Below are 72,089 nucleotides of genomic sequence, written 5' to 3' on the forward strand. Positions count from 1 at the left end.
GCATGGGTATCCTGAGCGATTGGTTTCCTCATGGGTATCCTGAACGATTGGTATCCTCATGGGTATCCTGAGTGATTGGTATACTCATGGGTATCCTGAGTGATTGGTATCCTCATAAGTATCATGAGCGATTAATATCCTCATGGGTATCCTGAGCGATTAATATCCTCATGGGTATCCTGAAAGATTGGTATCCTCATGGGTATCCTGAAAGATTGGTATCCTCATGGGTATCCTGAGCGATTGGTATCCTCATGGGTATCCTGAACGATTGGTATCCTCATGGGTATCCTGAGTGATTGGTATCCTCATGGGTATCCTGAGTGATTGGTATCCTCATGCGTATCCTGAGCGATTGGTATCCTCATGGTTATCCTGAGTGATTGGTATCCACATAGGTTTCCTGAGTGATTGGTATCCTCATGGGTATCCTGAGTGATTGGTATCCTCATGGGTATCCTGAGCGACGATGGTTACGATTTTTGGTGCTTCAACAACATCTCGTACAAAAATACTCTGCCGATCAACTCTGCCGATCACTCACGCACCTTTTATTTGTATATACTCACTTTATTTGATCCGAGCATTTCATTTTTTCAATCACAAATAAGCATTTATTGAACATAAATTTAAAAATTTTTAAATGCATAAAGGTTAATGAATAGTTTTATAAATATTTGTTAAGTACTTTTTGTTAATTAAAGATTTTTTCTGCTTTCAGTAACAAACAGTAATAATTTTTTTTAAGTTGTTCGCCTCTTACAATTAAGATGTTAGTTTTAAATAATAACTATTTCAAATAATGTGTTTTGTTTCACAACAAGTAAAAATAATTTACATTTTATTAAACAATATATTGCTGTCCCAATGTTATCTATATTTTTTCTGCTTATATTAACAATGCACAATAGTCTGTTTTTGAATCTAATTTATTTGCCTCTTACAATATAAGATGCCAATTTTGTTTGTTTTTTTATTTACTACTTGAAGTGATTACTTTTGTTTTACACAATTCAAAGTATTCTGTATTTTATAAAATTGAATAAACACTTTCCTATTAACTTGTATGTTAAATTGATACATAACCTAACAAAAGAATGCTTAACGAAATATTTTTCATTTTTATAAGACACCATGGTAATCGTGACATCAAAATTATAAATGAAGTCAGTTAATTACAAGTCTGTAATACACAAAAAACAAAAAATAAATGCATTTCAAATCTAAAACAAATTAATATCAATTTATTTGCAAATATTAATAATAAATAAATACTCTCTGTGATCAGATTTTTTTGCTGTTTTGTGTATCACAGATTTGTGTAACTTTTAAAAAGAGTCAGGTTTTTTATTTTAAGCAGAAAAAAGTCAGAAAAAATTTCAGCGCATTGAATAAAAAAATTAACATAATTGAAACGAAATAGCGAATCAAAACTAAAAATAAAAGTTCACCATAATATTTTCAGCAGACTCTAAACTGAAAAATTTTAGTTATGAAAATGAAATTTTTTTATATATGAAATTAAATTAGTTTCAAGTACATATTATTAACACTTCATTAAATAAAAAAGCAGTTGTGCTGAAAAGCTGAACAAAATTTGAGTTCAGTTTGAAAAAAAGCTATTTGTTTTTGGTATAAGACTTGTTTTTGAGGTAAAATAAATAACCTAGCAATTAAAGACAAAATAATTTTTTATTACGTCATAATTAAGTCAGCAGTGATCTCAGATGTCTAATTTTTCCTGTAATTTAACTTTCATATTAAAAAAATAATGTTTACAAAAGCTTACTTATTTAATTTTTACGTAAAAACTGTATTTAATTTTAGTTATTAGTTGTTTTTTCTATCTATTTTGTAGATATTATACTTTAATTATTTGTGAACATGAACTTTGGATTAATATTATTTTTATATTTGTTTTTGAGATTTTTTATTATTTGATTAATAAAGTTTAATGTTAGAAAAACCAAAAATTATAAATTGATTTTACTTAATTCGAATATACTTTTTGTTTTGTAATCAAATAATAAGTAACTTGTGTTTAGGTCCAGATTAAATGTGTAGCTTATAAAGATTATGATAGCATGACAATGTTATATATATTAAATGTTGGCTGTGTCAATTTTTCGGACTTTACCCACGAACGGTCGCTTCAGTGCATATGCACAAAACCCCGCTTAGTTTAGACCAAACATCGGTTTCTTGCGACTATGCCTGCCTGATGATTCCTAAAAAGGATGAAACCAGTCGTAGGTTGTCTCGGATGCTGTTGTTGTTGGTGAAGTATGTTGTTTTTTATCGATTGCGAAAAATATCTCAACCGAAATTATGATTGCCGAAATAAATACTGGCTACAATTAAAAACAAAAGAAAAAAAATAGTAAATTTTTTATTTTCTCCTAAACATATTATTTGATAAAAAAAAACCTTATACAAAAAACAAAAGTTATTTTTGAAGTTGTGTAACAGTTTGTTGTTTTTATTTTAAAGTGTTTCAAGTATTGAAATGTTATAAAAATGGTAATACATTAAAAAATTTTAAGCTATGATTAAAGACAAAAAATTATTCTACTTTAAAACAAAAATTATAAAAAAATTTCCTAAACGTTATAAGTTAGAATAAACTTTATAAAAAATTGTTTTCATTGAATTAATTTCTGCATTATTTACTAATAAATGTAAAATAAAAACTTTAAACTTTTTCTTTTCCAATTTTTTTTTAGCTTTACAAGTTTCTTTTTTTAACTGTAAAATAATACATAATTATTATTTTAATAAACATTGAAATTTTATATAAATGTAAGAAAATAAACTGATATACAATATAAATATAGATTTATATGAAAAACTTTATATTCTTTACAACATTTTTGTAGACAAACAATGCTTTTATTTTCTAAAAGTTTATCAGATTGTTTTGCACATTCTTAAATTTCTTCAAACTGACAGTTTTTAAAGAACAACCTTTTTTTCATATTTAAAGGTTAACAATAATAAGATATAAATATATTAATTTTTGAATATTCTTTTGATAAAGTACTAAATATAGAACTTAAAATTTCTACGAAAATGGGTTTGGAAATTTGAATGACGAATTAAGTTTAGATAGTTTATGTTTGATTATAAATTGAGTTTATAAGTTTACATTCAATATCTATCATGTGACGTCAGTATTAATGTTTCATTCACTCATTCAAACAAAAGATTTCAACATGATGTTGCAATACTTTCTTTTGTTCTTATTTTATATCATATTTCAAATATTTGTAAAGATTAAACGATATCAAAACTTTTAGGAAAACTTAAGTAGTATTTAGTGTTTACTTTTTCTATGTTTATTTTCAATTGTTCTTTAGTACCTAAACAGTAAAAACAAAAATTGTATTAAGCTTTTATTTACTAAATACTTTTTTGATACAAATGTATTTAGCTTTATAGTATGAATGAAGCTTTAAACTGGTCAATATTAAAAAAATTGTCAAAAAATATTAACGAATAGAAGTTCACAAAATAAGTTTTGATTAATTTTTCTTTTTTTCATTAATTGAATTGTGAAGTGTATCTTTATTTAAAATATTTTTAGCTATCGAAGATAAAACTATTGGTAAACTTCACTTTATTAGTATTTTTTATTATTATCGTACAAAAAAAAAGTTAAGTTTGTTTTTTACTACAATTTTTATTTAAATAATTGGTTAACTGTTTTTTGTTTTTATTGCTGTTCTATGGCTTTTTACCAATAGGTTTAAATCTTTCATTTCACAAATAAAATTAAAGCTTTAAAATTTGCAAAAAAAGTTTCAACGGTACAAAGTACTTAAATTTTTTTTATAGTTAGTTTAATTTATTTAAGCCAAATAAGAAAACAAAAATTGAGCTAAACTAGTTTCCAGCTTCGATTTGAACTAAAAACTCGCAGAAATAAAACACTATAAATACTAAAGAGAAGATACAAAACATTTGTCACTTATCTTTTAAATGTTTAGATTGACACTTTTCAGGTAAAAGTCAATCGTTTATAATTTTCAAAATACCAAGGATAAATTTTTTAGTTGTAAAGTTTAAACACTAACTTTACATAAAATTTACTTTTTATTTAGAATGTCAAATTAATGATACGATTGTAGTATAATAAATTAAAAAATTATATATGGAGAAAAATGATTTTTTAGAAAGTTAGGAAGAGCTTAGTTGTCTGTTATTTAAAAAACAACACTTTAAAAGCAGGTTATAAGAAGCAAGTATTTTAACTGTTTTATATACAAAACTATTTATTTACGTTTTAGATGTTTATGAAAAATTGAGTTTTATTAGAAAATCAAAACACTAAACACTTACTAAACAGATACTATTGTTTGAATTTTCTCTGGTGTGTTGATGTTAATTTTACTATTACAAAATATGTAAAGTATGAAAAGAAAAATGACACTATACATTATTGCGACAATACTATGAAACGTTTGTTTGTACAACTGAATGAAACATTTATACTGACGTAACATTTTAGAAATTGAGAGTTTCACTTACAAAGTTGATTTATAATAGAAGTGTTATTTTAATTTTTTAGTCGTACATAAACGGATCTTTCTTCTTGATTACTTTTTTCAATCCTATGACTAGGACTTTGTTAAATACATATGCACTACTTATTATAATTTTGTTTTAAAAAAAAGTTATTGTTTTGATTAAAAAGAAGAAAAAAGTTTTATTCAAAAAACTATAAAATAGTATAAGCATTTACAGAGAAATTCTGGTAAGATTTCATTTTATAAAAGCAGTGTATACTTAAAAAAAAAATGTATTTTTAGTTACAACACAAAAAAAGCTATACATTTATTTATATTTTTTGTGAACACAAATTTAACTGAAAAAGCATTTCTAATAAAAGCTCAATTTAGCATAATTAATCGAGAGTAGTTTATTTTAAAGGTTTTAAACTAGCTAAAAATAAGAGATTCATTGAGTTTTAATAAAACTTTATGCCATGAATGTTGTGAGAACTTAAACATTGTACCTTGTTAATTTTAGAAGAATAAAGGGGAACTAATACACCTAAAATACAAAGAGAAAATCGAGTAAGTAGGCTTCTTATGGAAGGCGCAAACTAAAAATGCAAAAATTTAAATTTTATTAAAAATGTACCTCATTCAATGCTTGTCAAAACACTTTATCTAAATTTTCTTGAAATATGTAATAATTTTGTGTTTTGTTAGCTAAATGCATACAATAACTTTATAGTATCTAAGATTTAAAATTTATATTTTTTTTAATGTATTTTTTGAGAACTCAAAAATGCGTAACTAATCGAGTGCGTAGATTTGCGAAAGGTTGCTGTAATGTTTTTTTATCGTTTTAAGTTTATTAAGTTTATTCTAAAAAAAAAAAAATAAGAGTTGAATACTTTTAAAAAATTTATAAATATAGGAGAATTAAATATTCTACAAAAACGGTTTCATTGAAAAGAGAATTTAATCATAATGTTTTTCAGTTTGGTTTTAAATAAAATTTATAAGTATGGTTTATTCAGTTATTTAAACAAAATATTTCGAAATGATGTTGCAATAGAATTCGTAATTTTTTGTTTAGTTTCTATTTAAACTTATTTTATTATCAAAGGCATATTAAACTTAAATGAAAACTTATATAACATATTTTATTAAAAAACTTTTTAGTTTTTCTATCTTTAATAATATTTTAACATTTATTGTTATTATATCTTCGTTTTTTATAAAACTGAAATGAGTGTTGAAAAATTTTCAATAAAGTTCTAAATATACAACATTTAAAAATCCTATAAATGTGGCTAAGGAAACTTAAAAGGAGAACTTAATTACAATACTTTTCAGCTTGATTTTAAATAAAATTCATTAGTTTTATGTTCAATTTCTTACAACTGACGTCAGTATATAAGTTTCATTTACTTTGTTCAATAAATTTCAATATGACGTTGCGACAGTCTTTGTAACTGTTTAGTTTGTTTCATCATCTATATTAGTTAGATGATATCAAAAATTTTTGTGTATAAATTTTCAGTATGTTACAGCTAATTGGAAGAACGCTTTATATACTTTTGAAGTAATTTCTTTTGAAAACATAACTAAAGTAAGTGTTAAATATGATAGTTAATGTCCTAAATACAGGACATTTAAAATTCTACAACGAAGGATTTGGAAACCTGAACAGCGAACCAATTTAAAATTGTTTTATTTTTTGATTATAAATTGTGTTTATTAGTTTAACATTCAGTTTCTCACACATTACGTCAGTACTAATGTTTCATTCACTTGTTCAACAAAATATTTTAAAATAATGTTGCAATATTTCTTCTTTTGTGAGCTTTTGATTTATATCATACTTTAAATATTTCTTAGTAATTTCAATATCAAAACTTTAAGGAAAAAACTTTGTCAGATTTTTTTTGTATTTACTTGCATATCTTTAGCATTTCAAAGTTTTTATTAATATAACCGATTGTATCCTTTTAAGAATTTTTTCTGAAAACAAAATCAAAACAATTGTAGAATATTTTTAACTTTGTTTTAAATATAGGACATCTAAATCCTACAAAGACATGTAGTTTAATTTTGCATATACTTAAAATTCTTTAAAATCTTACAGCTTTTAAAACCGAACATAAGAACGAACATTTTTGTTTCTTATAAGCTAAAATAAAAAGTTTAAAAAAAAAGTAAATTAAAGTAAAAACAAATTGAAGTTTCTAATTTTTTTAGATAAAGTCCTAAATAAGGATATTTAAAATCATATAGAGACCTGAAAATAGAATTAAATTAAAGTATTTCTTTTTTTATTCTTATTCGAATTTTTTAAATTTTCAACTAGTCATTATGAAAAGATTAGTAAAATAGTATTAAAGCAAATTTACAAAAATATTTTTTATTTATTGATATTTTGAAGAAACCTATTGTGTTGTTTATATTATTGAATACTGTTTTAGCCACCGAAGCTAAAGATTTTGTTAAACTTCAACTTATTTTTAATGACTGTAAGTCGTACAATAATATTAGAAACGAAAATAGTTGTGTTTATTTTAGCTAAAAGTTTGCTTCAAATCATACTTTACTTATTTTCTTTCTACATGACTTTTGAAATATAACTAAGTATTTTAAAAGTTCAATTTATTTCTGTAAATTTTGAATACGTAAATTAAAATAATAACTTTTGTCAAAAAAAAATTGTATGGCTCCAGGTTCTTAGTTTTTTATATAACTAGTCTTATTTCATTAAGCTTAATAAATCAAAAAAAATTTGCTAAACTCCAGCTTTAATATTAAGTTCAAAACTAAAAACGGTATAAATACTTACTTTTGAATAACATTCATTTTTAAAAAGATATTTTACTTTCATTAAAACCAACTATTGACAAATACGCAAAAACCGATAAGTTTTGTGTTTAATTTTGTTTAAACACTTACTGTATATAACTTATATGGTAGCTATCAGTTTAAAATTTATAGAAATTTAGTAAAATATTTCTATTAAAAACTATCAAAAGAAATAAATAACTTTATTAATAAATTTAAAATATAAAATTGTCTGTTTGTATATATGATAACAGTTACTGAAAGCAAGTTTTAGATTGTTTTATACACAAAATGTTTTGTTTTTACGTTTTAAAATTTTATTAACTATTATTTTGTGTTAAAAATAAATACTAAGCAGTTACTAAACAGGTAAATTTTTTGAACCTCTTTTTAAGATGCAGTTTACCAAAATACACAAAATATTAAAAGTATTTACGACAAACATTATTGCGACAATGTCTTGAAATATTTGTCTAAACAACAGAATTAAACTTTTGTTTGACGTAACATGTTAGAAATTGAAAATTGTACCAATAAATTTTATTCATAAGCAAACAAAAATTCTGTTTCAATAATTTTTCAAACCATCATTTTTTCTCACAATAGCTTTTTTAAATCCTATACTTAGGACTTTGTTCGATAAATGTGCATATTTTGGTTTTGTTTCATGTTCAAAAATTTTTTATTGCCTCTACTTCAAAAAATAAAAAAGTGGTTATTCGAAAAAACTGTAAAATTATAAAGTTTTTTAGTCCAAGTGTTTACAAAAAGGGTAAACGTTTTAGACAACAAGAAATTTTTTAAACATAAAAACATCATTTTTTTAGGATGCTCGGATACTAGTTTATTGTTGTATTTTAAAACAGATTGTATGATTAATAAGAAATTATCAAAGTAATGTTGACCCGAACGTTAAAAAGTAGCCAAGATGTGCAACCCGGTAACCGAAAGGTTTTCCGTGCATCAGGTCCTAGGACCAAGCATTTTGTGCGCTTTTTTTTAGCTTAATAAACTAACACTATCAATTTTGTTCGGTTTATTAATTTTATTTACAAAACGGAAACGGGTGTTGAAAAAATTTCAATAAAGTCCTAATGTAGAACATTTAACAATCCCACAAAGAAATTAATTAAAAGCTTTTTGTTAGATTAGAAATAAATTTCATTTTCTTTACATTCAATTTCTTGCAACTGACGTCAGCATACAAGTTTCATTCAGTTGTTCAAACAAAACATTTAAAAACACTGTTGCAACAATGTTTGTAACTTTTTAGTATGTTTCGTATTGTTTTAATTAGTTAAATGATATCAACCAGGGGCGTCGCGTGGGGTGTTGCACTGCCGCAACTGCACCACCTTGAAATTTTCTAAGAAAAAAAATAAGTATCTATAACGTTTTCGTTATTTTTTTTGAACGAAATCTCTTTTAAAACTTCAAATTTAAAAACGACCATTTTGCCCACTTCACTGCCGCAAACTCTTAGCTGACTGCCGCAAATGAACTCAAAAAAGCAAAATTTCTTCAAGAATTACCGCAAAATCAATATCTTGCGGTAAGTAAGCTAAGTTGAAAATTCCCTAAAACAGGACTTGCTTAAGTATCATCTACAAGCTATTGTAAACATAAAATAAAAACAAAGCAAGCTACTGCAAAGGATTAAACTTGAGTTTATGTACCCACATGATTTTTTAGATTTAACAGATCACTTCTATTAAAAGATTTGTCATAAGTTGCATATTTTGAAAAAAAAGATAAAAACCCTAAATCACCAAAGTCTTAAAAATTTGATTTTTTATTTTAATCTGCATACTTAACTTAACTATAACTGATTATTGTTATCATAAAGTTAATAAAATAAATAATAAAATTCAAGTTCTGAAAAAAAGAATTAAAAAGCTTATTATAAACTTCTAGTTCACTCTTACAGAAAAATATTTTAGATTTATATTAAATAAAAAATAGTATTATTGAAACAATCACATATTTAAATAAAGTAAATAGCCTTAATTTAGAAACTTTGATTACTTAGAGTAGTTTAACATTTTCGGAAAATTTTGTCTACCTCTACTTTATATAACTTTTGGTTTAATTTTTTCATAAACAAAGCAAAAATTTTAGATAAAATTGTTGAAACATGGTTGCCTTGCCTCATAATCAGGATAACTTAGAAATGTTAAAAACTCAAGATGACCCAAGATAAATTAAAACAGACCAAATTAGAAAAATATTCAGGCTGACTAAAGCGGTTTTAATTTTTACTCTGAAAATAACAAGGTTATTTAAAATTAAAAAATAAGTGTTTTACCCCTATGGCCACATGAAAACTAACTAACCAAACTTTTACTTCTATAATGGTTACATATTTATAAATTATCTTTAAAATTCTTGAAAAGTTCAACAGCCTCACAACTAAACTTAAAAAAGTTGAGCTCCTGAGAAAAATATTGTCATCAAAATGAAAAACAAATAAATATTAAATAAAGAAAAGATACCCTTAAAAAACTATTGAATTTTAAACCTCCAACAAAAAACATTAAAATTAGAAAAAAAGTTAATAAAAATGTTAATGTTTGTAAAAAAAAATGTGCAAGTTAGTGAGGAGTAAGGGGGGAGGGTGTATAAGCACTTTTTTACATGTTGTTATATTTTAACTTTTTCAGAAAGCTAATAGTTACTCTTTAACAAACTTGAAATTGCCAATTAAACTTTTAGTTACAACCAGTCAAAGCCAGAGAGTACAATGGTTTATTATACAAGGAGCAAACCAAAACAGCAAAAAATACAATTTTACTGAAAACCTATATTCTCCAACATTTTTAAAACAATTTTTAATTAAACTTTTTCATCCTAATTTTTTTAAAATTTTATACTTTTGTTGAAGAGAAGTTTTCAATTTTTAAGTATCAATATATATTTTTATATACACAAAAAATTTTGTGCCTCCCATTATGAACCTTTTGTTGCCTTTGACTTTGACCGGCTATATCTTAAAACATATACTGAATTTTTAAAATCTGTAAAAAGCATCTTGTAGCTTAGTAAAAACTACATAAAATAAGATCAAATTGTTTCATCCCCCCTATGCCCTTAAAAGCAAAGCTTATCTTCAGGTGTAGCAAAAGTTCAGTTGTTTTCAAACTTGACAGTAAAAACATATTTTTATTAAAATAATTGATATTCTTTTAAATTGTGCACCACCTAAAAAAAATACCACGCGACGCCACTGATATCAACACAATTTTTTTACATATAATTTCAGTATGTTACAGCTTATTACAAGTACCCTTTTCGTTCTTTTGAGTTGTTCAGTTTTTTTAAGAAAAAACACTAAAATAAGTGTTGAAAATTATTATTAATGTTCTAAATGTAGGAATTTTAAAATCATATAAAGATTGGTTTGGAAACTTAAGCAGATAGTTAAACAAAGTATTTTTTGTTCGACTATGTATAAAGTTTGTTAGCTTTACATAAAGTTTTCTACACATCTCACCTCTGTGTATAAGTTACATTTCCTTTGTTTAAACAAAATATTTCAATATGATGTTGCAATAGTTTTTGAAATTTTATGTTTGTTTAAAACTTTAAACTAGTCAAAATGGAATCATTGGTTAAAAAAATTTTTTAAATCAAATTTACAAAATGAATTTTTACTTAATTATATTGTTTTGTTTATGTTATAGAACACTGTTTTTGCCACTGAAGCTAAAAATTTTCTTAAATTTTAACTTTTGGTTTTCATTGACTGTTAGACGTACAATAACATTTTTAAAGAATGTTTGTTTTTATATTTACTAAACAATTGCTTCAAACCACGTTTTATTTACTTCAAACACCAACGACTATTGAAATGTAACTAAGTATTTTAATAATTAAGTATAATTCTGCAACTTTTGACTAGATAATTTAGTTTGTTAACTTTTGCAAAAACCATCTCAACGGATCCAGGTTACTTTTTTTATAAATAGTTTTATTTTATTTAACTTAACTAAAAATTTTATTTTGCCAATTCTAGCTTCAATTTTAAGTTTAAAAATTAAAACATAATTACTTCAATATGAATAATATTTTCTTCTTAAATAGATATTTTATTTTGTTAAAAAGTCAACTGTTGACAAACACACAAAACCTAACGATAAGTTTTGTATTAAAGTTTGTTTAAATACTTACTGTATATAACTTATATGGTAGCTATCAATTTAAAATTGATAAAAGCTTAGTAAAATATGTCTAATACAAACTATTAAAAGAAATAAATAACTTTATTAAAAAGTAAAAAATAAAGTCGTCTGTTTGTATATATGATAACAGTTATTGATAGCAAATATTTAAATTGTTTTATATACATTTTTTTGTTTTTACTTTTTTAATGTTAATTAACAATTAACTTTTAATAAAAAATACTAAGCAGTTACTAAAAAGGTAAATATTTTTAAACCTCTTCTTAAGTACTGATGCAACTTTTCAAATACAAAATATGAAATATGTAAAAAGTATTTATTACAAACAATATTGCGACATTGTTTAGAAATAATTGCTCAAAGAATTGAATGAAACATAAACACTGACGTAACATATTAGAAATTGAAAGTTGTACTAATAAGCTTTATTCATAGTCAAACAAAAATGCTGTTTTATTAGTCTCAGACTTGCAATTGCAATTGTTTTTATGAAATCCTACATTTAGGATTTATTTCGATGAATGTGTGGAACTCAGTTTTCAAATTTTTATTGCCTTGACTTAAAAAACGAAAAAGTGGTTATTTGAAAAAAACTGTAAGATTATAAAGTTGTAGTATAAGTCTTTACAAAAAGGGTAAACGTTTTTGATAACAAAAATTACTATAAAAGTTTCATTGTTTTTGAGTTCTTTAAATACTAGTTATATTTCGTTTTCTTCTAAAACATTTATTATTTTATAATATATTAAATAACAAAAGTAATGCTGTCCCGAAAACGGTTTTAATAGGTATCCGTGGTACGCGACATTTCAACAACCGAAAGGCTTTTTCGGGCACCAGGTCCCAGGACCATTTAGAGCGTTTTTTCTGTAGTTTAACTTTTACTATAACCTTCATTTCTATGCGCTTATATAAACTTGAAAAATAAAAAAAATTGTATAAACACCATAAGCTTTATTTTATATAAACATTCATGCAAAGAAAACGAGCTAAGAAATTAAAAATAGACTAAGAATAATATTCTAAAGAAAAATTTTTTGCAATATACAATTTAATTGTCAAAGCTTTTTAAGCTTCGGTTTTAGAGCACTGATCTTAGAAATTATTTTTTTATTGCTTTAATTTAATCATAAACGTTATAACTACAATCTAGTTCATGAAACTTCTAACAAAATATTATTTTGAACCTTTTGATAGAAAATAATATTATTCATAAAATATTTATATTTCTGTTGCTGCTAATTTTATGCGTTTATACGTAGCTCTTAAAAAAACATAAAAAATTTAGTAATAATAATTTCTATATTTGTTAAAGAAAAGCAATTTGTTACAACAGTTCAATTTTTTAAATGAGGATACATTTTTTTGGCATTAAAAAAAAAAATTTTTTGTGGAAGCATAAATTTTTACAAACATTTTGTTTATTAATAACTTATTAAACTTAAAACGGTTCTCAAAAAATGAGTATTGTCACCAAATTTAAAAACGAACGAAAAACAGTAAACAAAAACGTTTTTATACTTTATGAAATAAGTTTATATATATGGTATTTTTTCTTAATAATTATTTTTTAAAAGGAGGAAAATTAAAAGAACACTTATGAAATAGTAAAAATAATGGTGTTATATTTTTATGTCGCGTTAACTACATTAAAGATATAAAACTAAACGCAAACTGCAATAAAAACAATACATAAAGTACGCGAAGAAAAACGAAAAAGGCAAGGAACATTTTCTAAATCCAAAAAGTTTCAGAATACAATTCAATTGTCAAAACTTCAGTATGAGAGAACTGCTTTCTATATTAGCATTGCCAACTATCAAAAAACCATTTTTTTAAATAAATTGTTGTGAATTGACCAAAGTTGATATTTATTTAAACTCTTGCGATATCAAAAGAAAATGTCCGCGACCAAGTAAATGTGGCAGGAACGAAATATCAACACCTTATAATAAAATAGTAAGACGTAGTTGTTTGCATCCGTATTATTGCAATAAAAAAAATACAAGAGAGAATGTTCAATGATATGTAATAAAGCTTTATAATGTAAAGAACACGACGGAATTTGAATGAACAAATTTTGATTGTTGTGACAAATATTATTGCAATAATTATGGTTTGTTAAGTGGAAACAGTTTTGTTATTTTAGCTTGTTTAAGTTTTTTTTTATAGCTTGTGTTTGAATTGATTTAGTTTCATAGCTACTTAAAAAAGACTAAACATAAGTCATGTTTAATTAATTACTGAGGATTTTTAGTACAAACGCGTAAAAAGTTATATTTTAGTCAAAAAAATAAAAAACTTCATAACTAAAAGTTATAAGTATGCCCAAAATTTTTGTTTTCTGTTTTAGTAATAATAAGCCATAACTTATTGAAAATGTTGTTTAAATCACCTTGTGTCTTTTAAATAATTTAGTTGTAATAACATGGAATAAAAACTTTTAATTCCGATTGTGAATGTTCTAAGATTTTAAGCACCTTTATTGAGTTTAATTTCTTACTAGGTATAAAACTTTTTGTTTGTAAATTTGTAAAACAAGTAACTTTTTCTTGTAAAATTGTTGCACGTTTATTTCAATTTAGAATAATCAAGACAAAGAGCAATTTTTAATGTTCTGCTAAAATATTTTAAACTTGTCATAAAAACATATTGTTAAATAATTCAAACTCTTTTGTGTTGTCGGTTTGTAGTACTTATTAATTCTAAGCCTTCTAACTTGTTAACTATCTTCAATTAAACCAGCAAAGTAAAGTAAAAATAGTTTCACTTCAACTAAACACAGGCTCTACTAGCTACTAAAAATATAAAATTAAACCAAAATAAATCTTAACTTAATGATGCGTTTATGAAAAGCATACTAAAATAAATGTTTATTTAAATCTTTTCGTTTCAGTAAAACTTTTTTTTAATGCTGAAAACGGTTTGTATACTTTTTTTTTAACAAAGACTACAAGTTAATTTACTTTAGTCAAAAACATCTTGTCCACAAAAGATAGTAGTTTTAAATTAAAAAAGAAATAACTACTCATTTTAAAATAATTTTGTTACCTACTTTTTTTAATTTGATAAATATATTTTTATTTTAAGCTTAAACTGGTACGTTTTCATTATTATCGTTTATCTGAATTAATTTATAAAGTTTTTCATACTAAAAATATAATAAAATTATATTATTGGAAAAGTCTTGGAAAAACTTTTACACAAAGACTTTTTAACATTAGATAATCTCTCTATTACAATACAAACTTAAATATTTATAATTTATAATGTTAATATAAGAATAAATAAATAAAACTTGTAACGTACTAAAAGTTACAAGAAATAAATGCAGAGCTTTTGCTAGTTACAACGCTCAAGAAAAATTTTATCTAGTTAATTGTTTTTAAAACTTAAAGCAAATTAAAAATTGAACTTTGTTAAGTAATTGGTTTGTATTTAGTATAACTCAAAAATAAGTTTTGAAATATTTAAGCAAACAAGGTTATATCATTTTATTAAAAACAGTTTTAGTTTGAAACAAATATTGACAAATACATCGCATTTCATTATAGAATAAATTTTTTTAAACTATTTTCAATTACTGTTGTGTTTACCTAAGTTATAGAATATATAATACTATATAATAATAAAATAATATTAACATTTATTAAAAATTGATAATAGATACGTCATGATGAGTTTAAAAACAAAGTGTGAAATAAATACTGTTTAGATAAGAATTTAGTAAAATTAAATAAACAAGACTTTTTAAGCATAAGTAAGTTAATAGAAATTAAAGGTGGTAAAAGGGTATTACAATAGAGTATATACATAGTATTAAGTTTATATAAACGTAAATAATAACGATAAATAGGTTATGAGTAAAATATTATTATCAAAATTTAGTTAATATAGTTATATAAGAGGAATTTATTATATTTACACGCACAGCAAAAAAGGTTAAACAATCTAAAAAAAATCTTAAACTTAAAGTTTTTAAAAAGTCTTAAAAGTCAAAAAAATATATATAACTACTAAACATTTTGGCATAATTTATAAAGAAAACTTTACGTTGAACCTTATTAGTTTAATAAAATGTTATGTCAGTTTATTCCTCAAAAGTTTGGAACTAAATGAATTTATGTTTATTAAGATTAGTTACTAAGTTGTGGAAGTTTAAGGTCAGATCAGTTATATTTAATTAAAAGGTTTACAGTTTATTAAAATATTAAAACATTATAAACAATTATAAAACTTTTCCAAGAGTTTGAAGTATACCAAAATATAATGTTTACTTGGTAATGTTTTTACTCAAATACTACTAATTAGTAATTTGTTTATTTAATATATTCTGCAATTAGTAAATTGCAACTTAATGACACTACACAACAAGTTTGAGTTACTATTGAGTACTATTGTTTTATAAGTAAAACCAAAAAGTAACTTTTCAAACTTAAACTTTTAATTTAGTTACAAATATGTTTTCATAACCACTTTCCTTTATATTATTGAAAGTTAAAGTTTTATATCATTCATTTTTATCATTAGTAAAAATTTAACATTTTCCATAAAGTTGTCTTAAATTTATATAAAATAACATAAAATAAAAGTCATTAAACTTTAATTTATATTTTTCTTTTAAAAACTTTGTTTTAGTAGAGCAACTATTTATTTAAGTTCAGCGTTAAATACATATGTTTCAAGCGGTCAGCTAAACACAGATTTGTATCAGTCGATTACTTTTTAACAAATATATAATAATTGTTTAATTTTAATAATTTATTTTTAACTTTTTTTGTGTAGTTAGTTTTATATTTTTTGATATCTTTATATAAATATTCTTAAAACAGTATAACATAGTAAAACATAGTTTTCCACAGCCGTAAGGATCTTCGTGCACCAGGTTCTAGGACTAAATACTTTGAACGCTTTTTTATCATTCAACTATCTTTTATTTAGTTGAATTTTGATAAAAGTTAATCAATTTTTAAAATTATTCAGCATAACAATATACATCTTCGATGCAATAAACTTTTTTACTAGTATGTCATTTTGATAATACTGACTTAAAAATTAAAAAAATACGAAAGTTCAGTCTATGTACATAGTATTTCACCAGAAATAAAAAAAATTAATTATATTTAGTTAAACTCACTTACCCTAGACATCAATAACCAATGCTAGTTTTACTATAAGTTGGTAATTACTATCTTGCATAACAAAACAGCATTTAACCACTGACGCACGAATGAAAGTTGTATTACAGTGTACGGTAATTTTACCAACTAAAAACGCATTAGAAAAAGGTCGTTTAACATGGTTTAACAAAACAAAAGCTTTAAACATCAATTTCACATTTGTCGCATGGTTTTCAATTTTTTAACAAACAACAGCAAAGCTAAAAGGAAAAAATAAGCAAAATTTCTCAGTGTACAAACAGCGGCGTGGTAATTTACAAAAGCAAAACATTTGACAATTCACAATGAAAGTGTTGCTTTTCATAGCAGTCTTGTCAATCTTAACAAAAAGCGCTTTCGCTCTCAAATGCTGCCTCGGAGTTTCCATCAACGCCTTCTCAACTTCGTGCAGAATCAACACGACTTGTGTAGAGGGATCCAGGTGTACCAGGTACGAAACTTCGGGTTTTGGTTTTGACGTGGTTGCAAGAGGTTGTGGGGAAAAGGAGTCATGCGGGAATATCATAGAAGGTTGGGAATATACTAGATATTTTCAGCACCATCTTGTACCCATGTTACAAAGCATTGAGTTTCCGTCTGTTGAAGTAAAGTGTTGCGACACTGATTATTGCAATGGATGCGGTTTTTTGAAAAGGAACATTTTTGTTTTGGTTGTTTGCGCTATTGTAGTTAAGTTCGTTGTCTAAATTTATTGAGTTGAAAAGAAAACATTTTTATTTTCAAGCTTAGCAACTTTTAACAATACAAGTTTTTTTATAATATATAAAGTTTTAATATATAATATATTTTTTTCTTTAACAGAATTATCGCTTTTCAACTGAAATTTATAGAGTTACAATGCGGAGTGTTTTGTACAAATTGATAGTTTATACTTATAACTTCTGTACTTTTAATTTAGTTATTTAACAAATAAGATAATCCTTCAAAGTTATTTAAATTTTTATAACTGTTACAGAACAAAATATAATCTACTTTATTAATAGTTCTTTAGTTATTTTAACAAGTCAGTTATATTTTTCAAAAATTTTTTTTTCTACCACATCAATATTTTTAAAATAAAAGTCGTCATATTTTAACGACTAAACTTGGTATGTTTTTGTTTCATTAATAAGCACTGGTGTTTATACTCAAATAAAAATTGATTTAAAAATTCTTTTTTGTATACAATAGTATTTAGTCAAGAAATTTAGATACCAACAAATTCAACTTTAAAATGTGTTTTTATAGAATCTACCACTTCAAAGCTTTAAAACTTAAAAACAAATTAGAAACGACTTTAAACTATATGAAAAAATATTGAATATTGTTATTTTAATATTAATAAGTTTTTTCTAGTATTTAAAACCTTAAATCAACTCCAAGTCAATAAAAATAGAGAGTTGTCGATTAGTTGTGTTTATAAATAGAAAATACAAACGACTTCTTTATAAAACAAAACAAGAAATTAGCTTAATTACTCTTTTTTATGAGTAAGCTTACAAACGTCTACTAGTAAAAAGAGCTTGTGTATAGTTTGTAGCATTAGTTTAGAACCGTTTATTATGAGTAAAATGTCTTTGAATTGTTTTTTATGTAATAAAATTTTCACAGCAATTATTTAAGTTTGTTAACTTCAACTAAAATGTGAACTTCTTATATAATTAGCAATATAAAAATTTCAAAACAATAAGTTTACAATTTACATTAAACATCACCAGTTTGCATAAAATGATGTATCTTTAATTTACAATTTTTTATAAGTATAAAAACTACTTTTCTAATGCAGTACGATGTGTAACCTTTTGATTTAAATATCTTGTGTATATAATACATTTATTAGTAACATATTTTGAATTTATTTAAAGTACTTCTTATATGAGTGTAATGTATAAAAATTAGCTCGAAGTAATGTTAAATACGTTTACATGTAAGTCAATTTATTATTTTAGTGCATTTAAGTCTATGTGTTTGTAATTCTATATGTTTTTTATTCTTATTCTACAACAGCGTTACTTTAAACAAAACCTAAAACAAAAAAAATCACTTTAGTACAAATTTTTTTAAATTAGCGTGAATTTTTTTATTATTTCAATAACTGTTGCTGTCTCAGTAACTAAATATTAAAAAAAAAAAACAGTTATGTTTCTACGTTTATATTTATAATAATTATTTTTTATATGAAGTATATTTTTGTTATAAAGCAGTAACTTATTTTATTTAGTTTAAAAATATATACTAATTGTATTCGAAATTGGATTTAAGTTTTTTTCTAAAACTAAAAACTTTAATTAAGTACTTAATCTATTTTCTTTATATAAACATTTATACTTTTTTTGTGTAATAAGTGTTTACACACCTTTATAACAACTTCTAAAAAAATACAATACTAAGTTTAAAAAAATGTATTAAAACTTTTACCTAAAATAAGCTTAACTTTTGCTTAAAAAAATCAAAACAATAATAAAATTAACACAAAAAACTAGTAAATAAAAGTATAAATTCAAAGCAAATGTCGTTTTCTTTAGTACAATTAATTTTTAATGTTTTTAATGAGGTGAAAATTTTTGTTTCAAATCTTTATATAAAGTTAGTTGTTTAAAAGTTATTTTAGTACTTTGAAACATAAAAAACGAAAGGAAAAGTTTTGTCCCTACAAGGAACATTGATGAAGAAGCAACCGCGTAAAATGCGCAAAAGATATCAGTTAATTCAAAATTAAAAAGACATATTATTAAATTGAACAAATAAAGTTTAACTAAGAAAACCATAACAAAATATAAATAATGCAAACATAACAAACTGTTTTTTTGAAAGGTTAGTCTAATATAGTAAATCTAATACTTTTAGCAAGTCTAATAAAAAATACAATTGTGGTATATGCTGTTTTTGAATGAAATGTTTGTCTAAAAATATGTTTACCGTGTGGTTTAAGGGTGCGTTACTCCTCCGTGTCCTGTAATTCAGTTTATCATTTTGCTAGTTATTGTTCCTAGACCTACTCAAATCGGCAGAAAGATGACAATGTTTTACCATCAGGAAAATCTTAAGGTAAACTTACACGGTCGTTTTCGTACTTTGAAAAAATATATATTCGTGCTTGTTTAGTCTAAAAAATTTAAAACTAAAAAAACTTGAAAGATAAGAATTACTTGATATTAACAATAAATTTGTGCAAAAACTTTCCTTTAAAGTAAGAAACTTTACTACAATATTAATAAAATAAAAAAAGCAGCTGATATACTTAAATATTTGACTTTCCAATATAAATTCATAGAAAATAATTGATTAAAAGTATCAGTCTTTTTTTTCGAAAAAAAGTTGATGTGATTAACCAAACAAAAAATATTTTTAATGTTTTGATATTTTTTTTAGTTGTAAATTACTGGATCCAGCCTTTTTATCATGCAGATCCGAATAAAGCTGGATACAAACTTTAAAAATTGATTCTGAACCAACCGGGTCCAAATTTTAACAATAGATCCGGATCAAGCAGATAACTAGTTTTTTTTTTAAATGTTATACACATAACAGCAAAAAAAAAAAACTCACACAAACTAGTGTGTTCGAAAATATTTTTTAAAACTACACTAGGTAAACATTTTGGAGTTTGTGATGAATGAAAAGCATAAAAAAGGTCTTTGGCAAATTTGCAAGCACTTTTGAATTGTATTTAATTTAATTTTAATTTTTATGAGTTAATGATGAAGAGGAAAAAAAAGGTCTTTATCATAAGATTGAGAGTTTTGAGCTTGGGGCACACATATTATCTAAAGTTCTAGTTTAGTGTCGACAGATTTCAATCACTGTTAAGGTGAACGGTACAACACATTAAAAACTTACTGGAATTGGGTCCGGACATATCCTAATTTTTAAAAACAGATCTGGATTTGATCGGATTTTAATTTCATGGATATTTTCGATCACTACTTTTTAGTACTGCAGCGAGCGACTTAGAATTATTACCTGTTTGTGAGTTATGCCCTGCTTGACTGACAAATATGGTTTTTACCCTTTTAGTTACTATGTTATTTTACATACTATGTTGCCACTTGGTTGCTCAAGAACATCTTGCATGGACTTTGACCTGAATTTTATGAATAAAATACTACATGAAACATTTTCAATAAACATTAAAATAAAGATCTACAGACATATTTGATCTATATATTTTGTAAAAATATTCTTTTGTAATTTTTTTTGGTTTCAACTTTTAAACTCTTTGATTTTATATAAAGTAGGTCTACTTGTCATAAATATAATATGTTGTTGGTCTTAAATTTTATAGCCTTATATCTTAATTCAATATTATTTAAAGATGAATTTATAAATAAAGTAGAAAGACTAAATAAGTTAATTTATTTACATACTAAGCAACTAATTTTATTTGTTACTTTTTGTTTGGAAGCCATTGTTCAGTAATCTTGTAAAACAATTCTGGATATTTCCATATATGTTATATTTTAATTATTTATAGATTTTTGTGCTAATAAAATCATCAGTCTTAAACTCTAACCTTTCAGAACATTTAAGCTTGAATTCTGAAAATACCTGGATTTTTGAAATTTAGGCCAAAGTCCACCAAAAACCAATTTAGTAAATACCCTTTTTTGGTTCTTATTCTTAATTTATATAGTTTTTACTAAGCTACAAGATGCCTTTTTACAGATTTCAAAAATTCAAAATAATTTTTGAGGTATAGCTGGTCAAAGTCGGAGGCATCAATAGGATCCTTAAGGGAGGCGCAAACTAAAACTGCAAATAACTAGAAACCACTAAAATCTATCTCCTCCTACGTTTTTTGAGATAACTACCTCAAATTTTTAGTAAATGTTCCTTGCAATATTTAAAAAATTCAGTTGGAACAGAATTTAAAAAAATTAAAATTTATAATAAAAAAACTAAAAAAAAATTTTTTTTTTGTTTATTTTTATATAATTTTTTTTGTTTTTTATAAATTCCTTTTGACAGAATTTTCTAAATATATTAAGGAACATTTCCTGAAAATTTGAGGTACTTATCTCAAAAAACGTAGGAGAAGATAGATTTTTAGTGAAATAGTCTATTTTTGCCGTTTTAGTTTATAAGGATCCTGTTGTTTCCTCCAAATTTGACCGGCTATATCTCAAAAATTATTTTTAATTTTTAAAATATGTAAATTATTTTGTAGCTTGGTAAAAACTATATAAAGTAAGATCAAAACACAAAAAAGGTTGTTGACCCCCTATGCTCTTAAAGTACTAGAAACTAGAGTGTATAGGTTAAGGGCATAGGGGGGGGTTAACACCCTTTTTTGGTTTTTGATCTTATTTTATATAGTTTTTACTAAGCTACAAGATGCTTTTCACAGATTTAAAAAATTCAAAATATTTTTTGAGATATAGCCGGTCAAAGTCGGAGGCAACAATAGGATCCTTATGGGAGGCGCAAACTAAAACGGCAAATATCTAGAAATCACTAAAAATCTATCTCCTCCTACGTTTTTTGAGATAACTACCTCAAATTTTCAGGAAATGTTCCTTGCAGTGTTTAGAAAATTCTGTCGGAACAGATTTTTAAAAAATTAAAAAATAAAAATTTTATAACAAAAAAACAAAAAAAAAACTGTTTTTTTTGTTTATTTTTTATATAAAATTTTTATTTTTTTCAAAATTCCTTCCGACAGAATTTTCTAAATATATCAAGGAACATTTCCTGAAAGTTTGAGGTAGTTATCTCAAAAAACGTAGGAGAAGATAGATTTTTAGTAAAATAGTCTATTTTTGCCGTTTTAGTTTGCGCCTTCCATAAGGAACCTATTGTTGGCTCCGACTTTGACCGGCTATATCTCAAAAATTATTTTGAATTTTTAAAATCTTTAAAAAGCATCTTGTAGCTTAGTAAAAATTATATAAAATAAGATCAAAAACCAAAAAAGGGTGTTTACCCCCCCCTATGCCCTTAATATTATTTCTTCAATAAACTCAGCTACAATGGCATTTGATTTTTTTGTTAACATTGTGAATATTTTTCAAACAGAATCTATAAATCTGATAAACAACAATGTCATCATCCACCCTCAAACTGCTGAACAAGATAAGAACTGCACCGCAAAATGTTGTCAAGAGAACACTCAGTCTGTCATCTGCAGGTTTTTTTTTTTAATTTAAATTGCAAGAACTTGCAACTAATCTATTGCTGATAAGGTTTACATACATTTGTAACAAGTGCGTGTAGTCTTCTTTTAGTTTTTAGTGTTTATTTATTTGATAAAAATTGTTGTCAAAAGAGATCTAAGCTTGTCATCTACTTGTTTGTTTTTTACTTGGTATAAATTAATAAAAAAATATGTAATTAATAGAAAACTTAAAATATTATCAAAAGATCTTGTCATGAACACGTTTGAATGGTTTTGAATTATGAGAAGTTTTTCATTACATTTTAAATGTTCAGTAATTTTTTCTAAAAAGTATGTATTTTATTTAATTACAACTTATAGTACATTTTAATGAAAACCATAAAGATTTGTAAAAACAAGAAGTAGCTCTTCTAACTGGCTGCTTAAAAAAACTATAACTTAAATATTTAAGCAAAGTTAAATTTTACACCTTAAACTTATAAATAAAGTTATGTATTTATGTTAAACAATAAACAGCATAAATTATTTTCATGACCACATTTATAGAAAAAATTCATATGTATGCTTTTGTGTTTGATATTATTAAAAATTAGTTACTGCCTTTTTACTTTACTGAGTTATTTTTAGTTCTTTAAAGTTCATAGATTTAAAAATTTCTGAATGAATTTGTAAAAAAAAACAAAAAGTAGTTATAGTTAAAGAATATTAATCTACAAAACTTTTATTTTTACTGTGTTAAGCTATGTAGTATTTGTTTGAAGTAGTAAACAATGGCAAAAACAATTGCTGCTCATTTTTATACAAGTATAATTTATAGAACAAATGACTCAAATGGATAGTTACCATTTTAATATTTACTAGTGACATTTCTTAAAATATTGCAGTAAACAGCTCATCTACAGGCTTACAACTATTTTAATTAACTTTTATTTGGTATAAGTTGGTAATATTTTTTATTTGTTGCTATTTTTAAACCATATACAAATAATTCAAACAGTGAACAACTCTAAATAGTAGCTAGTGTTTTAACTTATTTAACAATATTTGATAATTTTAATATTATTATAATATAATATTAATATACTTTTATTTTCCCACAGTAAAATAAATAGTAAGACAGTTTGTTTGACTCAACCACTGGTATCACTGTAATAGTTAAAATATATATTAAAAAAAATAAATTAATATTTAAATGTAATTACTAAGTATTTAAGAATATGTTTCTTCTTGCAGTAAACGACAGAACTGAAGGATTCCAGTCAGGAAGGTTCACTGATATTGGAACCCGAGCAATTTTCGATTCCGACCATGACATGTTCAGAGAATCTTGCAGGTAATTTATTTATTTAATAAGTTACTTGTGTCTTTGTTTTGTTCTGTATTGTTTTTTTTTTCAAAATGCTCACAATATATAGGTTGCCACATACTCAGAAAAACTAAATATATTTTGAAATTTTTGAAAATCTCCACAAAACTCAGTATTTTTTTTAACTCAGAATATTTTTATTTTTAAGATTTTTAAAAATCTTAGGACAATTTTTTTTCTAGATTTAAAATTAGATTTAGCTGATTTAGTTTGAATGTTTGATATTCACAGCAAGTTTATTTAAAGAACTCAATTTTTCAGGGTGGCCACTTTACCTGGAAACCTTGAAAAATCTGGAGTTTGACAGTTTAGGCAAAAATAACCTGGAAAAACCTGGATTTTGAGAAATTTTGAAAAAAAAAACCTGGAAAAACCTTGAATTTTGAACATAAATCACTGGAAAAACCTGGAATTTTAACAATTTTCACATGTTCAGTTGTAAAATTTCGATTTGACTCAAAAAATCTATCATATAAATAAAAAAATTTGTCATCAAAATTTTTTTTATTAAAAATGATATTTAAAATTTTTTTTATTAAAAATGATATTTAAAATAGTTTTACATAATTTTTTCAATGTTTTTATACTATTTAACACAGTTTCTTACCTTAGACAAAACTTTAAACTAAAAACAGACCCAAAAATGTGTACTTTAAAAAACCTGGAAAAAGTCTTTAAAAAAACAAATGTTAACCCTGATTTTTGTTAGTTTTGAAAATAAAATAAATTCAAGGATTTTAAAATACTTACGATGACTCAGGACAGTTTTTTGTTTCAAAGATTAGCAACTTAGGGTCACGAAATATATGGCTGATTTTAGATGCAAACCATTATCATTTATATAGTTATTAATGTGACACATATTGTCCAACATAGAAATTTTTATTAACTAATTGTTAGTTTTAATGCATCTTTTCTAGTATGATTTTATGCAGGGTTGTGCGCGTCAGGCTAAATCAGTTTTTTTGAAAAAAGTTGAAAAACGTCAGGCTAAATCAGTTTTTATGTTTAAAAATTTGAGAATCTCAGTTTTTGTCAGTTCAAATGCATGAAATTTTTTTAATTAAGATCAAATGTAGATGTGAATTTATTCAGGGTTCGTGCGCGTCAGGCTAAGTCAGGCTAAATCAGTTTTTTTGAAAAAAGTTGAAAAACGTCAGGCTAAATCTTTTTAAGATCAAATTGAAATGTGAATATATTTCTAAACAAATATTTAGTTATTAAAGACAAAATCAGTCCATATTTGTAAATATAAATGCTTAAGACCTTTTGTTGAATATCTAAAAAGTTTTTAAGAATCTTCATTATTTTGTTTTGAGTAGATTATATACGTCATAATTATGAAACTTCATTAAAAAAATACAGTTTAACATTACAATTTAGTTCAACAACTTAGCTGTTTGTTTGAATTTTTTTACGTCAGCTATGTTTTTCAGAGCTTAGTTAGTTGCACTGTTTTAATTTCTAATTTAAAGGCACTATACCAAATACTTATTAGATTAAAACTCTTAGCAGTTTATTCATTTGTTTTACTGTTTGTTTAAAGTTGTAAGAGATATTCACAACACTAAAACTTAGCTTTAAGATATAAGTACTAAGTTTTGTGGGATTACAGATTTTAGGTATAAATAATTTTTCTTTACAAGAACAAAACATTAAGGGTTTTTTTATTTAAGTGTAAGATTTTTAAATCCGATACGACGTCAACAATCACTGTATTTATTTAGATTTTAGGATCTATAATTATGTATCACTTCAAGTATTAGTTAAAATACTATAATAAACATTTTTGCTTATTTTAATACTCGTGTAAGCGTTTCATTTTAAATTTTAATAAAACACGACAATGCACGGGGTATAAGGGGGTCAAATCACCTTTTTTACAATTTAGTCTTATTTTATTGAGTTGTAATTAAGCTATGAGTTGCTTTTTGCAGATTTTTAATGCTCAAAATATTTTTGAGATAAAGCTGGTTTAAGTCAGAGACTACAATAGTAGTAATCAAGTAGTTACCAATACCTAAATTGACTTCTAAAGGGGATTTTCCTTACTTTGAAAAAATGTCAGGCTAAATTGTTCTCAGTCAGGCTAAATGACAAAAATTTCGCGCACGAACCCTGTTTATTTCTAAATAAAGATTTAGTTATTAAAGACAAAATCAGTCAGTATTTGTAAAAATAAGTGCTTAAAACCTTTTGTTGAATCTCTAAAATAATTTTAAGAATCTTCATTATTTTGTTTTTAGTAGATTAGTATAAGTTTTTGAGAGATTTGTTTAATTACATTTAGTTTTTCTTTTACAGACTTATTCACATTTCTGTTTTAATAAAAGCTTCTGGTCTAGTCATGTAACTTATAATTGACGAATTCAAGTACTAATTGACACGAACCCTGTATATGGGTGATAAGTGGTGGATGTAATTAAGCCCCAAAATTTAATAAAGATAACAATTCATTGAAGCAGAAATTACAATGACCAGTTAAAAATATTCAAGTTGCTGGGTAAGCGATTGATAGATGTTGAAAAATAATTCATTTAAATTTTTATTTTCTTTAAAAGTAGTTTTGTGAATACTTTTATTGCGTTGATTTGCTAATTAAGACCCCCCAATACCCAAAATGCCTTCTGAAGGTGATTTTTTCTACTTTGAAAAAATGTCAGGCTAAATAGGTCTCTGTCAGGCTAAATGAAAAGGAATTTCGCGCACGAACCCTGTTTATGCCTAAGCATTGAAGTTTACTTTGAATCAAATGTAAAATGTATTCATTTTTAAAATATTTATACTCCTTGAGGAAGTTTTTATCTTTGTTAGTTCAGTATTTGTTTACACTTTTATATTTTTAAGAGATGTAATTATATTTATTTATTTATAATTTTTGCAGGAAGTTCTTCCAGGAGCATGTTGTGCCATACCATGCCCAGTGGGAAAAAGATGGTCAAGTTAGCAGGGAGTGCTGGCTTGAAGCCGGTAAACTTGGATTACTCGGTAAGTTTATATATATATGTAGTATAAAATATTGTGCAAAAGTTGGTGATTTACTTAGCCTTCTTGATTGTAATTCATTAAAAATACACTTTCAAAATAAAACTTGTTTAGTTGTTTGTAAACACGTACAATATTTTAATATAAAAAAGTGACTAGTAAAGTTTGAATTCTAGGTTGATTTTTATTTAAATTTGAGAGATAAATTGCTGGGTTGATGTAATTTGATATATGTACAAATTAAAACTTGGTAGGTTGTTTGTAAAATCAATAAAGTATTTAGATAATAAATAAAAATTCATTTAAAATATAACATAAATGTAAATAAGTTGCTGTACTGTTCTCATTTGATGTGTGTTGTCATATCATAGTAATTTATTTGAATAACGGTAAATTAAATCTAAAAATATATATTTGGTAAAAGCTGCTAAACTTTTTAAGTAAAGTAACCTCTCGCATCTTTATGCACTCTCTTTAGTTACGCATTTTGGATTTTTTTTTTAAATTAAAAATTTAATTTATTTCAATATTGAAGATATTAGGTTTATTGTATATTTTTAATTTTAAATAATAGTTTTAATAATAAAAACAGTTATAAATCATAAACCTGCAATATTAAACATGTGGAATAAGTTAAATATTTTTTATCATATTTTTATTTTCTTAAATAAAAAAACAACTTTAAAAATTAATAAAACTATTTATTTTTTCTTACTTTTAAATTCTTACAATAAAAATTTCCTAAATAATAATAGGCAGACTTTTCAAAAGTTTGAAGTGAATAATTTGAAAAACACAAGGGATGATTTTTATTGCAATTAATATTTTTGCATTTTTAGTTTGTGCGTTCCATAAGGAGCCTATTGTACTCTATGGCTTTGACCTTTATAGCTTAGGTGTCTTAACACCCCTCCTTTTATACCTTTAAATAAATAAAGATTTTCCATTCCTCAAAATCTTATGGCATGAAATTTCATTCCTCCCCAAAAAATCCATTAATATATCTTTAATACAATGCAAGACAAGTTTATCCTTATGTTGGCAAAGGTCAAGTTAAAAAAAGTTATAGTAACATAAACAACTTATATTAAACATTTTTCTTATATTTTGTTTATTTTTGTTCAAAATAAGAAATCCATTACAGCACCAAATGCATGTTTTTGTAAAAGGCTATAAAAAAAAGTTTTAATATAGACACCACACTATTTCTTAATTGTAAACAAATGCTTAATTATAAATTTAATTTGCTAAGTAGAATGGAATATAAATGTTAAGTATCAAATAAGTCACATATAAATAAAGATAAATATAAAATCTACTTATTATTAAAATTACTAAAATTTTTCTACAAGTATTATTATTTTATATAAATTTAAATCCTTTTTTTATATACGTATAGTTTTATCTTTTATTTTAGTATTTATAAATAGAGTAAAAAAAATTTTAAAAGTAGGAAAGTCCCCAATATGCTTTTAACTAGAAGCAGTATAAAAAAACAGCCATTATATTATAGTAAGTATATTTAGTACCTCTCGTATCTTTACGCAATTTTTCTGTAGACACAATGTGCGTAAATAAGCGAGAGGTTGCTATACCTGATTAAGCTTTCAAAATTGTTGTTGCCTTTAACTATATTCAAAACTAACAAAAGCCCTCTTGAAGAACAAATTTGTAAACTTAAGTATTGAAATAAAGCAATTTGAAAAAATTTGAGCTAATAAAACCTGCATTTTAGCAAAAGTGCTTGTTAAGCTATTTATAAGTTGTGGAATTTTTCTTAGTAGTTTCTATTGCAAAGTTTTATATTCAATTCTTGGAAGTGTTTGTTTTGTATTTGATACAAACCTGCTTGACGTGTGTGTTACTATATGTTGGGTAGGCATGAAAAACCTACATTCTACTTCTAAAGTTGAAAAAACAAAAATTGTAAAACTGAGCTTTTATAAGCTGTTTTAACAAAGTTGTCCTGTACATATTCCCAAATTCCCATAAAAAATTTATAAATTTTGTTTTATTAGCAAAAAAATATTTACATTTAATAAAAAAGAAAAAAAAAGCATAAACTAAAGTAAATATAGTAGTTCTTGAAAATAATCAAAACACTATCATATTTTAACTTTGTACAAACGGTAATAACAAAAGTCAATAATGATGTTTTTATTTTGCTTTAATTATACACAATTATATTTAAACGTGCTATAATAATTTACTATTTTCAATTTAAGTAAGTTTTTTATTTAAGCACTCACCAGGTCTTTGACCAAAACTTAGTTTGCATAATAAAGTTCTGAAAGAATAAATATATTATATTATTTTACTGTAACTTAAGTAGCACGAAGAGCAATCGCCTTAAGATAAAGTGGTAAACATAAAATTAATTAATAAGTAGTTATTGTATTAATTTCATTATTTAATTTAACAGGAACAAACACACCAGAAGAATTTGGTGGAATCGGTGGAGATTGGCTATCAGCCATGATAGTACATGAAGAACAAAGCTACGTGAATTGCTCAGGTATATAATTAATTAGATAATTTTAATATGAAGAACAATCTTATGTTAATTGTTTAGTTAAATGTATTTTAAACTTAAATAATTGTGCATAAAGACCAAACTTATGTTAAGTGCACATGTTAATAAAAAAAAAAATGTTCAACTTAGCTCAAAATTTTAAATTTATAATTTTGAAACCTACTTGATTTCAATTTTATACAAACATCAACCTACTAATTTTTTAAAGCTTTCAAATTTTATAAGTTTTTAAAGTTGGTCAAAGATAAGTAATTTGTGCATTGTTTCTGACTAAAAGTACTCTTATCGGTTAGTATTATTTATCTTGTAAATAAACTTGTCACACACAGGACCTGGTTACTTTACACGACACCGTTTCGCTCTCTACTATGGCATGCATGACAATTACTTCATTAAATAATGTAAAACACAAGAATATAAAATATTGTATATAAATTTTAGGACCCGGTTTCGCCCTCCACTCTGACATTGTGATGCCTTACATCACCAACTATGGCACGCCCGAGCAAATCCAGCAATATATACCCGCCATGACGGCGGGTGAGAAAATCGGGTGTCTCGCCATGACCGAGCCCGGTGCTGGTAGTGATTTGCAGGTGAGAAAAAATTGTTTATTATTTTTATAAAAAAGTTCATGCATTGCGATGATCGAACCCAGGCAGTGATTATAGTTTTATTAATCGTTTTTATTGTAATCCAATTTATGTTGCTGGACTCAAATTTGAAGACATTATGAATATTATTTTAATTACATGTTTTTTATGTGTAACAAGTTTAAATTACAACAAAGATAAATTGCTTGTGTAGTTTTAGTTTGACAGTTTTAAATATAAAGGGTGTTGTAGGGTATAATAGGTTAAACAATTATAAATATTTTAGTTTGACTTCAAAAAATTTTCTCACTGGCTGATTTTGATCATTAATGGGTAAATGTATGCAAGTTTTAGGCTAGTAGTTGTAGATGCTCTCTCTTAGATTAAATATAAAGGGTGTTGATAGGGTATAATAAGTTAAAAGTTTGTGAAGGTAGTATTAGTTAAAATTTAGAGTTATGAATTACATTTTAACGGTAAGAAATTAATTCAAAACTTTTGCTTTATCCTTATCTTTTTAAAGGAAAGTAAAGATGACTGTCAAAGGTTGTTGATATCTTAGTTGTCAAGGGATTAAAGTTTAGGAGGTTCTAGTTTTTTAAATAACAAACCTTTACCTTTTTCATGCATTAGTCCTTTTCAATGTACTTTCACTTAATACTAATGTACTGTTAAACTTAATTAATTTCTAAATATACAGGGAGTCAATATTCATAATGCTTAACTTATTCTAAATATACAGGGAGTCCGCACCAACGCAGTTAGAGACGGCGACGATTGGATTCTGAACGGGTCAAAGGTTTTCATCACAAACGGTTGGATGTCGGATGTGGCTGTAGTGGTCGCAATCACCGACAAGACTGCCAAGTCTGCAGCCCACGGTGATTTGTTATTTTGTTATCATTTGTTTATAGTATCAATTTTATAGTTTTTTTGTTAGTAGTTGTTGCAAATCCTGAAAAAATTGCTAACTCCGCTACACATGGTATATATTATTTAGTGTTTGATTATCTGATGTTGTTGTCGCGGCAGCTCTAAATGATAAAGCTGAAAAACATGTGAATTTGAAAAAACAATCACTGAAAAACCTGGAAGAAGTTTCGACAACCTGTGGAAAATTTTCCGAAAACATTTGGCAAACCCGCTCGCATAGTCAAGATAAACTGTCATTCAAACCAAACATGCTGCACATTAGCGTTTGTTATTGTAGTTGCAATGAGGTCATGACCACTCCGCGCAGTCACGCGAACTGTTGTTGACGATCGTGCGGTTCGTTTGAGTGCTTGTTGAGTGGTGGGGTAAACAACAGTTCGGCTTTGCTAAAAACATTCTAAATATGGGTGGGTGTCAAATATGCACTAAGGGACACTTTTGCACGCTAAAATATCCTATATATTGCAATTATTACCTTGAAATGTTAATGATATATATTTTTTCAAAACACTGTTTATTCTAACTTATTTTATGTTGTAAGATATACCTGTTACTGTCAGGTATTGTTAATTATAGTTCATTAGCTACAAGTTATATTTGTTATTTTCCCAGTGTACATAAGTATATAATTGAATTTATTATAATTTATTTTCAGGTATTCAACTGTGCCTTGTTAATTTATTCTTTTTATATCTTATTTAATGCATATAATGCAATATTAACTTATTATTTTTGTTATTTTCAGGTATCTCACTGTGCCTTGTTAATTTATTCTTTTTATATCTTATTTAATGCATATAATGCAATATTAACTTATTATTTTTATTATTTTCAGGTATTCAACTGTGCCTTGTTAATTTATTCTTTTTATATCTTATGTTATGTGTATAATGCAATATTATATATTTTTTTTAGGTATTTCACTGTTCCTTGTTGATACTGACACACCCGGCTACAAAAAAGGGAAAAAATTAGACAAAATGGGTTTGAAGGCTCAGGTTTGTTAAAAAATTTATATTAAAACTAAAAATAAAAAAATAATAAAGGCCCAGCCATGTTCAAAGTTAATTGATTATTATATACTAATAAAAGATTACGGGAGTGTTAAAAGATTCTTATTTATTGATAAGGTTGGACTTCTGATAACTTTGCTTAAACTAAAAAAAAAATAAAATACTGAAGGCACAAGTATATTGAAATTAATTATATCAATTAAAAGATTGAAGGCAGAAATTTGTTTAATTAATTGACTATTTATACTAATAAAATATTAAAATGTATTGAATGTATATATAAATTATTTATAATAAATATAATAATAAAAGATTGAAGGATGATAGATGTATGTTTATATTTATTGATTGTTTATACTAATAAAATATTAAAATATAAAGAGGGTATATAGAAAAATGCTTAGTTATCGATAAGGTTGGACTTCTGTATATCATTTTTATAAATTTAAGCTCAAACGTTAGCATTAGATAAATGTTGGTAAAATAGCCAACTTTTTTTCGTGATTAGTTACAAAGCCTTATCCCTTGTTTTGATATTGTTTAATTTTATACACATAACAATTTGTAGTTTTGTGAAGTCGCCTATCAACTTAGTTGGATTTCAGTGTCGAAAGTTAGAAAGCTAGTATAATAAGTTTTAAACAAAAAATAATTTACGTAACAAGCCACAAGTATTTGGAGTGGTTACTTTTTAGTACATGTGTGTAAATTTTATAAATTTTCATTAGTTTAATATTTTTACCCATCTGTTTAAATTTTTATGTAAATAAAATTATAAAAACTGTATTTTATATGTTTTTATTTCACATAAGCGTTTTATATGGTTGTCTTATACTGTGGTTTGTCTTTTACTTGTTTTAGTTTGCTCTAATTTATTTTGTGTATACCAGGTCGCTTATTATTTTTATGTTTTGTTTAATTATTTAAGTTAATTATTAACTGTTGTGTTATTTGTTTATAATTTTGTTTTTTTAATAAATTTATTTGTACAAACAAATTAATGTTATTTTAAAGTCACTTCAATGTTAGCGTAATTATTTGTACTGTTATTTGTTTTGTTTTCAATGTCAATTTATTTTTGATAACATTTGTTTAGTTTCAAGTGTTATTTGTTTATTGGAAAAACTTACGTAACTTTTTACAATTATTCATTAACTTACATAATATATTTTCCTAATGGAAATTTAAAGGTTGTTTGTTTGTCATTTATGATTGTAACTTAAATAAATTTAAGATTTTTTTACAATATTTTTCAGGCAAACCACCACTAAGTTAAGTCAAGTTTTCAAGACCTGTAGTATTTTAAAATGTAGTAAATCATTTATTTAAATTATAAGCAGTATGTAATTATTACGTACTATTGAAAAAATTGAAAAAAAATTAAATTGTTGATGAAATTTCCTACACATAATTTTGATTTTCACCTTTAAACTTTAATTTGTGATTAAAAGTTTTAATTAACTTGTGCAATTATTAAAGTTGCTTGTAAATTTTTTTTATTTAAAAAGTAAGTTAAATTGACGTATGTAAAAAAAAAAATTTTTCAAAAAGTTTTTGTTTTTATCAGACACAATACAATGTTAATGGTAGGTGTCTGTTCATTAACTATGTTCTTATTTTGCGCTGCACTATGCAGCTTATAAAGGTCTTAGTTATCTTCAGTCCAAAATGATACAATAAAATAAGTTTTTAGTTTATTGTTATTAGCTCTATTTAAAATAGTTTTCTGTAAACATGTAAGTTAATTACATTAATTGTAGTGACGTAAGAAGTTGAAAACAGCAATTTTTTTATAAATGTTTTATTTTATTTATACATCTACTTAGTGGTTTCAACAGTTAAAGAAGTAATCATTATTGTCTTCAATTTGAACTGTAATATGCAGTTGTCAAATGTAATTCAGATCTAGTTCATTATAACTGATATAACTCGTCAATGTCGTATTTAAGTTTTCATTCTTAAGTATATTTAGAAAAAAATATTTAACAAACAAGTAAGTTTAGTAGTGATGTAACGTAAATGTGGCAATTTTTTATAACAGTTTTGAATTTATATATAAAGTTTAAGTTTGCGAGGTTAACGCGGTCTACGACGTGTAAAAATGTAAATAACAAAGTTACTGTTGTTTTTACAAAAGTGTATATGTAATTAGGTTTTTGTATACAACAATATGCTATAGAATATTTATTTTACACACTAATAATAAATTACGTGTAAATTTACTCGTGACGTAATGAGGTTAAAACAGCTTTTTTATAACAAAGTTTGTTGTATTTATATCCGGTTGATGATCAAGGTTTATGCCCCATTTGAACCAATCGGGTTTCATTATTTTCATCTGCGTTTAGCAGCTTACAATTGTCTCTAATAATTATTGAAATGTGTGATAAATTTTATCATACTGGTAGTAATATTTCTAGTATGGTATAACTTAATTATGTCGTATAAAGGTTTTGGTCTGATTATATAAGTTATTTAAAATACGTTTAAATTTACCAGTGACGTAACATAATATTACAATTCAGCCAACAATTTTCTTAAATATTTTAAATTATTCAACTTTGTACTGGATAGTAGACTGTGGATACTTTGTAGACTAATTTAAAATTTACGTTAAGCGGCTTATAAGTTGTTTTTAGATCTTACTATTGCTACTCGTATAGATGTTAGACACTGAAAAGCAATTTTTAATTTATTGTTTATCAACTAATCTAATTAAGTAATTGAAAACTGCTTTAATTTAGCCGGACTCAGATAGAAAAAACATTAAAAGTATGTAGTGACGTAAGATTGTACATTCTGGAAATTTTAAACAAACTTTTCTATTTGTACAAAGGCAAACTTACGCAAAGAAAGGTAGAATATCCAAAATTTTAATTTTATTATTTGTACCGCTCATGGCGGCTTGTAAATTACAAAAAATATATATAATATTACCTTATAATATCTATATAATATTACCTTTTATATTATTTTGGTGCTTTGTTATTTGTCAACTTGCTCTTAATATTTTATAAGCACTAAAGCAAACTTACAATAAATCATGTCAGTTATATAACATTTTTCTCAAAGGACATAGCTAAGTTTTTTTTTTCAAAAATTACATCAATAATGATAGTTTAATTTTTCAAAGTGAAGTTAATTATTTGTACTGTTATGTGTTTTCAATAATAAGCGGAATTAAATTATTAAATTAAAAAGTTATTAGTATATTATTAAGGTATTATATTGTAAAGTGTATTTAAATGTTAGCTCAATTATTTATGCTCTTATTTGTTTAATCTTAAAGTATTATTTGTTTATTTATTAAACTTACGTAAGTTTTTTCTGATTACTCATTAACTTAAAAGTAGTATTTCGTTATAAAAATTTAAAAGTATTAGATCCATTATTGTAAAGTTTTTTTTTTCTTAATGTGCATATATATTATTTATGATTATTTTTGGTTATAATACATTTTTATTATAATATTTATTTTTTCTTGTGTTGTAATTTGTGTGGTTTTGTTAGCAAAATTTAAAGCATATTTTAATAATTTTTCTGTTATTGATGGGTAAAAGTTTTCTATATCAAATTTCATTAATTTGTATTTGTGCATTTCTAGGTTTCTGTACCATTTGATTACTTCTTGTGTACTTTTCCATTGGTTGTATTGGTTTGTTTTTCTTAAGTTGTTGTTGATTTTGTCTATGATTATAATATTTATAACATTTAAAAATGTTGATATACATCGTATACTTGTGGTGTTGTTCTAATGACTTTGTAACTTGCAAAAAATAAATATCAACACTAATAAAAAAATTAAATGTTAATTTTCTAATGACGTAATAAGTTAAAAGCAGCAGTTTTTAAAACAGTTTATTGAATTTATGTCCGTCTAATGTTGATCACATCACACTGCAAATTGACCAACCAGGCTCTTTTATTTTGAATTGCAAAATGCGGTTTATTTTTACCTCCAATCTAGCATAAAATAGTTTATATTAATTTGGTGCTTAATGAGGTTACTGTTTTACAATAATTAAAAATTGTTTGATAATCATTTAAATTTAGCGTAAATGTTGGAATTTTGTAAACAATCTTTTAGATTGTTTTGTAACTGTTAACTTTCTTAACGTAGCACAAATACTACAATTTTTTCAGTAAGTTTTTTATTTATTAAAATATTTAATTTTGCACTCATTAGTTTCCCGTCGATACTCCGTAGGCTATTTTGTAACTTGTTTCTGGGTTATAAGATGTATTTACAATTTTATTATTATTTGTAGTGCCGTTAAAAACTTATAAAATATTCTAATAATTTATATTAACTAAAAAAACTTACTTAAAATTAATTTCTAATTTTACTAATTATTGGTGCTCTATTATTATTTATTTAACACTTTCTGGTTAAAATAGTTTTTTTTACATTCATATCAAATAATTTCAGCTTGCGAGAAACTATTTCTAAGAAAACTTGCCATTTACTCATAAAAAGCTGCTTTAATTTAGCACAACACTGATAGAGAAAACACTAGAGATAAGTAGTGACGCAAGAACGTATATATTGGAATTTTTAAACTTTTTTTTTCAATTTATTTTGAGATAACTTAGAGAGATGCAAGTAGAGAATCCAAACTTTATAGCTATTATTTCTACCGCTGATTGTGGTTTATATAATATACATACTAATTTAAAATGTACTAAAACAACACAAGTCTATGTATAAAAATTTATCTGTAAAATTAAAATAAACTATAATTTTAGGAATTCGCAATATTATTTGATTGATTTGTTATCAATTATAAAACACTACTTGCTCTTAATTTTGTGTAACTATTAAAGCAAACTTTGAATTATGTCAGTAAAATAATGTTTTTTTCAAGTAACATAGCTAAGGGTTTTCAAAATTACTAAAATAATGATATTTTAATCATTTCAATGTTTAACTTAATTATTTGCTCTATTGTTTGTTTTCAATCAAAAAATTTAAATAAGTTTCATTTAATTGAAAATCTAATATAATAAATAAACAAAGTATGATATTATAAATCAATTTTAATGTTTTCCTAATTGTTTATGCTCTTATTTGTTGAGTTTCAAGTATGTTATATGTTAATGTTTATTTATTAAAATTACGTAAGATTTTCTCATTATTCATTAACTTAAAAGCAGTATTTTGTTCTTAATATTAAAAGTTGTAGGAAAATTATTGTAAAACTAATTTCTCTTCAAATGTATTTTGTTCTGAAAGTTGCAATTTTAATTGAGAACTGTATTATTTTCTAAATGTAATAACAATATATGGAATTGATTATGACTATAATTATATTCATTTTTAATTTTAATATTTTAAACTGCTGGTATGCATTATATACCTGTGGTTTTGTTTAACAAGTGTTTAGTTTGTAACTTCTAAAAACCAAGCCGTCAACACTAATAAAACAAATACATGTAAATTTCCTATTTCACGTGAGAAGTTAAAAACAGCATTTCAAAACAAACAGTTAATCTACATCAATCTAATAGTAATGATTCATTCCCCATTTGAACCAATCAGGTCGATGCTGCTTAGAATCGTTTTAAAATTAACCATTAAGCTAGGTTTAATAAATGCGGTGGCATAAAGGTTTTTCTTTTATAAGAATTGCTAATTGTTCAACAATCATGTAAATTTAACAGTGACGTAACGTAAATTTTGCAAATTTTTCTACAGTTTTTTAACTTTTATATATAAACTATCAAAATTGTTACTGTGGTAACTTCAATTTCCTTGTACGTCATTTAATTTGCACCGCACATTGCGACTCACGTCTAAAATAATTAAAATGTATAAAATAAGTGATATATATACAAGTGATGAAATCTGTCGGTGTAGTAGTCAAATCAGGGTTTCTCAAACTTTTTTTCAAAAGGCCCCCTTTAAAGAAATAAAAAAAATTATAGCCCCCTCAACCCCTGAATAGCTAGTGTAAGTTTTAATTTATGACCTCATGGCCCCCTTTCCCTTTAGTCCACTTTGGGAAACCCTGATTTAGATTGTGTGTAATTTTAAAAGTTGTTAATATTCTTGTAAAAGAACGCACAATCATCACCTTGTGTTCAATTTTTTTCTATTCACAGGACACATCTGAGTTGCTTTACGACATTTACTACAATAACAACGGATAACATTTAAACTAATAAAAAAACTCATAGTTTTGTGTTTAAACTTTGCTTTTTCTTACGCTACAATATTTAGCACTTGATAGTTTGCATTTTTTTTTTCTAAATCTTATAATATTTCTACAATCATCACATTAGTGTTCAGCGTTTTTTTTCTAATCACAGGACACATCTGAGTTGTTCTTCGAGGACTGCAGATTGCCAATGTCAGCTGTTCTAGGAGGTGAGAAACTTAATATATTATGTGTTAGCTGATATATTAATTTTAAGAATCATACAGTATTTGAGAAATCAATATTGTTATGTATTATAAAGTTAGAATTTTATTACTACTCTAAAATTTTATTATAAAGTAAAGTTCACAAACATTAGGTGAGAAATTTAATATTCTTATATATATATAACAAAGCTTTAATTATATAAAATGTAATATGTTGTTATACGTGAGAAATTATATATTGATAAATACTAAATATATTATTTCTTTTACTATTACCACTAAATAGTTTCAGATACTAGTTGATAAATTATATGTTATTAAATGCAAAGTATACTATACTTAATAATCATGTCATATATTACGTGAGAAATCATATATTGTTATATATTATATTAAGCAATAAATGTCTTGCAACAGGTGAAAAATTTTATATTGTGTCATATTAAGTAAATTATACTAAACAATATATGCCATATACTAGGTGAAAAATTATATATCAAGTAATATGAAACAAAAAATTTCATGTATTAGGTAAAAAATTACATATTTATTATAAACTAAATTAAAATTGACGCAAATTGTAGATGAGAAATTTAGTATATATTAAATATATCATTCTAATTAATAATCATATATATAGGTGAGAAAGGTGTCAACAAGGGGTTCTACCAACTCATGCAGGAATTGCCTCAAGAAAGATTGTTGATCGCTAACTTGTGTACTGCTGCCTGTGAATTCATATTTGAAGAAACTAGGTTGATTACTTGTTTCTATTAAATTTAAAAATTACTCATAAATTTTAGACAGTTATTATACAACCGTCTGCTTATTTTTATTAAAAACATAAGTATGTAGAAAAAGTCCACAGACCTTACTGTTAAAAAACTTTTTTGTACACTAACAAATAATTCCACGAGAAAAGCATTAAAAACTCATTTAATCAGGTAAAAGTGCTTTCTAACCATAATTATCTCCTAGCTTTAAACAACCTTTTTACGTTAAGCAGAGAAAGGCTTTAGCCAAAACAAGAAAAATAATTTACTTAAATAAGTAATAAATACCCAAAAGTCTATGATTTTTTCTAAAGTTCCCCTAATACGAAACAGGGACTACGTGAAGCAGAGGAAGGCGTTCGGCAAAACGCTCGCCCAGCTCAAGACCATACAGCACACCCTGGCGGAAGTGAAAACAGACACGGCGGTTTGCAGGGCCTTCGTAGACAACTGCAACCTCCTGCATTCGGAGAAGAGATTGGATAGCGCCACTGCCAGCATGGCTAAATACTGGAGCACTGATTTGAATAATTCCGCTGCTTACAGGTTGGAAATTAGAATATTATTAATCAGTATATTTTATTATAACATATACCAATTGTTTATTGAGTAGTTTTTTTTGATTAACAAATACTTTAGTTATAACTTTTTTATTGCATCGATAGCTAAATACAGGAGCACAGATCTAAATAACTCTGCAGCTTAAGGAGTGTAATTTAATTTAAAAATATGATTTGAAAAAAATAGTTTTAATGTTTATTTTTATTTGGTTCATTTACTTTTGTTTTTTTATTTCTATTGCTAATGTTGGTCAACTGGTCTTAATAATTTGCAGCGTACATACAGGTTTAAAAATAAAAATTAATTTTTGGGTTTAATATTATAATTCTGTTATTTCAATGGCTAAAATACTAGTTAACTGATTTGTTTATTATGTAGCCTACAGGTGTGTGATAATTATATAATAAATATAAAAATGATTCATAATTTTGTTTTTTTAGTTTTAATGTTACCTGTTGTTGTAATTATATAAAATAAAGTTCACACTTTTTGAGCAGAAAGGTATTTGTGGAAAGAAGACATATTAAAGTTATAAGTTTCTTTCATTAAAGTTAAATTTGCTAAAGAAAAATTTCACCTGACACTTTTAGTGACGTAAGAAGTAATTTGAAACAATTATTTTTTACAAAATATGATATATATACATTTAACCTATTAAAAATTTTTATTTAACAATAGACAATTCGCATAATTTTTAGCTGGTTGTAACCAGCACATGCAAGCTTACTACTTTATTATTATAGGTTATTGTTTACTGAAAAATTGTGGTGTTTGTTACGTTTGTGTATATTACAATAACTAATCAATTATAGTTATTATTTCCTTCTCAAGCTGTTTGTTAAAATTTCACAAAAAAAAATCTTATAACTAAGTAAATACGAACTTTCCGAGCTTAGTCAATTTTATTAGGTTATGTTTAATTTTTTATATAATTACTGGGTTGCCACTTTACCTGGAAAAACCTGGAATTTTAAAAATTTTCACATGTTCAGTAGTAAAATTTCGATTTGACTCAAAAAATCTATCATATAAATAAAAAAAGTTTGTCATCATAAAATTTTTTTATTAAAAATGACATTCAAAATAGCTTTACATTATCTTTTCAATGTTTTTATACTATTTAACACAGTTTCTTACCTTAGATTTAACTTTAAACTAAAATAGACCCAAAAATGTGTACTTTTAAAAACCTGGAAGAAATTTGTAAAACCTGGAAAAATTTGAAAAAACAAGTGGCAACCCTGTAATTAGGAAATATAGATTTATAGGCATGTTTAAATTAACTGTTAGGGCTCAAAAGTTAAAAACAATGATACAGGGACAATAAGTTGGGAGTATAGGTGAGCGATTTACAATTTAAAAAAAGCTAGCTAAATACTGTTTAACTATTTTGAATAGTTCTACTGCTTGTATGTAAATAACTATTTTTTCATCAACGGCTAAGTTTTGGTTTATTTATTTCAATAATTCTGCTGCTTATAGGTTGTTAAAAAAATGTCATGGGTGCAAGTTAATCAAGTATAACTTTTATTAAATATGAATAAATATATACTGTTTTAATATGCAAAAAATACTGGTCAAAGGAATAAATGAAGGCTTATAAAATTTCATAACATTATTATAGTTGGGTGTTGATATATTTCTACGTTATTTGATATACTTAAAGTAATTAAATCAATAATTAAAAGGAATATAGATAAAGGCAGTTTAGTATTTACAAGGTATATATGTGTTTTTTGAAGCTGTGTTTTGTTGCTACTGTTTTTGTAAAGTTATCAAACTTTCTAAAAAAGCAAAAAATTAAGACAAACAGCTCATATTTAAAGCTTACAACTTTTCATTCATAATTTTTATTAAATGTTAAAAGCTTTTAGCGACGTATGAAGAACTTTAAACTATTAACTTTTTATTGAATATAATACGAATAATTTGTTCTACAAATTAATTAGTTGCTAATTTTTTTTTATAACTGGTCAGTAAGTAAACGTTTATACCAAGGTAGAATTTCCTAACTTTTCTTTTGTCGTTTAACAAAGGAAACCTGTGGTCTTTGTTGCAACCATACGTTGAATTCCCTAAATTTGCATCTAAAATTGCGTCTAAAGCTTTTAAAGACTTATGGAAAGTTTCGCAGCAATAAAGTTTTACTGCATAAATATCAAATCTACCTTTCAAGAGGTTTAAATCATGATATAAATTTTGAAGTCTTACAGCTGCTGCAAACTAGCATTTACCAATTTAACTATTAAATTTTTGCAACCTTTGACTGTAGATGTTTTTATTTTGTTTGTAAGATTTAAAGCATAACTTTTATTTGAATCCTGTTAGGAGGAAATTTAAATTACATTGCTGTATCTTATGTACAATTATTTTTGCACAGAGTGTCTTGTTCAGTTTTTAATTTTTGTTGGTTAAGTACTATAGTTCTTATTATACATACTTACGCAGAGGCGTAGCGTTTAAATCACTAAGTTTTATGGACTTATTTATTTGGATATAAGTAATTTAAATTATTCAAGAGTAAAACAATGTATGTAGAAAACCCCAAATACAAAGTATAAACCTTTTTTTTTTGAGTTTTAATATTACATCTGCTTTAAAGCTTTTTTCTAAATACCTAGAAAAGGTTTTTGCTAATTTTTTTAGGGTATTATTGACTAAAACAAATGGTAATAAATTAAGAGTATAAGTAAGTCAGGTTAAAAGTTCAACCTGAATGTAATTAAAACTTTTATAGGCCTGTATTAATTTTTAAAGTTGTTATGAGTAAAAATTATTAAGATGTAAAGTGTTGAATTTTTACACGTAAAATTTAAATTAAATTTTTCTAGATCTGAAGTACATGGGTATTAAATTTCATGTATATACCTTCTTTCATATACAAGTACTATTCAAACGGTTTTAACAAAAAATTTTAAAAAAGTTAGTGAATAAATATATATTTTACTTTTTAAACTTTTTTATATAGAAAGTAAAAAGAATTTCCCGACTATATTTAATAAGGTGTATAATGTTAACAGTGAAGCTTTTTTAATTTTAGTATACTTAAATATCTGATTCCAAGGTTAAGTACTTTGATATTTATAATTCTGCTGTTTAGTAGTAAGAAATTAATTAGATTTTTGTAGATAATGCCGCAGGAAATTTTCTATTTGATTCAGTATAAAGCTTGCGTTTGGTTGTAATTAATTTGGTAAAGTTGTCACTTTTTAGATCGGGAAGAAAATGAAAAATATATCTATGATTTAGTTGTAAAATTTCGTACTAAAAAATCACCTGAAGATTTAGTGACGTAAGAAGTTTTTTGCAGCAACATGATTTTACATAATTTAAATAATAGTATCACCCTAATTGTACCAGCTCCTAAATTAGTGTAATTCGTATTTTTAGCTGGTGTAAACCAGCATACGCGTAAAGAACATTTGACTCCAGTAATAATTTTGTAATTTAGGATTTGAATATGTAGTATTTGTTGTAACAATCTTAAATTAGCTCTTATGTAGCTCAAAGATTTATAGTAAAAAACAAGTCTAAATTGCTCTAACTTTTAATTAAGTATGTATAATAAGTTATGCACAGATTTTTTTAGCTCTATTATAAGCAGTCAAAATTGCGGTTAAAAAATATACAGCACGGACATAGCTTGAACAAAAATGCAATTTTTATTTTTTAAAAAAGTCCTTTTTTATATTTTATCAATACTTTTGTATGGATGTAGTTTGAGTTATTGAAAACAAATAAAGAAATTAAAATGTTGTTAGGGAGTTTAAGTGTTGCAAATTTCTTCAAGCTTAGTTCCTAGATTGCTACTAAGTTTATAAAAAGGTAAATGTTAAAGACTTGGATATAAAACTTATAAGTGTTAGGTAAAAGTTTAAGCGAATTTATGTTTGAAACTACAAATCTGAGTTTCAACATAATATTTTTTAACTAAAAAAGGTGTAAAGGGTTAATATTTATTGGTTATTTCTACATAAATAACTTCATGCAAAATGTCAACCGTGCAAAAGTGTCGCCTACTATTTTTAACAATAACTGATTTAAACATTCACCACAGTGATTGAAACATAGTTTTACATGTTGTTTACATAACTTTTTTTACTTGTAATTGAACTTATTCTAACAGCAGCTGATAAGTATATTAAATAGCTATTTAGGTCTCTAACAAATGCCTGCGATTTTAAGGTATTTATAAATATACATTAAGTTCATGATTGCAGTTATTCGGTTTTTTCCAATATAATATAAAGATACAATATCAATAGTTTACATAAATATAAGTAAAAATTAGTTAATTTATATACACAACCAATAATTTCTACACAGGTGCCTTCAACTCTTCGGCGGGTGGGGGTTCATGAACGAGTACCCGATTTCAAGAGCATACACTGACGCCAGAGTGCAGACAATATACGGAGGCAGCAACGAAATCATGAAGGAACTCATCGCCAGAACCATCATCAAGGACCCCTAAATTATTCACACCCATAAATATTCCCTATTAAAAGAACCATAACTCCCAAACTAGAGAAGACCCTATTTTATCGTAAACAAAACCATATTTAGAAACAATACCCCTAAGCATAATAACAACCTATTCTAAAGTTTTTGACCACTAAATATTACCCTAAATACAAAAAATATTTATATTCATTTAAAATTTCCCCTCATGTAAAAGAATGCTAAAAAAAATTCTACTGAAAACATTTTCCTTTGTTACTATAAGTTGTCATTTTAAAATTTTCTGAAGTTGTTCTTGAAGCTAGTTTTAATTTACTAATAAATGATTAATTTTAAATCTGATTAAGTTTAAACTTAATTACTTGAATAATAATTAATTCAAGTCTTCGCCAAATTTATTGTTAGAAAAAACCAGTGTCATAAATAAGAAAGCTTACTAAGTTTTAGTTGTATAAGCTGAAAATTATTAAATATTTTAAATTTTCATTGCAAATTTTACTTTTATTTTTTCGCAAAAACTTTTTAAATATGCACTTGTTGAAAATACGTCTTAAATTTCAACGCTACAAAAATATTTAAAAGTTTAGCTCGGGCCTTCTTAATTAAATTAACTTTTAATTATTTTATCTTTTCCACAAAGATACACTGCTTACACAGTTCTTTTATATAAATTTAAAGAAAACTTTAGTATTAGAATTTACTCAGTTGGAAAATTAAATAAAACTAATCACTATAAATTTGTGTTGTTTGTATACATAAATAAAGTTAAGATTTGTAGAGAAGTATCTTTTGAACAATTTTTGTAAATTATTTCCTATCATTAGCCACTAACCTATATTCATGGACCTTTATGATCTAACTACTTTAGCTTTAATCTTACCAGGGTTGCCAAAAAACCTAGAATTTTGAACAAAAATTACTAAAACATTTGGAATTTAAAATGATTTTGAAGAAACGAAGATTCGATTAGAACTAAAAAATATATCAAAAAGATAAAAAAAAATTTGTATGATTAAAAACATTTAAATTAAAAAAACATTTAAAGAAATTATACAATATTTTTTCAAAGTTACTATGCTATTTAAGACAGTTTTTTTTTTACTTTATTCTAGTTTTATACTAAAAATTAAGCTAAAAACTTGTTCTTTAAAAACCATGAAAGAGATTTACAAAATATCTTAAGCAAGCCTGTCTTACTTTTGACTTTTGTTTTCACCTCATAATTATTCTCTGAAACTTATTCATCTTTAACTTTTTTTTTAATTTTCTGCCCAAAAATCCATAGTCTTTATCAAGAAGCTACCCTGCATAAAAAAAAATTAAAACATATCAAGGTATTTTTGAAGAAATGGATTTTAATTTATAAGTTTCTATAAAGTAAATACAGAAAGAATTCTAATGAAAAATCTAAGAAAACGTCGGCGAAAGTCTACAATGCTTAACCTTGGGTTTTCTAATGTCGTTAGACAATCTAAAGCAGGGTTTCCTAAACATTTTGTTCAAAAAGGCCATGGCCCATTCCAACAAGACTTCTCAAAAAATTACAGTTAAAAATGTCTAAGACCTTACTTTGCTCTCCATGATCAACTCCAGAATATCTAGTGTAAGCTTCAAGTTATCTTACCTTTACTGCTCGAGGTCCCTTAAACTTCTGCAATGACCCCCAAGGACCTGCTTGGCCCACTTTCGAACACCCTGGTCTAAAGTTAACATATTCATCGTAGAACATAGTAAACTGTTTGTAGATTGACGAACGCAAGTTTTGGGTTTCGGCTGACTAACAAGTTACAATAAGCACAAAACCTTTGTATCGGTCCACCGAAGGTGTCTGCTCGAAGGTAGCACCGGCAGAACAGCCTCGGAGTCACTTGTGACCCTGATAGTCGCTCTGGCCAGTTTTCTTTTCTACGTTGCGCTTACTTATGCGTCTCTCACTCATATTAGTATAAAATAACACTTAAAACAATAACAAATATAAGAATGACAATTACTACACTGATCATTTTAAATAATACTTAATAATAATAAAAAAAAACAAAAAAAATAAAAAAACCTTAACTATCAATAAAATACTAATAATATTTTTACATGTTAAGTAGTAAGAATTTAATTCGACACTAAAAGAAGATAAAAAAACACATTCAAAGTAGCTTTACAGTATATTTCTAATGTTTTTTTACTATTTAACACCAGTTTTTTACATCAAACTTAGCCTTAGAATTAAAATAGACTAAAAAACGTGTACTAATAAAAACCAGGAAAAATCTCTCAAAAACTAGTGGCCACCCTGAATAGTTCATATTTTAGTAGTTGAAGAAAACTGAAAGATATCTAATATAAAGAAACAACAGTGTTGAAGAAAAGGGAAATAGCAGTTTATCCAGATTAGTAACTCTTTATCTTAGTAGTCAAATATTACATTTTCTCCTTATAAAAAAAATTTACTGCAGATATATGTGGAATATTATTACCATGTAAACTTTACTTAAAAAGTTAGTATTAATATATAAAAGGTGTTAGATTATTATAGTACATATAGGTCTGGTTGTAATATATGTCGTTTTTACATATTTAACACCATTATATTCAAACTTATTATTATGAAAATAATCAAAAGTCTTGTAGTTTTTGTTGGTAATAGTTGACCTATATATAGTTAAATACAGCAAAATAACTTTTTTAAATAGGATATAACGTTTGTCGTAGTTACCGGTTTTTTAAAACACCTTTTAATAAAATTTCTACTCCTATACAAAATATATTACTTAGATAATATGTTTGAAGAAAATAAACTTTTTTAAGTGTCTAGTGATAGTAGTATTTATATAAAAAAATTAAAACAATAGTTTATTTATAAAAAAGCAACAAGTAAAGCAAATAACTCTAAGTTTTAATGGTTTTTTTATATTGAACCTCTTGATAACTTGTTTTCTAAAATGGTTAAAGTTTCTATTAGTTTACATATAATGTATAGTTTTTTCTGGAGAGCTTTGTGTATAATGCATTTTATTCTTAATTATATAGTTTTTAATTGGTTTAATAGAAAAAATATTATGTATACCTTCTTTAATTTTAAAAATAAAACTTCATAACTTCTAAGTCTTAAATTTGTTTAACTAGTTTTTGAATTAAGATTTAAAATTAAAGGTTATTTTTGCATTCTGATGGAAACTTAATGTTTAAAATTTGTGCTGTATTTGCTTATGACAAAAACTTATTTTATTAACTAGTATTTTTTACTATCAAAATATTCATAGTGAGAACTGTTTGGCAGTCAAGTTTATTGAACATTTTGTTTTAAAAATATGACTTGAAACTTAATTAACGGAACACTAAAACTTCCAATAATACTAATTCAGTGCAACATGTAAAAAAATCTTTCATATTTGTACAGTTACATAGACTATTGGTTTTATTAAAAATATACCATTTTAGATGATTCTAAAATATTATTTTTCTTTTAAATATACTTTTAATTTTTTTGTGTTGCCATAAAAAGCTTGTGGTACACGTGTTAAAAGCTTAAAAACCATAGCTCTTACTGTTTTTTATCAGTTAATGGTCTCTCGTAATGTTTTGTTTATGCTTTTAACTTAAAATAATGCTAGAATAAAATAGTATGTAAAAAAACTTTCTAACATATAATTTTACTAAAAGAAAAAAATAGTTGTCATAGCTTAAAAATTAGTCTTTAAGCATATCAAAAAGAAAACATTTAGATATGTTTTCATTCAGTTATAAACAGTTAAAAAAGTTTGTTGTAGCTCTACCAATTATGTTTAATGAAAATACTTAAAGAAAAATGTTAGATTTAAAAAATAATTTTTTTTTTAAATGAGTTGCTTTTTTTCATTATAGATCTATAGTAGATGAAATGAGCATTAAAAGAATTGCATATTATTCATCATCTTAACTATATTATATGGTATATTTATATATTTTATTTCTAATATATTTATATATAATATATTTTGTAGTTAAGTTTAGTTATAAATACAAAATAGTGGTGTTAGTATTAAATTTTAATATAAACGCAAGAATTAACTAAACAGCTTTAAGTTATTTAATTACTTTTTTATCACTCTAAGTAAATAATCACAGTTTATTTGATTAATAAAACAATTATCATAAATCATGCTCACAAAGCCCGACATTTGCCTTTTAACTAGTATAAATTTCAACTACAAGTTGTTTGTTGGTAAAGTTTTGTGATAAATTGGTAAATAAAAGTAATTGGAACATTATGAGCTATTGTATAAAAAGGCCTTAGGACTCTACTTAAAACAACCTATCTTACATTTTGCAGTTCATAATTTTTTTGAATAAAGTTACTGAAACAATCCAACCTAAATTTTAATACAAAAGTATCTATCCTTTACTATGTATAATGTATATCTAACCTTTTTTACAAAATATAGTTTTTTTTAATTTTAGGAAAAGAAAACTAATTAAAAATTTATTTTTGTCGTTTTGTTTAATAGTTCTTTACTAATTTCTCGACATTTCTAATTACTTTTTTCTAAATGTTCTGTTTGTATATTAAACCAAACTTTTAAACTAATTAAAAATTTATTGTTGTTGTACGTGCACTAAAAAGTTTTACCAACAATACATTAAAACGATCGTAACATAAAAAGTGTTTTAAAGATATGACACATAGCAAAACGTTAAAATGCTTTCTAAAATTTAAAAAAATATTTGTACAGTTGTTTAAGTCACTAAATACAAATAAAACACTAGAAAGCTCTTTTAGAAAATAAATTTGTGTTTTTCGCTTTAAAAAATATTTACAAAACGAGTTTGTATAAGAAATGAGCTTGTAAATACTGTACTTTATGTTTTAAAAAATCATAACAATATAACTTTATAAATCACAAATAAACCAGTAAAAATTGTAGATACTACTCTAACAAAAGTTTTTATTAAAATTTAATTAAGTTGTATTTATAGGTAAAACAGTACCAAACTAGAAAAACATTTTTAAAAGCTTCATTAAACAACTAGACATCGATGCACAAGAAAGTTAGTTTTACTATTACTTAAACTGTAGAAAAGTTGTACAGAATTTTGCTTTACTTTGTGATTTATTTACAGTTTATTTTTAAACCTAATACTTAGAAAGATATATAAGCCAATGTAAAGGCTACAACGCAATAAACGTGGAAACGTACCCCTTTTAGAAATCCAGCGCTATTGCATCTGTCCTTGTCACAACATTTTACTGCTTTCGGCTCACCTTTTGAGACGTTCAAATCCAAATCAGTTTCATTAAAATATTCCTTCAAACTCGTATACGCTTCAGTAGGGTTTTCGCAGCTTTCAGATTCAACACAGCCGCGATAGACAGCGTATTTATCTGCGAACTGTACTTCTAGCTTGGTGCATTGAGAACCTATTGAGCAAGTGGTTGCTTTACAACTGAGTTTTGAATTGCCAACAGTAATTCCTTTGCAACACTCGTAATCAACTTTATCACTTTCTACATCTGTTGATGTTAGATCAGCTGAACTACTTGTATCAATTGCAGCTTCATCAGACATGCTTACTTCATTGCTGCTTACAGTAACTTCTACTTGTGGTGCTTTTGTAGTTGTTGTTGTACTTCTAGCAACTTGGCTTTCAAAACCAGCTTCATTACACTTTTCAGTGTCACAGCACTCAATACGCTTAGTAGTAGGTAGTGTGCTTATACCAGTTCCGGTTTCTATAAAATCTTTATTGTTTTCGTATACTTCAGTGGCATCGCAGTTTTTAGCCAAAGTACACGAACGCACAACAACTTTTTTATTGTCAGCAAACTGAACTTCTAGTTTAGCACATTGGTTCTTGTCTTGTCCACAAGGTGTTGTCTCACCACAACTATAATTTAAGTCGTCAGTAGTAACTCCATGGCAGCAACTAAACTCATTTGAAATGTCGTCTGTACTACTTGCAGCTTCGATAAGTGCTGCTACAGCTATTATGACGTAGAACGATTTCATGTTCATCGACTTCTGGTGAGTTATGTGAATGCAATTGTTTTGCACAAGCATTTATATTCTGAGAAAATGTCGAAAACTTTTTCTTCTTCTCTCTTTTCTTCTTTATCTTTTGTTCATTTAGTTTTTTTTTTGACTCACAACTACATTGAAAAAAACATATTTTAAGTTTCACCACTAAATAAAAAGATTACTTAAAAACTAAAATTTTTTATAGAATATCTTGTACATTTGAAAAAATTAAAATTAAAAGTCCAATCAATAAAATTATTTTAGTTGAAAACTACTTTGAAAATGTATATTAAAAGCAAAGTTTCAAAACTACTAGTTATGAAACTTTTTTTCGCAATATCTTAAAAATGATCATAGTTTTGCGAAAAAAAAAGTTTGTAAGTATTTACTAGACTTTTAAGATTTATTCTTTTCAAATGTTTATTACTTTTTGAGTTGTAGCCCTTTGAACTTTTTCTAGGAATTTAAATTGTCCGAATATAAATAGTCGTACACACAAATAAAAGTTTTCAAAAAATGCAAACTTACTAACAAAAACAATTAAAGTGTTTAAAACGTAAAATTGTTTATAAGTAAAAACAAAATACTTTAAAAGAAGCTTGTGTTATTTTTTTATTTATGTGTAAATATGAACAAAACATTCCTTTTAAATGCTTATATCACTAACTTTAATTGTTTTAAATAGAACTTGTTTTGAATATTTTAGAAGGTATAAAACCTTTAACAATTGATATTTAATTTGGTGTTCCTTTTTTTTTCTGCATTATGTTTTTTATCTGTGTAAAATAACAAACGTTTTTACAAGACAGATACTGAAAAGTTCAAATAATTTGAACATTTTATTTTTATACGTAACTTTAAATACTTTTAAAATTGTAGTTTTATTACTAATTTTTTTTAGTTGTAAAGTATTTTAAGTAAATCTTTTGATTAATTTAAAGTTATAGAAAAAATGAGAAAAATTTGGTTTAAAGTAAAAAATTCTTGATAGATTTTTTGTTTTTGACCATCATGTTGTATTTGAATGTTTTTTCAACCTTGAGTTCTTTAAAACATGTCAAGTAAGTGAAGTTTGAAATGTCTGTACATCTACTAAGTAAGTATGTATCTATTTAATGTTACTCTAGATTTTTTTTCTAGTTTTACTTCATTAGCTTGTTTGTTATGTTTTATTAAATAGCAAAAATTTTTACATGTTGTTTTTTTAAGTAAGATAGTCGTACAACTTACGTGTTTTTCAACTTGCTTTATAAATTTATACTTTATGGCAAAGCTGAATAAGTCGAAGATTTTTAAGAAGTCATTAATCAATTTTAAAATTATTTAACGACGTAAATCAAAGGTAAAAAGTTAAGTTTTGCGAATACATTGTTAATTAGTGTGTTTTGTAGTAAAACGCAAACTATTTATGAATTTGTAGTTTTACAAAAGTTTTTGAAACATATTTAAATTTTTTTCAAAGAAATTAAGTAGTATAAACTGTGATTTACTCATTTTAGCTTTACTACTTGACTAGTTTATACAGTTTAATAGTTTTTTTTACCGTGAAAAATAAAATCGTATTAACTGAAAATTAAAGGATAAAAAAAATTATAGAAAAAAAAAACTGATGAAATAAAACATAGAACATCAAAACTGTAACTAATAAAACAACAAGTTTAGGTATAAAAGTAAGCTTGTTAGAGTAATTTTTAAGTATAAACCCAGATTTTTTTTAATTAACTTATTACAACTATAAGAATCATTCAAAACTTAAAAAGTAGTAAATAAGGTAAGCTGATAACAAAAATATTTATTAAAACAAATTGCAGAGATTATAAACTAAATAAAAACGTGGTGTTTAATAAATCTGCATGAAGCATACTTTAATAATTGTTCTCGTGTTTATTTTTGTGAAAAATTAGCTAACTGGTACGTTTACGGATTGGTTAGAATATAGTTATTTTTTAAATTTACAAACGAGCAGTTTTGCACTGAGTATGTTTTGTGTAATTATAAAGTATAAAAACATGCCTCTTTAAGCACAATCTCTTAACAGTTGAATGTTAGACTAAAAATGACTAAAACATTCTTATAATAAACAATTTTGTGATATATTTGTCCAAGTTAGCATTGCCACACAATGAGTTCTAATTAAAAAGTACTCAATATTTTTCAATCAATTGACTTTGCATTAGTTGTTGTTTTTAATTTTTGACGGAAGTTAATTATTCTTAATATAGAGTCAAAAATCCAGTTTCTACAAAATGAACACTTGTTGTTTTCAAAAAATAACTAAATGCTTTTACTGAAAATACTAACTATTTATCTGATTTTCAAAAAACTTCATTTTCTTATAAATGTCATCTAAAACATTACATAGATTTTATTTCAAGTTAAAAAAAGAGTTCTGTTAAAACTAAAAGTTTATCATCAGCCAAATTGTAAAATAAATATGATTTAATAATTCGAGTACTCAAGTGATTAATCTGGTATAATACAATGTTTATGCAAATTTATTTGTAGATGTTTTAAACGCTCAATTGTTTTTAACACAAAAGTAGTAAGCACAAAGTCGAATATTGTTACTAAATAGTACTTTAATTATTTAATAACTGTTATTAAATAGTAATTTAAGCGTACCTTCACAAAGGCTACACTAACTAAAAATATTTTTTTTAGGAAGAATTTCACTATAGTTTAAAAATTTACTAAACTATAAATATTTTTTTGTTGGTTTGTATTACTTCTTTATCTTTTTAGTAACATACAATTAAAGTGTAAACAATACTTATAGTCACACATATTTTACATCTTTCCTAAAGTTAAAGGATAGTCAAAAACCACTTTTAAAACAGTATCAACAAAGCAGTTTTTAATATGAAAAAAAAAAGCATTAATTGGTGTAAAATTGTACAATGCTACCAAATCTAAATATGTTTTACCCTTTTGAATAATTTAAAGTGTGTTGTAGAATTATTTCAAAAAGCATTAGTAGATTGTTAATGTTTAACTAATTTTAAATTAGCAAATTTGATCATTTTAACTTATATGAAAATAAGTAAAAAAAAATTTCGAAAAACTAATTATCAATACATGATTATTAAGCAAAAATTAAAATAAATACTTTTTATAAAAAATTTCAAGTACTTTTAACTTAAAATACTTTAAAAATTAAACCCATTAATTTATACTTTTGCGTGCTTTAGTTAAAAGATTGCAAAACATTTATTGTAAACGGTTTTTTCAATAAATTATTTTTATATTTGTTACTAAATTTTCGAGTGTTGATAAGTACTACTAATCGAATTCAAGCTCTTATCAAATAAGAACTATCTAAAAGTTCCTTTTAGAAAAGCTTTTAACGTAAAATTTTGAATTTACTGAACAGTAATATTTTAAAAACTATCAAAAATTAGTTTAGTCTAAGTTATTTTTTATACAAAGAGGTTTTTAATAAACTTTATTCAAACGCTATTAAGAAAATCGTAAAACAACTAGATAATGTACAAACTTTCTTGCAAACATTCAAATTCTTTAAAATAAATACTTTGACTAAAGTCAAAAAGAGTATGTTTAATTCTTTTGAATGTTAAACTTAAATAGAACTTATAATTAAACTTTTTATCTAATCCAGTTTTTAAAGTTAGTACAATCGTATAGGCAGTTGTTTAAAAAAAATCTTAATAACACATTTTAAAACTATTTCTTCGTTACACATTTTAGAAGCATTAATAACTTGAATGGTAAACTTAGTATGTTAAGCAATTGCTTTAAATTATTAGTATTAACATTAAATACAAACATGAATATATTTGTTAATAAAACTTTATCTGAATTGTTTATAAAAATTTCTGCATAACCTTTTTTATTCATTATTTTCCATTCATTATTATATTTTTTAACGTTAAGAGTAACTAAATACTACATAAAATGTTTCTACAAGCTTAAGTCATCGACCTAATTATATTACTAAAAATAAAACAATTTACATTTTAAAACTAAACTGAGAACAGTTAAGCGAAAGTTTAACTATTTTCTTTTTTAATAACTTCAAAGTTGAAATTATTTTTTTGACGTGTTTTTATTTAATAGAAAAATATTTGTAATTCGTGAGCCCAGCTTTGTAAATTTTTATTTATGAACACCAGTTTAAAATTGAAGTGTTATATATAATTGTTAATAAAGTTAACACACAAAAAGTTCTAATTAAAAAATACTCAATACTTTTCAATCAATTAACTTTGCATTAGTTGTTATTTTTACTTTTTCTGAATTTAGAAACAAAAATCCAGTTTCATACATAAAAATGAACAGTAACTAAATGTTTTTTAGTAAAATTACACGAATAAATATTTATTCATTTTTCAAATGCTATCTTTATTTAAAAATGTTATCCAAATTATTGCATATAAAAACTTAAATTTTTAAATCAGTCAAATTGTCTGAAAAGATGTTATAAATTTAAAGTAGTGAGAATAGAAATGTTGTACAAACACAAAATTTATGCAAAAACATTTGTAGGTGTTTTATGTTTGCAACTTTTTTAGTCATTAAAGTATTAAGTTATAAGTGTTTACTAAACAGTATTTAAAGTGTATCTTGTCAAAAGCCGTATTTATTGTCTACTAAAAAGTTTTAAATAATACTTTCCACAATATTTAAAGTATTAATCAAGTAATAAGTTAACATAGTTACTAATGCTTTTTTTGTCAAAATCAAACATTTAATTTTTTTGTAACTTATCAATAATCACAAAAGTATTAAAGAAAAACTCTTGGTGAAAAAGTAAGAAACCGCTTTAAATAAAAGCAACGGCAAAACGACCTTAAAAACAAACAAGAGTTTGAAGCGCTATTCAGCATCTTGTTGTAAAAGTTTTAAACAAGTAGTTGTTTTTTTGACTGTTTCGACTCACAAAAGTTTTATTTAGCTAAAGTTCCGAAAAAACTTTGTTTAGCTATTTTTTTTATTTAAGCTGTTTTAAAACTATAGCAGATGTTGTTAAATCAAAATATTGGTCGAAAAGTTAACTATAACAAATTGTGATCTGTTTGGGCTAGATTTCTAGGCTAAGATTAAGCAAATACAAGCATATTACGTTTTGCTTGAGTAATTTTTGATAAAATTTTAAAGAAATTGTAGATAAGGTTATGCTGTACACACTTGTATCGAATGCGATTAGACTTCTACAATGACTATTTATTTTCAATAAAAAACATATCAAAAGACTCTTAGTGGTCTGTAAATTTCTAAGTTCGTTTTTGTTTTTATAAAAAACTTCAAAAAATTTTTGTTTTAAGCTTAAGTTTGGCTAATTTCAACATATATGTTCTTTTTTAAAGTAAACACACTTGTGATGAATGCGATTATACTTTGACAATAACTATTTATTTTGAATAAAAAACAAATCAAAGGACTCTTAATGGTCTGTTGTTTTCTAAGTCTGTTTTTGTTTTTATCATAAAACTTTAAAAAACCTTTATTCTAATCTAAAGTTTGGCTAAAGTTAACATATATGATTTTTGTAAAACAAACACACCTGTGACGAATGCGATTATACTTTGACATAAACTATTTATTTTCAATAAACAACATCAAAAGACTCTTAATGGTATGTAGTTTTCTAAGTTTGTTTTAGTTGTTATAAAAAAAACTTTAAATAAATTTTATTATCAAGCTAAAATTTAGCTAAATATATTTTGTTTGTACCTTTTTAAAGTAATATGTTTTGATGAATGGTAAGTTTCTTCTAACTTTATTCAAATTAATAAAAAACATGTTGATACTTAGACTTTTTAGTTTAAAAAATATTTACTTTTCATGTAAAGATTTGTCATTTAATTTTATGTGATCTTTAAGCTTTGTTAATTTTTTTTCTTATTATTTTTTTTTTGAGAAGATAGTTTTCACACATTTTTATCTACCTACTATTATGCAATCATGACGTTTATTGTAGTGATTTAAATTTCGTTTAATGAAGGAAATAGAATTCAATTGTTTAAAAGTAGTATTAGTTTAAAACAATGAAGTTTGCTAGTTTAGAAAACTTACCACAAAAGTCAAACGCTAAAACAAACAGTATTAGTGATTTTATATTTTTAAGCAAAGTATCTTGAATTTTTGGTCATATAGCAGAATTAAACATTTTTGTCATTGTTGATTTCAACATTTTATAATTTTAATAGAGTTTAGAAAGTTTTAATGTCATCAAATTCTCGATGTTTTTTTCTACAACTAATTTAAACTTAAAATGTTATGAAAACATTTATGTTCACTTAAGTTTTAAAACTCTTTATTAATAAAATGAAATCAATATCAAAACTAAATTAATGGTTGCTTAAGAATTCGTTTCAATGTTAGATAATTTCAATAATAATTTTATTAAAAAAAACACTTATTTGTAAAATTTCTGCAGTAGTTAGTTACTACAGATGCTTTTTAAAGTTTTAGATTAATATTTGATCTATCATTTACAATAAGTTTCTCTAAAGTATAAAGTTTTGTTTTTTATTTAGTCCAACAAAATATTTGAACATTCAAAAATTTTTTAGCTGTTGATAAATAGCTTTTTTTAAACTATAATAAACGGTTTGAAACTAACAAGCTCTTGCTATTTTAATGTTGACAAAGTTTAGTATTCGGTATCTATGCTTGTGTTTTAACTTACTTATGTTTTTGTGTCTAAATTGCAAATCAAAACTATAGGTTTTTTTGTATTTAAGAGTTGTTTTAAAACAATTTACAACTACCCATTTTGATATTTTGATAGAACTAAAGTTGTTAACAAAACACATAGTCGTATTTTTTAATGATTCCAAGAAGCTCAAAAAAAAAATTTTGTACTTTTTAATTGAGTCTAGTTGGACAAGAAAGATCACTTATAGTGACAAACTTAAAATTAATACTTTATTTTTAAGTATAGTTTCAATAACTATAAAGCTTAGAAAAGTAAAAATTATGATACCATTAGATTGAATGAAACTTAACTTTTAACAGCTGATCTTAAAAAAATACAAAAAGAAATGCTACAACAAATTAAAAAGATTCTTTTCTTCTAAAAATGTATTAGATGCTACTTTAGATATAAAACTTTGTTAACAAGAGATTTTTTCATCAGGTTTTTTTTTTCATACTTACTGGTAAGAAAGTTATCTACACTTTGTTTGAAAATATGCAAAAGATTACTGATTTACTTGGCTTATCCAATTATTTTTGAAGTTTTATCTTTTAATGTCATTAAGTCTAAAAATGTTATTGTTTCTTTTCTGCTTTCTTAAGTTTTTTTCCTTGTTTTTGCACTATTTTTTTTCTTTATACTACTTAAAAAACCTAAACAAAGCTTTTGTTTCAAACCGCTGTATATAAACTAAGGTTTTTTTACACTGTAACAGCTAGTATACCAAATGTTTCATTTTATTTTAGAAGTTAGATAAGTAAAGAAAGTAACTGATTGTATAGTTGTTGTTCTTTAAATTTCTTCTAAAAAAAACTTTTTTTAAAGATTTATACAGTTTGATTTTACTTGTGTTAAGTTCTTTTATAAACTGTTAAAACTTTAGAGAAATTCATTGTATAAAAAATATGCCAATCATCGAACAATTAAGCCACTGTTTTTATTGCAATTACAAAACTTTGTTCTTATGAACTTACACTAAACCCGCAGAGAAGTGCAACACTTATCGGGCGGTGAACTGCAGAGGTTTGCAATCGCTTACACAGCAGTGCAGAAAGCTGACGTTTACATGTTTGACGAACCCTCCTCTTATCTCGATGTCAGGAAAAAGTGTGTGTCTGAAACTAACAAATGGAATTAATTTGATATATAATAAGTATTACGACAAAGATAATTATTCAAAAAACTTGTAAACATTAATTTCTATCAGATATTAAACAGATTGTACTTACCATGCTTACAACTGTTCAACAGACTGAACGCAGCCAAGGCTATCAGATCCTTGTTGGAAGACGACAATTACGTCATAGTGGTGGAGCACGACCTGTCGGTTTTGGACTACCTGTCGGATTTCGTGTGCTGCTTGTACGGGAAGCAGGGTGCGTTACACTTCCCTCCAGCGTCAAGGCGGGCATCAAAATGTTCCTGGACGGTTACGTGCCGAGCGAGAACTTGCGCTTCAGAGAAACGAGCCTCACTTTCAAGGTTTCTTGCGTTCTACTTGAAGCGTGTAAATAATGCATGCTGTAATATAAATTTAAAGTATAGAGAGTGTTTGTGTTAAAAAACACAAGTAATATTATTCTTAGCACTGTCATTATGATCTTTTTGATTAAGTGGTTCGCTCGCAAAAACTCTAACCTACAATTTTAGTAAATATAGTTTTCATTACGTATTTAAGTTTATATTTTTTGTTGAACAAAAAATAAGTTTTATAGTAGACTATTGAATTACGTTTCGTAAGAATTAGTATATGAAGTTTTTTTTTTTATGTAAACTTTATTTATTTGTACTAACAATAAAAATGACTATACACCAGAGTAAAGTCTTTTTAAACTTAACAATAAAAATGTGAGCAACATAATTCAGTGAAAAGGCTCAACTGCCAAATAAAAGAATAACATTAAAACTCATACCGATATTTTACACAAAACTTGCTATTAATATTCACTGTGTGTCTTGCAGGTATCGGAGTCGGCAGACAGGGAAGATGCAATTAAGAAGAGCTACAGGTACAAGTACGGGGACATGCGGAAGAAGATGGATGATTTTGAACTGAGTATCAATGCGGGGGAATTTACCGACAGTGAAATTGTCGTCATGCTCGGAGAGAACGGAACCGGGAAAACAACTTTCATCAAAATGCTTGCTGGTTGGTTAATGAATTAATTAAATACTTGATATTGTTTCAAAAGCAAATAGTTTGGATATGAAATACAGCTTCCTAATTACTTTAAGCTTTATGCTGCATAAATTACAATTAATAATAACTTTCGGCTTCTCAACTTCTTCTAAACAAGATCACTTATGATGTTTTAACCTCTGCAGGTAAATTTGAATCTGATTCAGGCGATAAGGTACCGCAACTCAGCATCAGCTACAAGCCCCAAAAAACATCCCCTAAATCGAAAGGAACCGTGGCAAACCTACTAGCCAATAAAATCAGGTAAGTTTTATCATAAAAGACAAACCATTAAGTGTACAAATACAGGTTACTAAAAAATAATTTACTCCCTAAAAGTTTTTAGGCTTACAATTTACTTTTTGTAGTATCTTCACAACAACCTTTTTAATTTGCCATTAAAAGCAAACACTAAAAATTATCGAAACAGTTTAGAAGAATCAATCTAGTGTATGTAGATCTGTTTCTACATTACCTCATTGGGTCAAATAAAATATCGAAATATAGTTAAAATGTTTTACAATTAACTTAAATAAATAATACAGGTCAGCTTACTATGACTCTCAGTTTAATACAGATGTAATGAAGCCAATGATGATTGACAAAATTAAAGACCGTGATATTCAAAATCTTTCAGGTTTTTGAACTTTTTTTAAATATTTTTTTTTAATTCAATATTTATATTCTTGGTTCAAATGTTAGACAAATATTTTTGTATAACTTAAATATTTCTACCTTTATTTACTACTATAGTTATCTAAAAATAGGGTTAATAGTTATGAAATTTATATATTATAGCTAGAATGTAATATGGCTATATATTGTTTACTAGTACATAGTCTACAATATTAACTATAGACTAAAGTTTTTCTTCTGTTCATAAGAATGTTATACCTATGTTAGCTCTTGTTTACTTAATCATGATTAAAAACAAAAGTATTTGTTAAAAGAAGGCTTTAAATTATCATCAAAAGATAATTATATTACACTTTATAGTTTATTTTTTTACACGAAGTAAAATGCAAAGAGTAACATTTATGTAATGGTAAATAACATAATGTTTATAATTTTTAGAAAATAAAAACCTCTATTGACAGTAAACTTCAAGTCACTGCGTAGATTTTAATACATTTTATTACCTTCAATTTTATATTAACAGGAGGTGAACTGCAAAGAGTAGCATTAGCATTGTGCCTCGGTAAACCGGCTGATGTTTATTTAATCGATGAACCTTCAGCTTATCTGGACTCCGAACAGCGTATTGTTGCTGCCAAGGTTATATATAAATTTTTAGACCAATACCTTACAAATACTTTAAGTATTTATTTCTTTTGTCTGCTTACAGTATTCTACAAGATTACTGTTGTTGCAAAATTTTTACGTGACAGAATTATTTAAGTTATTTTATTTTACACAATCTAACTTTTGAAACCCTTACAAACTATGAAACTTTTAATAAAACGTTCTTATTCAATGACATAATTTAGTTTGTCAAATACATTTGAAGGTCTAGAGTCATAACTGTGTTAAAACTTTTTCAATATAAAAGTAAGAAATTTAAAACTTTTGAATGATTCTATGAAAAAATCTCGTAGTTACAATCCTTTCTATTCAAAAATCTAGTTTATCAAGTAACAATAAATATAACATGTTTTAGACTATAAAAACTTAACAGATTTTTAGATTAAACTTACTTATTACTTAACTGTTAACACAGGTGATCAAACGCTTCATATTGCGCGCTAAGAAGACAGCATTTATTGTTGAGCACGATTTCCTGATGGGAACTTACTTAGCTGATTCTGTCATTGTATTTGAAGGTAATATTGGATGATACTGACAAAATTGTAATTAAATTAACGGCAAAATATTAAGAAGTCGTAGACACGTTTGTATTTAATAAACGTAAATTACCCATTAATTCTTTTCCAATATAAAACTTCTTTTCATATACTTTGAAAAAAAAATAAAATTTGCTTATTTTTTTTTTACTTTAAACAATTATAACTTACAGGCACTCGTTCAGTTAAAACTGAAGCATTGCCACCTCAGTCTCCAGTTAACGGTTTCAACAGATTTTTAACTTGTCAATTACCTTTAGAAGGGATCCTAAGAACTTTAGGTTTATTTAAATTTTGAAATTAAATGGCGTCTTCAAACAGTGAAAATTTTCTTTTTAATTTTTCTGACATGCTGTGTCGTTGGATAAAAACATCTTCACAAATGTTTGAAAAATTTTAAGACTGTTGTTTTTATTAGAAAAGGGCATCAGAAACCGATAGAAAAATTTAATGAAACTTATATTTGACTTTATGTTAACTTATCTCGCCAAAACTTGTATTTTCCACTATCAATCAGGCCTCGCATCAACCAGGAGAACTCTGTGAAGGATGCCGAGCAAAAAGATTCAGGACAATATTTCTTTGTGGAAAATCGACAATGAGAGAAGTGCATCGAACACTGGAGGCGCAATACAAGAGAAGGAAGGGATCGGACCAATCAGGAGGAAGTTATTGAAGTTTCACATTGATAGTTTTCTTCTTTCAAGAACTTTATGCAAATTAGTATATAGCTGAAGGATTCTTTTTTAAATTACTTTAGTTTATTAGCCCGCATATTTGTTCTGAAAATTAGATAAAACTAGTATGTTATTAAAAATTGTAACATTCGACTATTATTCTGCATTTGATGAACGGTAGTAGTATTTATTGTGTCAATAAATTATTAAATAAAATACTTAGAGTTCTTTCTAAAGCTGTGCGGTTTAAATACTAAAATAAATCAATAATTAATATGAGGACCAAACTTATTTGAAAGTCAGCCAACACATAATCTTTAAAAAGAATTTGTGGTATCAGTTTTTTCAATCTAATACTATTGTAAAATTACCATATGCAACTACACGACTGCTTTCAAACATTAATGGTAAGTAGTATAGTATTATGGTTACGAATATGCTTTTTAACAGTACACGGAAAACTTTTAATTTGATTGACAAGTGAAAATTATCTTTTGAATATAAGTTGAACAAATTTGAATAAAATCCAATTATAATCAATTAGTTTTTCAGCTGTTTTAAGTTTGTATTGATTTCTTTTAAACAGTTTCAAACTAACTAAAAACTTATTAAGTAAACTAAAGACAAAATATTGTATTTTAAATAATGCCGACGGTGTGTGACGTCGTAAGTGTGTGATGTCATAAGTGTGTGACGTCATAAGGTAAGATCAGCAAAGTATTAAGCCTCTGAGAATTATAAAATGTAACTAAAACTTATTTTCACAAAATACAAAAAAGTAATAAAAAATGAAAGAACGATATTTTTGAGTTTAAGATACTAGATTCAATATATAAAGCTTTGTTGTTTTCTTTAAGTTAACGAAAGTAAGTTATTTTCGTACTAGAGTCTTAAAAGCATATAAATATGGAAGTAAATTAGTCAAGTAGTTTATTAAATGTATTGTACTACGATTTAGTTGTACAGTTTTATTAAATACTTATAATAATATTTATTTAAAACAATAGAAAGAATAATCTTTGACTTTTATTTGAAATCAAAAATATGTTTTCTTCATGTTTTATGCACCACATAACTTAAATTTTACAAGACATTCGACTAATAAAATGTTAAAGCTGGAGTTATGCGTACCTTTGATAAAAAAAAAATTGAAGTAAAAATTAGAGAAGAACAAAAAATAAATTTAATCGTTAATTTAGTGAGCTTAAAAATTTGTAAGAATTATGATCTACCGGATGTCCGAAACCGGCTGTTTTTGCTTTGAACTAGAACCGGCCGGATCCTCAAATTAAAAGAAGATCTGTACCCGGAACCGGCCGGATCCTGGTTTAAATTAAGCCGGGCCTGGATCCAGTTAGTATGGAAAGACCCTGCTTTCTGCGACCAGCTTCTTTCAGCCTTATATACTTAGATTATTGTGGTTTGAATATTTGATATATATATATATATTCATTTAGTGAAGCGAAACAGACTAATTAAATTATAGTTAATCAATCATTTGTTGTAAGAACGCAGGTTCATACAGTATCTTATCATAAAGTTATTAAGTTCTCATCTTAACTATGACCATGATTTAATCTACTTTCGATGAAAACTTGAAAATCTTTTGGACTAGATTATTTTTTAAGTTTTATTATGATAAATTTAGAGAGATATGATTTGGTTCTTCTTTAAAATAACTAGAAATAGGTTTTACTCTGGGTCATGTTACTTAAGATAATTCAGTAGTTTTGTAAATTTAAAGGTTTTTAAAGTTTCCGAAAATATACACTTATAAACTTAAAAATAATTTAAGAAAAACTTAATTGAACTCATTTATTTCAATTCAATTTTTTTAACCATATTTTTTGACAAAAACGTGAATTTTGATAATGTTGAAAAGTTAGAAAAATTATAAAGCATTTGATAAAACTCAAGATGACTCAGTACAGTTTCATTGGCAAAAAAAGTGGCAACCAGACTTGTTATAAATAAAAGATCACTAATTCTAGCTGTTTTTGGGGATTTACCAAAGGAGTTTTAAATCTCACATTAAAAGACAGAAACTACATAGCTTCATGAAATATAACAATAAACATATAAAAATAGTTCAAAAGAAACAAAAATAAACATGTTAATGATAATATTTTTTTACTTAAAGTTTATTTTATAATTTTCTAATTAAATTTTAAAAATCTTGTTTTAGCAATTTTATTTTACTTAAGTATTTGAGTTTTTAGTCTTTATTTTTCATTGAAAAAATAGAAAAAGTGCTTTAATACTAACAACTATTCATAAAAATTAAGCAAATTTAGCAGACACGTTGTTAAAAATACAGTTGTTTATCTATTTGTTTTTTATTGTTTTATCTAATGCAGGGGTCAGCAGGCATTTGGTTCTTGCGGGCAAAACTTAAAGTTTTAAAATTTTCCGCGGGCCGCAGTTATAGTTTTAGTCAGTTTTTTTTACGGTTTTAGTCACATTTAGCTACTTATAGGGGTAGCTGTCTAATTTGCACGAGCGTACAAAATTGCAGGAGGGGACAAAATTGCACGAAGTTGCACGAAGATACTTTTGCACGAAGACTAATTTGCACGAGGGCACAAAATTGCACGAAGATAAAATTGCACGAAGACACTTTTGCTCGAGCAGACATTTTTGCACAGAGACATTTTTTCACAGGTTATTTTTTTATTTTCTGTATCAATTTATTTTTTTGTTAATTTAGTCTTTTTTATGCTATCACTGTTACCTCTAAACCTTACCTTCTGTCAGTAGGCTATTTCTTTTTAGTTTTATTTATTTATTTTATATTAGAATTTTTTTTAATATTCTTTTTTGATTCGTACTTCTAATTTTTATTTTTTTCATTTTACTATCACTGTTACCTTTAACCCTTACCCTCGGTCGGTAGCTTCTTCTTTTTTTAATATATTTTTTTATGATAACTTTAGTTTGCTTTTGTTTTTACTATTACTGTTACCCCTAACGCTAACCCTTACAGTAGGTAAGTAATTTTTTTTTCTGTTTTTTTTTTTTGTATTGTTTTACTCTCGTGCAAAAATATAACTCATGCAAAATACACCCTTGCAAAATTGTCTTCCCTCGTGCATCCTTGTGCCCTCATGCAATTTTGGCTTCGTGCAATTTTGACCCGTCCCACTTATAGGGGTCTGGCCTATTTAAAATCTATTTTTAGTTTAGAGTCTAATAGCAATATTTAATAGAATACTTATATCCTAATATTATTTCTAACTTTATTTTTAAATTTATTTAAATAAAATATCAATTTGTTCTTTTCATTACCACCTAACTCATTAACAATGAAATAAGTTATCTGTCAGATATTTTGTATTTAAAAAAAAATACACGATACACAGCAATAAAAGATCAACTACGAACACAGTGATGCAATAATAATTAATAAAAATTTTTCTCTTTTTTCTAGTCTTTTGCATTTTGTAGATAGCCATTTTACGTAGTCATTTACAAGTAACTCTCACTAACATCTGTAAAAACTAAGCTCAAAAAACAGATGTGGAACACTTTGTACACTTTTATTATAACCAACTTCTACTTATTTAGTTATTGTTTTCTCTTTAGTTGTAAAAAATAATCTTTATATATTTGAAAGATTGCACAGCACATATTTAAATTTTCAGTTATTTTGTTAAGTTAACTAAAATATAAACAAAACATATATTGTTTTTTTTTTTTTAAACAGCATAAGTTTTTCTTTAAACCCTTTAAATACTTTAAACCCCTAAAGGTATGCAGTGTCTGTTTTGTAATTGTCTTTTTTAAATGTGGTATATAGTAATGAATCGTCTGCGAATTTTTACACATTTAGACTGTTGTTGTTTTGAAAATCATTTATATATACCAAAAACAATTGTGGTCCCAACACAGAACCCTGTAGAACTCCTACTTCTACACCCTATTATCTGATTCATGCCCCCCAAAATTAACAAATTGCTTTTGTTAACTAAAAATAGTTGAACTATTTTTACTGTTACACTTTTTAGAAATAACAATAAGTTGAATGGTAATGTCAGTTTTTTCAAGTGATTGTTTTAAATTGCATAAAAAATAAACTCTAACCCTGTTTTAAGTAAAAATTTTGATATGATTTTTTTTTTTAATTTTTATAAAATTGTTTATAGAACCTTTTATATGACTTAATTCATTCACATTTTTCACCCATTATCATATTTAAAACATAAAAGGTAATTAAACACTGGAGAAACTTAAGTAATCGATGACTTAACTTTATTTGTTATAAATAAAAATCTGCAATCTAAATTGAGAAATGCATAGTAAATACTTTAGTTGACTTGTATTTTTAGTTATTGCTTTTTAATTACTTAGATAATATAAAAAAAAATTTAGTTCTAAAGTCAAGCTTTGTGAATTTAATTTCTTTTTAAACGTTTTAAAACACATTATTTTTTATAGTTACAATAAGTTACATCATAAAGTATAAGGTAACCAGCTATTTAACGACTTATTATGTAATTTATAAATAGCTTTTATATAAAAATTGATAATATCTAAGATTAATTTATGTTATATGTAGTTTATGAAAACTGAGATATATATGTTATTAATCACTTTCACTTCTAAAGCACCGGACAAATTGTAAAAACGAGTTTTATTATATGCTGTAACAACTTTAGTTCCTTAATAAATATATTGTAAGCAACTAAAGTTTAGACATTAGAATAACAAAATACCAATACATTAACTGGTTCTAACGGGAAAAATCAAGAATTTATTAGTCGCGTAAAACATAATGACGTAATAATGCAGTTTTCCAAAGGAAATTTATTTTCACTTAAACTATTCATTTGTTAGAAATTTTGTTCAAAGTATGTTGTTCTGGTAATGATGAGAATTTACTTGATTTATTAAGTTTTACTATTTAGTTTTAAAGTGTTTTAACCACTCCCTCATTCTAATTTGCACTGGACATAATCTCCATTAGAAGTTCTAATAAAATCTATATTCTGTTTTTAAGTATCCCCTTTACAGAGATTATCAAAAACTTTCATTATTCTGTATTGTTTTTAAAATATATGCTTTGTAGGTAACAATGTATTTTCAATAATGAGTCTGAAATACTTTTCAACCACCAAGCAAAACATCAACCACTTGAGCATATGCTATATTTTTTATTTAAATAAAAATAAGAACTAGTAAAAGTTTATTTAGATTTATACAGTTTGATCTGGTTTTACATGTGTTAAGCTTAGAGTGTTTTACAGTAGAAGTTATTCTCACTATTTTGTAGACAAATGCAACTGAATCACTAGGAATATTTAACTTTTTTCTTGTTTTGGGCAAACTTTCCACCATTTTCTGGGTTTCCACCTGGTACTTATCAGTTTCTTCTTCCTTCATTTCATAACAACATATACATTCTTTGATGCAGTTACACATTGATTTAAAACTTTCAGCCAATTCTGGATTTCGTTCTGCTATAACTCACATACATTTTTCCTATATCATTTTTGTCAAATTTGAGTTATACCAGTGCAGGTCAAGACATTTCTTTTTATTTTGCAAACTAATTTGCTTTTGTTTGTAGCTGTCATCATCAAAAGTTATCCATGTTCTACTCTTTGAACTATTTAAAATTTCATTGTTTTTTTTTCTTTGATACACTCTGAGTATTAATATTGTCTGAATTTTGTTCAGCCCTTATCCATATACTTTTTTTGTCAGTTTCTCTTTTTGAGCTACTTCTGCATTTAACATTACAGATTAACATTTTTTATGATGGTAATTTCGCTGACATTACATTTTTGCTTGGTATGTATTTCGGTCTGCCAATTTCAAAAAACTTTCCGGCCATGACTTTTTGGAGCTGGTAGAAAAGTCAGCTAATTTAGCATCACATATTGAAATTTGTGATCAAACTCTTATGATTCATAACACTTTCCTCTACATATTCATCATAGATACGGGGTAACTCTGAATTATCAATACTGTAGCCTTACAGCCGATACTTGATTTTGCTCTAACTCGCATACTTATTTTCCTATATCATTTTTGTCAAATTTGAGTTTTTTGTGAACAAACTCTACGAGAGGATGGATCTTGGAAGCTGAGGTTCAAATTTTCTGCTGTCTCAGTAACATGGTTTTTTGACAACAGTTGCTCAAGTTTTAAGACATTTTTAATTGCTTTTGAATTAAAATGATTCTGAATGAATTGGTCTTCATTGTACCTACAACCTAAATGTATTCAAACTTCTTTGGTTTGAGAACCAAAATTTTATTTCAACGATCTCTTAAGTTTTATTACATTTTCCTGCATTAGTTATGTTAGTTTAAAGATAGGTAAAGCAATACATAAACTTTTTTTATTATGTAATTTTCTGTTTTTTGAAGTATTATTTCTTATAGTATCTATGATATAGGCGTAGCACAGATTAATTTTGGAGAAGTGTCTAAATTTAGTTGAATTCACACATTTTTTTCTTTATTTACAATTTTAAAATTGTATCTTTAAACAGTAGTCTGTATTGCCTTCTAATCGATTTTCTGATATAACAGTTTCAGATAAACCATTTCCCAAAAACTAGTTGAGCTTGTACGCAGTAGTTCGATCCAACTTTTTGTCTCATTCAACTGAGATTACATTTAAAATTTTATAAGTTAAAACAGAAATATTATCACTCGACATAAGTTGGTGTACAAACCTTGAATATCTGCAGCTACTTAGTAAACATTTGTTATTAAAATTGTTTTTTCACTTAGCTAAATCTTCCAAATTGATTTAATGTTTTTGCAATAATCGTTTACTTAGATTTTACATAAGTTTATTGTTATTCGTCCGAAAGTAGTTCTCTTTTTTTCTGGCTTAAGATTTCAGTGTACAATAGTTTTCTGACCAACTACAAATAGTGGCTTCGAAGAAACTTTCTTTTGACCTTATCTCTGTTTGTCGTACATTGTTTGTGATTATAGCTTCTTATTACTGCAATGTTGAATAATTTATAAAACGTTCTCCATTTACACTAGGTTAAAATAAAAACAAAATAGTTTTCTGAATAAACAGTTTTTATTTTTGTTTAGTCAGTTTTTTGTAACAACTATTTTTTTATCTTATTAGCATTTTTGAAAATTAAACTTATTTTTTGTTTAATACCAAGGGTTTTGGTGGGAAAACTTTTGAATGTAGAAGTCGGTTGTACGGGAACAAATAACAGATCAGAAGAATTTAATAAATTAATAGGCTGTTTTACTATTTTAAAGAAGTTTGGGAAAGTCTTATCGTTTTTATTCGAAGAATTTTCCCTGGTTTTACAAAATTCCAGAATTTTATTAACTTCTAATAAGTTAATGTTAGTTTTTTCTAACAGAAATACCTGGTCTGAAGGGCTAATACCTTTCAATACAACTTCTATCTTCTCTGTTACCTGTAGAAAACAAAAGCTTAAGTTATTTCATTTCGAACATAACACTGATAATTCATTCTAATTCAAAAGTTAGTATTCAAATCAAAAACTTTTTTTTTAAACTGATTTTCATGAAAATAAACTTATCATTTGGTTGTTACTTTTTAATATTTTATAAATTTTTTATCATAAGATTTTTTTCTTCCTAATCTTGCCTGCTTTCAACTATTTGATGTCGAGGTTCTTATCGCTGGTTTTTACGATGACGTTGAAACCGGTAGCTTATAAATAACTTACACAGAATGTAAGTTTTATTTACAGTAAACCTTATTAGACCTTTGCCTCTTTGCAAGCTCTTCAATAGTATTCCGAGTACCTTAAATGTCATAGTGGAACACTTAAATTCTTTAGTACTTTCGATTTAACTTTTGTGATGGCTTCTTGCTGTTTTCCACCGAAGGTATCTTCTTCTTCCAGACAGCCTCTTCAAATTTCTTCTGTTCTCTTTCATATATATTTTTTTGCTTACTTGAGCTCAACCTTGTTGCTTCGAAAGCAGAAAGGCGAATTTTTTGATTTTAGCGGAGGCACTCTCGATTAGACTCTTTTTTGATTTTATATAAAATCAATGCCTAATTCATAATCTTCTGGAAAGAAGAATTCTTCAAACAAATTATTCAAAAGTTATTATTTTTCCACTAATTTTTTGTATAAAACTATCTTTTTAATCTTACTAATTTTCCACTAAATTATTACTCAAATTAAGTTTTGAAGTCAAACACATTTGTAGCTGACTGTAGTAAAATAGCTACGTTTAAACCTTACATTTTAACTTGGGTTTGTGTAAACTCGATTGTAATAAGAAGTTATGTTTTCATTTCGTAACACCTGGTGTATAAGAAAAAAATTGTTTTTCTACTTGAATCAATCACCAGTTCTAATATGCTGAAAATATTGCCTTCTGTGTTGTTTAGATTACCGGATTTTTTTGCACATCTTTTAAACGGAAGTTCGTGTAAGGTACTGACTGTTTTAAATACCAGCGCCGCAGAACAATTGAAGTTTGAATACGAGTTTTTATCAAATAATATCTGCTTATTTTTCAGTCATAATTTATTTTCTCAAACCCTGTACAGAGTCAAGTTTTTTTGCGTGCCACTTTCATATGGTTCATTATAAACTTGGTCAGTCTACAACTGCTATTAGAAGTCTGTCACAATATTATTTACAGCTGCAATCACATGAGATTTTTACTAATAATTTAAAGTATTTTTACTTAGACTGGGTACTTACCAGCAATTAACTTTTTATTCTGAATCTGTTGATAAAATAAAGAGTCGAAAATATTGTTCAGCTTGTAATCTTAAAATACTGAAAGAGTTTGTTAACAACAAATATGTTATTTAAACTGCTAGTTAAAAAACATGTTGTCAAACAAGTTAACTTTTGCTATTTATTTGCTGAAAAACCGGTAAAGCATAATAAGCATTTACTCGATGTTTTAAACTTGGTTTCTTTAAATTTTATATGCAAAAGGATCATTACTTTAAGCTGTGGGCGGCTCCTCTTATCCAGTGCCTCACGTCTCAACTCTCTTCGTCCGGCAACAACTTTTCTTACAGTTTATTCACCGCACGGTGGCTCTCCTGCGCAACTTCGTTATTGTTTCCACTCGTACTAGGGATTTTCCCTCAGTTGTTACTACTGGTAGTAGTTCAAAATTTAGAATCAATTTTTCTAACAAAGATTTTTTCACTTGTCAAAACTTTATTTGAGCTAACTTAGTTTTCCTTTATACGTTTGCCTAAAAGTTTCTCTACCCTACAGTTTTCTAACAAAAAAAAAACGTGATGTTCAGCTTCTGACACCTGCACAACCACGTTTTTGTTATCTTTTTTACTTGAAATAAAACGCTACCTTAAAGCCTGTATCATAAAATTACAATTCTTCATCCAAATCAATCTCAAATTGACTTATCGTCGATCACCTTTTTGACTGGATTTGCAAATTGCTTCCCAAACAAGTAACACGGACAGTAACAAACATTTTTTTTTGTTGGCCAGCTCATCAGATTTTCTAAACAAAATAATTATTTGACAAAATAACTATCCTTTTTATAGAAGAATTTTCAAAAAGCTAACCTTTTTTAATTTCTTTGTTTAACTAATTTTTGTTTTTTTTTTCAGAAGACTCCTCTTTTTCAAAACCTTGCTAACTTTCAGCAGAATGTTTTCTTTACGAGTACTACTGAAGTTTTCAAGTTCAACTAATTTTATAGACTATAATGTTGTGTTTATACTTTATTTTAATTAAACTTTTTACTTTGATCTGTAAAATTTCTATTGAACATAAAACTGTGTTTTTTACAAGCATAGTTTAATATTTTTTCAAAAGTTTCACTTTCATCTGTGTATTTCTAATAGGAAGCTAGATTTCTTGATTGCCTTATAAGCTGATTTTAAAGTTTATCTATTTTTAAGACTTCATTTAAGTGTTAATTGTTTTAACATTTGTCTCTACTACTATTTTTCTGATTGTTATCTATCTTTAAGTATTTTAAAATCAGATATGCAAAACATACTCCTGGCTACGCATATCATTACAAACATATCTTGGGAAAAGAGGCGGAAGTAAGTCAGAATTGTACAACTGATCTAAACAAATATTTAACTCTTTATCAAGTGGAACGTTTGTAAACAAACTTTTAATGTCAAACGAGACCATAAAGTTTTTTAGTTGCATATAATTTAAGTTTATCAACAAAATTCAAAAAATCAGGCACTGTGTGAATCAAGAATTTATCTAAAACGGAAACTTAAAAGGTAGATAAATTTGACTGTTGTGTTGACTTAGTCATGAATAAAATGGGTCTTAGTTGAATTTATTTTTTGTATGAACTTGAGATTCCATACAACTTATTAATTCATACACATTTGAAATTTTTTTCTTCAACATGACTTTTCAATTTTCTCTACGTTATAATACCATTTGAATTTAGATTATTCAT

The 72,089-nt window shown here is 25.5% G+C and overlaps 1 protein-coding gene and 1 pseudogene across 1 annotated transcript; both read left to right on the forward strand.

Moving 5' to 3' along the window:
• Positions 1-22,671: 22,671 nt before the first annotated feature.
• Positions 22,672-44,693, forward strand: LOC145829775 (long-chain specific acyl-CoA dehydrogenase, mitochondrial-like). Its single transcript, XM_082937644.1, has 11 exons — positions 22,672-22,786; positions 24,008-24,107; positions 27,025-27,128; positions 29,548-29,640; positions 30,100-30,254; positions 30,994-31,132; positions 32,100-32,182; positions 38,507-38,564; positions 39,202-39,316; positions 39,668-39,880; positions 44,222-44,693. The coding sequence occupies exons 1-11, from the start codon at positions 22,699-22,701 to the stop codon at positions 44,367-44,369; spliced, it is 1,296 nt and encodes a 431-aa protein (XP_082793770.1). The 5' UTR covers positions 22,672-22,698; the 3' UTR covers positions 44,370-44,693.
• Positions 44,694-56,268: 11,575 nt separating this feature from the next.
• Positions 56,269-61,626, forward strand: LOC145828882 (ATP-binding cassette sub-family E member 1-like; annotated as a pseudogene).
• The last annotated feature ends 10,463 nt before the right edge of the window (positions 61,627-72,089 follow it).

Source organism: Thalia democratica, chromosome 2 (assembly GCF_965202585.1).
Source record: "Thalia democratica chromosome 2, ktThaDemo2.hap1.1, whole genome shotgun sequence".
Lineage (NCBI taxonomy): Eukaryota > Metazoa > Chordata > Thaliacea > Salpida > Salpidae > Thalia > Thalia democratica.

Excerpts from the sequence above, each read along its gene's own strand:
- LOC145829775 (XM_082937644.1), top strand. The coding sequence starts at position 22,699 with ATGTCATCATCCACCCTCAAACTGCTGAACAAGATAAGAACTGCACCG. Across the intron at positions 24,108-27,024 it reads ATGTTCAGAGAATCTTGCAG|GAAGTTCTTCCAGGAGCATG; the intron begins GTAATTTATTTA and ends TAATTTTTGCAG. Across the intron at positions 39,881-44,221 it reads AATAATTCCGCTGCTTACAG|GTGCCTTCAACTCTTCGGCG; the intron begins GTTGGAAATTAG and ends ATTTCTACACAG.